We start from the raw sequence: 69,377 nt of genomic DNA on the forward strand, positions 1-69,377 counted from the left end.
AATACACAAACAATTGTATTCAGTTTTTGCAATACATAACCCAAATACATTCAAGTACATATATACAACTGCATATAGCTACAAAATGAAAATTGTAGCCACGAAATGTAATTAACTTAAATAGTAGTTATTAACTACAAATAGCTCTTAGAGTTAGTTATGCCATGTAAATTTTCCAACTTTTTTATAACGACATTTGTATGTTTCATTTTATATGCTTGTGAGAATTATTTGTAATTTCACATAAATTTTCATTGAAAATTTTGAAGTTTATTTTTCCACAAAAAGATAACAAAACTGAGTTTTAAAACTTATAATTTTGGAATTTGAACAATTAAGGGCAAGAAGAGACTATTCCAGCTCAAAAACGACCAAAGTGCAAAACTTTGGGAAATTCAAGAATCGTAGAATAATGAAGAAATCCAGCTAGTCCCAATGTGAAATTCGCGATCGCAAAGCTAAGGTTTGCGATCACATGCTTATGAAGACTGAAAGTTACTTTCTCCATTTCAAATTATATGTTGTTTTTTGTTTTACATGCTCATTAAGAAAATACTGTAGGGACATTTCTTTTGTCTTTCGAAAACTATTTTTGAAAATTAACTTTGGGCTTTAAATAAGTATCTATCCTTTAGCTATTTTGGGTAAATTTTAGCTGGGAATCGTAAGAGGATAAAACTCTAACCCTATTTCCTTGACAACTTTTGAAAAATTGAAGACTCGTTATCATAATTTGATTTAAGTTTTAATTGTATTTAGTTTACCATTATATCTTTGTTTTTATCTTATTTTTCAGCATGAATAGATAAACTAACAGGAGTAGCTAGGATTGCAAATTAGACCAGACCTGATGTCTAATTAATAGATTGATCTAGTTAATCTCTTTTATTGCTTAAGACTCGAAAACTTGGAGCTCTCCACATACTTTGCAACCAAAATTTGAGAGGAAGATTTGTCCTCTTCAATTTTCTGTTGTTTCAAAAAACGAAGAGAGAAAACTCCATTTCAAGTACTCCTCCCTTTCATTTTTATTTGTCTATTATGCTAAAAATAAATTTTATTTTTACTTGTCTACTTTAGCATATCAAGAGGAAAATATATTTTTCCTGTTTTACTCTTAACATTAACCGTTCATTTCAAATCATTTCTCAAGTTCATTGAGACTATGCACCAATTAATACGGGTATTATAACTAAATATATACTTCATTTATTATTTTTTAAAGAATGTAAAGTCCACTGTGGACAAGTAAAGAATTAATGGAGGGAGTACCTATTTGTAAATTGCAATCATTGTTTGTAGCATTCAGAGCCCAAAATGGACATTGAGTATTGTGGGACGTGAATATTGAATGAAGTTGTGATTAAGAAATTGTGGGACGACGTAACTTTTGGGAAGAACCTAAATTCACTAATTGAAAATAAATAAATTAATAGGGACTATTTAATAAGTAAATGGCTCAGTATTGAAAAGGTATCATATAAAACTAAAATGGGGAAATAATTCAATTGTGGTTGGTTCTGCCATTCACGGAAATAACGCAACGTTGAAATTATCAATTTTATCTTTTTTGCATTAGAAGAACAAAATGGTAGAAAAACAAGGAAACATGAGGAATTTCAGAAAAAGTAGTGTAGTAAATTATAGTAGAGAATAGGGAGGAGAGATATAAATAAGAAATCTTTAATATGTTTTGCATTATGGAAAAGAAACAGTAGAAAAAGAAAGAAGAGAAATTAAAGGAAAAATAATAAATTATAGTAGTTGTGAAGAGAGAGATAAATAAGTTATTTTAATTATTTTTTCATAATTTTTAGACCAAAAAAAAGGAAAAAAAATAAAAATTTGAAGAAAAAGATAAATGGTGATCCTGGCATAAGAGATGTGCCACGTTACTGACTTATTGCCTACAATTATATATGTATACATTGCAACCATGATTAGACAATTCACAACGTTCTCTCAAAAGCAGAAGCACAATAATCAAATATAAATGACAAAAGTTTCAGTTTGCTACTGTCTTCTTCTTATCATGTATTTTTCGGGTTTGTGCATTAAAATTCCCCCTTTTTAAGTGTTAAATCATTTTCTGTGTACATTTTATCTATTTTATTACAGAACTAACTTTTTCTTCAATTATGCATGCTTAAACAGCATTTTAATACATAATTTTTTTTATAAGTATTATTTATAATACTACTGTTGTAGTTCCAAATCACAATTTAATTTCTTCTATGGAAGGATGAATAGACATATGAAATCAATTAACAATTGTACCATTGTTATCTTCTTGAATTGGATTCTTAGTTGATTTTAGTAACATATGTTGACACCCAATTTTGGCTCATCATGCTTGAAATTAACGTCTCAATAATCCCAATCGTTAAATAACACAAAATACAATTTTTTACACACTTTTTCAAGTTTAACACAACTTATGGATAAGTATCCTTATTTCTGCAAATATTAGAATTATTTTATCAATTTGTTGTCATTTAGATTAATTTCAATAATCATTATTTTTCACAATAATTTGGCATACACAGCACACCACTACAATTTTGTTTCAGTAAATAATTATTTTTTTAACTCTTTACAACACAATACAGTTTTCAAGTACCAACCACATTTTTATTTACATTTTTTAGTTGCATATTAATACTTGCATTTTTTTATATGTGTATTAGTTATACTTTAATACAGAGTTTATGGCAAATATACTTAATTCACAAAATTACTTGGTATAAATTACCTGGTTATGTTTAATGTGTGGATGTCCCACATATTTTTTTTTCTTTCATTATCCTTTTAATTCTTTTTGGATTTTCTTTGCGAGCTCCACTCTCTTTCTTCCCTTTTTGACTTTTCTCTATTTCTCCTCCCTAAACACACGTTTCTGTTGAAATTTTGAGCAGATTGTGTTCAAAAGATTTTACTTCCCAAATTGAGGGATTTGTTTGGACTTTTAGATGAGCTTTTCTCACACCCCTCTTCTCCTTGATATTTAACACCCATCCTCGAGAGATCCCCTGCCACTTCTCTCATTCTCCGCTCTTTAGTTTTTAGCAAAATATTTTTTTCTCCTTTTCATTTGTTTCCACTCAGTCGTCCCTTATCCCCTTTTCATTCTCTTTTTTTTTTTTTTTCCTAATCTCAAAACAAACACATATCTTTTATATATACACATACACATACATTGCATAAATATACATATATAAAATTGTATATACTACATCACATACATATAGATTCTTTAAAAAAATTCTTTCCATTTTGTCACTATTCCGGACACTTGCTTACTCCAGTGCTTAGTGATGCTCACTGCTTTGAATGGCTTCCTTGCCTTTCGTTTGCTGCTCATGACTTTGTTGTAGTATTTTCCATTTTAAAACTTGTTATCATTTGTGGAACTTTGTTCCATCATCCATTTGCTTCTTCATTGTTCCTTGCTTGTTTATTAATCTAGGTTGTGCCACTGTTTTGCTAATGTGGCTATAAAGAATTACGAATATTACTTTGTTGGTTGGACAGTATGTTGATCATGATTTGCTGGATTTTTTTTTAAAGCAAATACTACACTTTTGGCCCATGAAGAAATTTTCATCGATTTCCGAGGCCTCCTTGCACATAAGACGGATTTATTTTAAATAGCAATATATATTTATTATCTTTTCTTTAATTCATTTAGTAAAATATGTATTCATTACTAACATTTTACTAAGCCTTATGCAGGTATTAAGAGTTATTTCCCGAAGGCAACTCTCGAAGATCTTCTCGGATTCTCTATTTGTATTTATTTTTGCGTTCTTAAAATTATATAAAGCATAAAATATAGTTAAACTTTACTTTTGGGGTGCCAGACGGTGGTATTTATTTATGTTCTGCTTATGTGATTTAAAGTTCATTATGTGTTTTAGGAAAACTATTAGGCCACTATTTCAAAACGAAAAGTTTACTTAAGGACAGCCCGGTGCACTAAGCTCCCGCTATGTGCGGGGTCCGGGAAAACTATTAGGCCACTATTTCAAAACGAAATGTTGTATTATGTTTGTTAATATTTTTGACATGGAACTTTTTGTTTACTAAAATCATCCTTTTAAACTTTTTTTTTTTTTTTTAACATTTGTACATACCCTTTTAACTTGCCAGATTTTTGGAAAACAAAAATAATTATATTCAATCATATTATACCGTATACCCTCACTCATCAATCAATCACCAATTAGTTCTTTTAACTAATGTTAGTAGTCATTTAATTATATGTTTGTACTTCCCTGTAAATAACTTTTTTTATATTTTATTTATTTTGTCATTAAAGTCTTTCATTTAACGACTTATTCTTTTTCTTAGGTCCATTTTTCATTCTTAAATGTATACAAAGCTAATAAGTATAGCGATATTTATTTTTGGGGTGCAGAGCAATGATTATTTAATTACTTGTTTACTGTTATTTCTCGTAGCTGGTGTTCTTATAGTTACCACGTTTCACTAGAGTTTTAGTTTAGTAGCTTAGCACACTTAAGTAAATAAATAGGATGATTTGCCTCAATATTTAGGTTTTAGAATGTACTCTCATAATTAATTGATTAGGTGTACATACTTAGCTAATTAAATTAGTTAACTCACCTTAAGTTGCAGAATAATTTCATGTCCATTCCTTATACCTTTTCACATACTCAAGCTATTAAGTTGCAGATAACTTTTTTAAATAATTGTTTATATCACATATGTTTTAAATCTTTTTTTTTTTCGTTCAAAAGCAAATCGTTCATTGTTAAGTAAATACCTTTATATTATATTCATTTAAAGCTAAAATTGTTAGTCATTGTAATTGTGCACTTTATTTACTTGTAAATAATCACGTAATACGTATGCAAATACTTACACCTTTTACTACATAAACATTCATGTTAGTTATTCTTTAGTCTAAATTCTATTAATACTTTTGTAAATAATAATCAAGCCTTTTTACACATCCCTCGTATAGTTAAAGTTGGTCTAGCCGGGAACCATATTTGTGGATTCTAAAGGATGCTTAACACTTTCCCTTCGGAATAATTTGAACCCTTATTTAGAATCTCACTTATTTTCGTTGACTATTTTTAAGTTACATACGTTAATAATTTATAGGTACCCTAGTATACCTTAATGCTAGGTGGCGACTTTGTACATAATTAATCCTTTTAGAGCCCCATAAATTATACTTTGTTTAGCCTTGGTAAAACTAGTGTGCAACAACGTACAATTTCGTTTTTGTTGTAGTCCTCAACCCGACGATTGCCCAAAATCACCAAGTCAATGATTTGCAATGCGCTGCTCCAATTTTCAACGTAAAATGTACGGTGAAAGATGATTGTATACCTAGCTGCAAGGAGGATTATCAAGATAGATTATTTGGTACAGTTTGTATGCAAACCCCGGATGATCCGAATCCTATTTGTGTTTGTGCGTACTACTACTGTTAAAGGCTTCTTTGAAGTGGCAGTGCTAATTAAATTCTCTTGTTAGATTTCATCAAAATGTCAGACTTATTATTGTATGATCGAGTTATAAGGTTGATGTTCCATTGTCAAAATGAGTCTACTTAATTTACAATGGGTCATGCTATTGTCCTCTTCTTATTAATGAATGTAGAGCATGCTGTTGAAAGAAGAAAACACTTATCCACATCTAATGTATATAGCAAGTACTGTATGATATATATTTGTCACATAAGGCTTATCATTGTATACGGTAAAAACCGGGTATACGCTAAACCGGTGAGACCGAAGAAGGAAGTGACGGGAACGTGCATGAAGGCTCCCCTTCTGAACCGGAGAAACACTTGGACCGGAGTAAAGGAAGGGCGTCATTTGGTCCGGTTCTTCCATGACCGGTTGTTCGAGGTTGTATGTCCGTTTGATCGTGGCCGGTAGTCCGGAAGAGCCGTAGCGCATGAGCCACGCGTCGGTAGCGTCCTGCCATGTTCAACCACCAACCATGCATGTGTCAGACAGTACGGCCAACCTAACCCACTCAGAGTTGTCCTTTCTCTTATTTTTTTAATAATTTGTATTGTATGAGGCCCATAGAGGCAATACTATAAATAGAGTTCATCCCTCTCCTTTGGGGGGTTGGCTTCTCCATTTCAAGAACACTTGTAATAGCAAAATATATACACAATCTCTCTCAAATATTAGATTCGATCCACAACAGTCGTTTTCATTTCCATTGCATTTCTTCGATCAAGTATTATATGTCATTTAACAAACTCTCACGCCCACAACCAATCGCTAATCATTAATAGTTTTGCTACGAAACGTTCATACACTTCATTTCCCTATAACATATATTGAGATCTGAACACATATCCTATACCCACTCACAAATTCAATTGATTATCCAAATTCGGGGTAAACACTTTGGCGCCCACCGTGGGGCTAGGATAATAGTGGTTTTTGGTCTTGATTTCTATCATATTCATATTCATCAAAATCAAAAACATCTCTTGTTCGTCTCTGCTAGAACGGACCCAATGGCCGGCATCGAACAATCTGGTCACGTCAACAACACCGAGATTGTGGCGGAAAATGAAGGCAGCGGGCCACGAGGATTGCAAAATCCCGTTGACCCGAACCCCGTCGACTCGAGGGAGGGCCTCAACCGGCAAAACACCGTGGACCAGGAGAATGCCGCCCTACCGGCCACTGATCCTCTAAATACTCACAATTATGTTACTTTGTCCCAGACATAGGTCCGGAGAGAACCGGATGCACCAAACGACAATATTAACTTACGTTTAATTTTTGAAATGTTGCAGGATCAAAGAGCGGCAATCGCCGAGCAAGGAATCGCGATTGCCCGGTTGCAAAGCGGAAAAGACGAAACAGAGCCAGAGAAGAAAAAGGGTGTTGCTGAAACCGGAAGGGATGAGGCACGAATAGTTGAGAGCAACGACTTCAGAGCCGGTTCTTCTACCGAGGTTCTGAAGATGCTCGAAACTTTGGCAAAACGGGTAGACTCAACCGAAAAGAGGGTCGAAACATACAATTCTTGGGTGTACCAGATCCCGGGGGCTCCGCCCTTACTGAAGGGGCCGAATTCGAAGAGGTACGTCCAAAGGCCTTTTCCTCCGAGCGTAGCTCCAAAACTGATCCCAAAGAGGTTCAAAATGCCGGATATACAGAAATATGACGGCACAACGGACCCGCACGAGCACGTGACCTTATATCGTGTAGGAGGAGGCCTTTCTTAGATGGCGCTGATTGTCCAAGTTATGTGGATACATCAGAGAGTGATGGCGATGAACCAGCTAATAATGCAGAGGTAACCGATGATGAAGATAGTGAAGGGGATGAAGAAGATATGCATTGTAGTCCCCAAAAGTAACCAGAACCAACTCACCACCACGTAGCACCTCCGATGGCCGAAAACCCAATTCCTAACAGCTCAATGCAATGGCATTCTGACTATATTCCATATCTTGACAGTCTCCAAGGTCGTGAGGATACATTTGTCTTCACAAGAGATGATTATCAAAGTCACCAAAAAAACGTGGATTGAACCAAAAAATCTCATGACTGATGAATGCGTCATTGCAAAGGGAATGCAGTTCACATCAAAAAAGATGTTGCAATGGGCTGTCAGAATGTATTGTGTAAAGGATATGAGGGAGTTTAAGGTTGAATCGTCCTCTAGACCCCAGCCGGGGAGGCCGTTCGACAGTCTATCAGAACCGTTAAATTGACTAACAATGAAGCCGAGTATGAGGCTATGATTTCAGGTTTGGAGCTGGCCCGAAGTATGGGGGCCGAAATAATAGAGGCAAAGTGCGATTCGCTCTTGGTCGTAAACCATTTGAACGGCGCCTTCGAGGTCAAGGACAAACGGATGTAGAGGTACCTCGAAAAGGTCCTAGTGATATTACACTGATTTAAAGAATGGACCATGCAGCATATACCGAGGGAGCAGAACAGCGAAGCCGATGCATTGTCAAACTTGGGGTCCTCGATCGAGGGGGAAGAAATCAACCCCAGGACCATGGTGCACTTGTCAAACACGTCCATAGAAAACGGACACGCCGAAATAAACACAATGGGTTTAACTTGGGATTGGCGCAACAAGTACATCGACTACTTGCGTGATGGAAAGCTCCCAAATGACTCAAAGGAATCGCGGTCACTAAGGACCAAGGCTGCCCATTTTTGCTTGGTAGACGGCCAATTATATCAGCGGTCTTTCTTCGGACCACTGGCCAAGTGTTTGGGCCCCAGAGAGACGGAGTATGTGATGAGAGAGGTGCACGAAGGGACATGCGGCAATCACTCCGGTGCTGATGCTCTGGTCCGAAAGATTATCAGGGCCGGTTACTATTGGAATCGAATGGACGAAGATTCAAAAAAAATTATCCGTAAATGCGATGGGTGTCAGAGGCATGCTCCGATGATTCATCAGCCCGGAGAGTTGTTGCATTCGGTGGTGTCACCCTGGCCTTTCATGAAGTGGGGAATGGACATCGTCGGCCCGTTACCATGGGCACCAGGTAAAGCCAGTTTTATTTTGTTTATGACTGATTATTTCTCCAAATGGGTTGAAGTGCAGGCCTTTGAAAAAATCAGAGAAAAGGAGGTCATCGACTTCATATGGGATCACATCATTTGCCGCTTTGGCATCCCCGCCGAGATAACTTGTGATAACGGGCCCCAGTTCGTAGGCGGAAAAGTCAACAAATTTCTCGAAGGGTTGAAGATCAAGAAAATTGTATCAACTCCGTATCACCCGTGTGCAAACGGACAAGCGGAATCCACGAACAAGACAATAATCCGAAACCTGAGGAAAAGACTTGAGGCATCAAAGCATCATTGGAGAGAAATATTACCGGAGGTATTGTGGGCTTACAGAACTACATCGAAATCGAGCACGGGGGAGACTCCCTTCTCGTTGGTTTACGGGGCTGAAGCTCTTATCCCAGTAGAAGTTGGTGAACCGACCCTCCGGTTCCAATATGCAACCGAGGAATCAAACGGGAAGGCCATGGCCGTAAGACTCGACCTCACGGACGAGCTTCGCGAAAACGCGTTGGTCCGTATTGCCGCTAAAAAACAAAGGGTGGAAAGGTACTACAATCGGAGAGCCAATTTTCGACATTTCCAAGTCGGGGACTTGGTGCTTCGAAAAGTTACCTTGCACACCAAGAATCCCAATGAAGGAAAACTGGGTCTGAATTGAGCAGGACCGTATAAGATAACCGGGATAACGGGCAAAGGATCGTACCAGTTGGAATCCATGGAAGGGCAACGGTTACGTAATAACTGGAATGTGGCTCATCTGAAAAGATACTACTGCTAAGGTTTGGACTCCTCATGCTCTCCTATTAACATTTCTCTTTTGCAGGAAATCGAGAACATCATGAAGTTAGAACTTAGGTCTGAAAACACGTGTTGCACTCTTTTTCTTAGTACGGTTTTGTCCCAAAAAGGGTTTTCCGACAAGGTTTTTAATGAGGCAACAAGTACAACGTGTTACTCGACAAAGATAAGGGACCAATACCCGACGACCCGAGGTCACACCCGCTGAGTGGGGACTTAATAGCACTCACCCGACCTTGCAGCTCAGATAAGTGCTAGGGGAATACTGTGCTCGCATTGAAGATTACCTCGGTCAAAGAAGACGGAGAAACCCAACACTTGCTACGGCAAAACAAAGGCCCGACCATTGGCCGTAGCCTTCAATGTACGGACAAAACGATCATAACGAATCGTGTCCCATTTAGCATTTGCCAAGGCAAAACAAAGGCCCGGCCATCGGCCATAGCCTTCGATGTAAAGACCAAACGATCATAACGAATCGTGTCCCATTTAGTATTCGTTACGGCAATGGCAGAAGGAAACAAAATACTCATGTATACAAACACTTTGCAATACAAAATTATTGAAGGTTTGGACAAGCAATGTCTCGGTTATCTTCCTATTAAAAGACTTTACCTCGGTAATAACCGTCGTATTGCGGCACTACTTCATTCACACACACCCTATACCGGGCAATATGGCCGAAATTCGGCAAAGGCGACAAGGTCATAGCGAACCAAGCCAAAATCGTTAAAAAATTCGAACTAAGGCAGCGAGGTCACAACGATCCGAGCCAAAATTTTCTAACCTCCCCAAATGGGGACTGTTACATCAAAATTCAGCCAAGGCTGAGGTTCGGGTGCCCGAATAAGCACCGGCCCTAAAATATTACCGAAAAATACCGGCCCTAGGGAAATGCCTATCGTGATTGGGAGGCGTCTGAGTCCACAAAGCATTAGGTAATTCCTACGGGCACAATGAGCTAAATGACTACGAGTCAACTTGTCCTTAAAACGGACCAACAATTCGGACAAAAATAATAGTAAACATTCAAACAAAGGGGCAAGAAAGATGCATTTTTTCTTTTATTTATACAAAGGGGTGTTTTTACATTAGAAAACCAAAGTCCTACAAAGGCAAAAAAATAAAATAAAGATAAAAGCTAAGTACAGGCCTTAATCTACCCGGAATGGCTGGAGCCGGAGCGCTCGGACTCTGTCCGCTCAGAGTCATCGGAGTCAGAACCAAGAGCATACTTAGCATCTCCCTCGACCCTTTTAGCCTCGGCAATAAGGGCCGGAAGATCAGTAAAGCCATGCTCGGCTTGCTCGAGAGTAATCCTCCGGGACTTCCATTTCTCGTACTCGGCAACAATAGTAGCCTGAGCCTCGACGGCCTCGACGCTCTTCAAAGCCTCGCCTAAATCAGCCTCGGCCTGGGCTAACTTCGCCGCCAGAGCATCCCGAGCCTCTCCAAAAACATTCTGAGTTTGGATGGCCGATCTTATCAGCTTCAAGGCTCCGATATTATTCGGTCATGGCGGCCAGTCCACTCCTCAGCTGACGATTCTCGGCCTTCGCCGCATCAAGCTCGGGTCGAAAATGGGAAAGAGTAACTGCTCGGTTCAACTCCTCCTCCTTCTCCTGAAGAAGGTGCAGATACTTCTCCGTTTCCCGGCCCTGGGCATCCAATTGGCCCTTAAGATCGTCCATCTCTTGTTGGGCACGGACGAAGGCCTCGTTGGCGAGCACCACACTCTGCAAATGAAGCAAAGTTAAAAACTTGAACAAAGCAGGGCTGAAATTCTCAAGTGAAGTTATACAAAGACGGCTAAAAAACCTTACCCGGTTGCCCGCGTGTATACCCTCGTTAATGAGGCACTACCAAGAGACCTCGGTCATCTTCCGCTTGTCCGAATCCGATACAAGGGGCCGAAGATAGCTCGCTACACCCACCGGGCGCGAAAGAAAGCTGCAGTCCTCGGGGACAGTGACCACGACCGATCTTGTCCTTCTCGGCTCCACGCTTGGGGCAGGGAAGATACTCACCAAGCTGTCCCTGGCCCCAGATTCGGAGGTCCAGCTAGCCGACCTCATGGCCCGAGGGATCGGGAGATGCCCGAATCCTGCAGCTTCACCGGTTGCAGGAGGAGTGCCTAAGAACATATCATCAAACTCGTCAGGCCTCGGAGCTGGAGTAGAGGAACTTGGAGCAGCCTCAATATCTTCGGCAAAGCTCGGAGGCTCCGTGGTCGCAGCAGGCTCGTGCTCGGGCGTCAGATCAACGTCAATGGGGACTTCAACCTCCGGGACCGGCTCAGTCCTTTGACTGACTTCAGCAGCGGCCATCTCCCCGGGCTTTCTTGTCCTTTGCAGGGGAGCCTCTTCGGAAGAAATTTCACCTAAAATGTCGACGAAGTTAATCGACCTTAGAGGAGCCGGGGAAAGAATTTCTTCTCCACATGTGTGTGAGACCGGGACCAGGAGTCCTTCAGCAGCAGAAGGAAGGGATGGAACGACAACAACCTCGTCCGGGATCGAAGCCACAGGAGAATTGACATCGACTCTCCGAATAATGATATCGGGCCCTGGTTCATCCCGTGATGACCGGGCGACGCTCCTCGCCCTCTTCTTCGACTTTTGCCCTCTCTCCGAATGCCTCTTCCTTTTGACAGCAGCAGCAGCAAGGGCACAAGACTCACCCGCAGAGTCGAACTCAGGTGCCGACGCTGTGGGACCGGCGGCCGACTCCGGCCTGGGATCCACCGAGCCCTTGGGCAAACCTGGAAGCCGAAGAGACAACGAGTACGGATAAGTAAAAGACGCAGTGAACACGGATAGAATTAAAGTACTACCGTGGTTTTGGGCGACCCATCGGCCGCGTGACAGGTGGGCCCACGTCCGGTTGTCATGGGCATGTTGGCTAAGGAGTGCGGTGACCCATTCATTCAGATTACGAACGATCGGAGGAAAGTACCCATTGGCTGACATGAATAGGAAAAACTGTGAGAAAGTAGGATCGAAATTTGACGAAACATACAAAAGTAATCACTTAAAAGTTCAGGACTTACGCTTGTTGTTCCACTTCTCCGGGAAGGGCATATGATCTGTCGGAATTATGTCCTCGGTCTTCACTCGGACATACCGTTCCAACCATCCCCTGTCTCTATCCTCGTCCATTTTCGAGAAGAATGGATTCCGGCTGCGCTTGGCAAGTTTCATTACGCCACCCCGGAACAGCCTCGGGGAGTATAGGCGTATCAGGTGGGCCAGCGTGAGCTTCTTCCCAGTGTTGTTGGCCAACAACCGGAGGCATGCCACGACCCTCCAGACGATCGGACCAATTTGTGTTAAGGTCACGTCATAGGTCCAGCACATGTCCAAAATAATCGGATCTACCGGAGGATCGAGCTTGAGAAAGGGATAAGTATAGACATACAAAAAACCCTCCCGATGGTCGGTGACTGACTCGTCAGGCCCGGGGGCGAAAACTCGGACCGGGCGATTGTCCCATCCACAGTCGGACCGGACAAGGTCGAGCCTATCCTCGGTAATGGAGGAGGGGTATCGCCTCACGTCGTACCCCCTATCGGACACCGACGAAGGTTTTTCAACCTCGGGGTCTTTGTTGAAGTTGGGTTTGGCCGGTATAATGTCCGAGGCTGTAGGCTCGAAGGAGCTCTTCGCTCTAGCCGGAGACACAACCTCGATTCCTGGGGATGAAACTGAGGGAATGTCATGGGACGTGGTTTCAGACATTTGGGAATATGAAAAGAAGAAGAGGTTGAATAGATTCAAAAGAGGGGCTAAAGAAAGCAAAGGGCAGTAGAGGAACAGGCAATGTAGGAGAAGTCAAAAGACGAGAATCAACGATGAACAGCAGCAGATCAGTGTGAGGAAAGGAGAAGAGTTGTTCCCTTTTGCGTAAAGTCGGCAATAAATTAGCAACAAACTTGATACAGAAGGAGAGCAGATGTGATGAAGGTGAAGAAACGAAGTGCCAAAAGTTCAAGGCAAAGAGGAAATGAGTTGAAGATTTGAAGGGTGTTCAAATGGAAGAATGAAGGGTTAGTGGACATTTTTATAGTTATGGGATTTGGGCGGTTACGGTTTCCGGCCAATCCGGGAGCGCCACGTGTCCTCATAATTAATGAGGAATGACTTGAAACGACGTGCGGGCGGCGGTTGTCAGAGCGGACCATCCGGGGTATGACACGTGGCCGATAGCAGAAGAACGTGGGCAGCTGTTCCCGCCAAAAATGAAGCGATAACAACGGACAAAGGGAGTCACCGGCTTAGTGATTCATCCACTCCCCGTCATTCCGAGAAATCTATGATCCGGGAAGTGTGGGGACTATCTGTATACGGTAAAAACTGGGTATACGCTAAACCGGTGAGACCGAAGAAGGAAGGGACGGGAACGTGCATGAAGGCTCCCCTTCTGAACTGGAGAAACGCTTGAACCGGAGTAAAGGAAGGGCGTCATTTGGTCCGGTTCTTCCATGACCGGTTGTTCGAGGTTGTATGTCCGTTTGATCGTGGCCGGTAGTCCGGAAGAGCCGTAGCGCAAGAGCCACGCGTCGTTAGCGTCCTGCCATGGTCAACCACCAACCATGCGTGTGTCAGACAGTACGGCCAACCTAACCCATTCAGAGTTGTCCTTTCTCTTATTTTTTTTATAATTTGTATTGTATGAGGCCCATAGAGACAATACTATAAATAGAGCTCATCCCTCTCCTTTGGGGGGTTGGCTTCTCCATTTCAAGAACACTTATAATAGCAAAATATATACACAATCTCTCTCAAATATTAGATTCGATCCACAACAGTCGTTTTCATTTCCATTGCATTTCTTCGATCAAGTATTATATGTCATTTAACAAACTCTCACGCCCACAACCAATCGCTAATCATTAATAGTTTTGCTACGAAACGTTCATACACTTCATTTCCCTATAACATATATTGAGATCCAAACACATATCCTATACCCACTCACAAATTCAATTGATTATCCAAATCCGGGGTAAACAATCATGAACAATTAAATACGCAAAGCAATATGACAATTTAGAGTTGTTGGCATTTTACACTCTTAATGTATACACATTTTCTTTAATTTGCACCCTATCCTTTATTTTTTTTATGATTTACCCCCTAGTCTATTCATTTCTTGGCAAACCCATAAAACAGTTCATTCTATGAGGGATGAAGTAGGAAATATGTAATTTAAGAGAGAGTGGAGTTAGGCAGGACAAGAATGGATAGGAATGACGGTGGGATTGAGAAGCTTAAAACCTAAGGCAATTGCAGCAGAGATTGTTTCAAAAGCAACAAACAACATTGTGAAGATTGCATTAAAGGTTATTTTAAATCAGAATTGATTCTTTGTTGGCTACTTCACCAAGCATGTACTCCAAGAAATCTTGTTTGTTTCGTCTTTCCTTTGACAATTGTTTCTCCTTCAAAATGTCATTGATCATTTTCATGGCATTGTTACGTCCACGAAAAATTGCATAGCTATGCACAATGCATCAGTAAATATTCATATTTATTCCAAAAAGTGAGAAAGACAACAAACACATGGAGGTTTTCATAACATGATCAAGAGCAGAATGACTTTCACAACCCCGGCGTCATTCCAACCCATTCTTGTCCTGCCTAACTTCACTCTCTCTTAAATTACATATTTCCTATTTTGTCCCTCATAGAATGATCTTTTTTATGAATTTACCAAGAAATTAATAGGTTAGGGTAAATCCTAAAAAAATAGAGGATATGGTGCAAACTAAAAAAAAGGTTTATACATTAAGGATGGAAAATGCCAAGAACTCGACAATTTATTATCTGAGTATAATAAATTAGTATTCATTGATGCATAAACTCAATTCAAGTAGATTTTCCTCGAAAGTTATTAGTTGGCTGCAAAAACAGTCAAAACTGAGACTATAAATCTTTTCTCAGAAACTATATAGGACAATTTCTGGAGTGAATAACTTATATGGTCACTCAACTATAGCAAATTATCTACTAAAGTCACTAATGTTATTTTGTATCAATAAAGTCACACAAGTTAGACTAGTTTTCTCACAAAGTCACTATAGCCAAAAAAACTAAAGATATAATTACATAAACCGCCTTCAAGTTTGGCTTTATAACACTTACTTCCTTAGTGGTTTATGATATTATTCTAACCTCTTTTTTTTTCTTTATAACAATTCATTTAGCTTATTATTCTTAATAAAAAAAATTATTTAACGACTTTGTCCTTTAATGTATTCATTTTTTATGGTAGTAGTCCTTTAATTTATAATATATTCTTTTATTTAAGTAATTTTGTAAACACCTTTTTTTTCAAAAAAAAAAAAAATCCTTTTTACTTGATTAATAAGCCTTTTTTTTTTTACTATAATTTCATCTCCTTAATCAATTAATTCTTTATCGTGTTCCCCCTTTTTATTATCTAATAAAAAAATACTGACGATCAAGTGTTGGCAGTGGTATAGCTTATGGAATTTGACAAACTTTTGTAGATTTCGAGTCAGTTCTACTTTGAATTAAAATATACATAGAAATTCATATTAAAAATCAGATGAACCAAAACGCCAATTAAAAGACAAAAAAAGAAAAGAAAACAAATACGCCATGAAGATTCATCTTGGATAAATGTTTCACTTGAATTTTTCCTTCTCATATTTTTCGATATGTATAAGTGTGTGTGTTTGAATATTGAATCAGTCATATTAATTTGAATTTTAGCAAATTCCAGGCCTTGCGTTATTGATACTTGAAATTTTCCTAACATTATGAACTATATAGCCAATGGGTAGAACTTGGAGGTTTTTTGAGGTTTCTAAGTCCTAATCCTGATTAAGACCTTGCTTTTGTTAATTAAATTTAGACCATTAATTTTAAAATGGAACATACGTACTCTATCCAAGAAGAATTTTGAAAATTGAGACAATGAAAAATGGAGAGAAGCCTAATCCGATTAAACAACTTTTGCACCATATTTTTGACATAGATGAGATGAAAATGATTTTTCTTGACAAAATTAATTTTTAAAAAGAATATATTATAAAGTACACGACAAATTTGTTAAATAATATGTTTTTATTTTGAGAATAATTAGTTAAATGAATTGTTATAAAGAAAATTAAAATAAAAAGGGTTAGCATAATATCATACTAAACCACAAAAGAAATAAGGGTTACAAAGCCAAACTTGAGGGGAAGTTTATATAATTATCTCTTTAGTTTTTTTTGCTAAGTGACTTTGTGAGAAAAGTAATCTAAACTTGAGTGACCTCGTGAGAAAACTAATCGAACTTGAGTGACTTTGTTGATATAAAATAAACATTAAAGACTTTTAAGATAATTTGCTAGAGTTGAGTGACCATATAAGTTATTCACTCAAAATTTCTGTAAAGCCCTCTAAAACCAATTCAAGAGCCTGTTTGGATGGGCTTATGCCTATAAGCTGTTTACAGCTTATAAGCTAAAAAAAATAAGTTGGATAGTCTAACTTATTTTTTTTTTGGCTTATAAGTTGTTTTCAGCTTATGAGCTGCTTTAGATAAAATAAGTCAAACGGGCCCAATTATTTTTTTGAGCTTATTTTAAGCACAGAATGACTTTAAGCTGGCCAGTCAAACACTCAAAAAAGCTGAAAACAGCTTATAAGCAACTTATAAGCCAATCCAAACAGGCTCCAAGTCTATACAATGATGTAAATCCTCCAAAAGAATTAAATTTAGTAACACTCCCATTAAAATAAATCAACATTGGAAGCAAAATATAGGAGTCTCATTCTACTGTATTGTTCCATTGGATGGAATGTTTATTAATGGAGTTTGAGGCGCTCGATCCTAAAATAAACCTTATGAGGTGAATCTTATTCAAAACCATATAAAGAGACTATAAACTCAAATTACCACAAGTTTAATGACTATTCGGGCAATTAACTCGGATTTATTATCACAAGATAATTGTGGGTTCCTTTATCTCATGTTTGGTACTGTTTTTTGTTTTGGAATTTGTTTATACCACATTCGATCTGGATAGTAATTTTGGAATTAGTAATCCGCAAATAAAGCAACAACAGCTGCTCAGCTAATGCCCTTTTCCAAAGCTTTCTCCTGAAGTTTTTTAAGGACGCTTTTTAATCTAATGAACCAAGCATCTACTAATAAAAGTATATTCACTAAATAATTTTATCATTATTAAATTCTCGTATTATAATCCCGAAATAATTTGTTAACAGCCCCAATCCCCATTAAACTTCAAAACTTAATAAGAGTGGTACCGGAGGATTTCAATCTCTCAGACTTCACGGTACCTTATTGTTTTCTAAACCAAAGTTAAAAGACAATTTCCAATTATTAAATTCAAATCTCTGAAATATTCCCTACCACCATCACCTTTTAAAAAATAGAAAGTATAACAAGATATGATTAACAAGGATCTGTAAATTGGGTAGGAGATAATTTTAGTACACTTACAGAAACTCTACCTCATTTATGGTAAAATTATGAACAAAGTAACAAAGCTGCGTTCTTCAGTAGTTCATCAATGAGTTTCCCAAGAGACAAGTACGAAGATCCACCTTCCATTACGCTAGTCCTGCTCTTCTCCTTCATCTCCTTTGCTTTATCTCTTACTTCAGAGTTAGTTTCCATCAATTTCTTTACACCTTTTTCTATGGCTTCTGCAGTTACCATCGGTTGATCTTTATTCCTTTCACAGTAATCCAAAGTGATCTCAACTGCGGTTCCCACTTCTTTCACCAACTGAAACGCATTTACCTGCAGTAGCGAAATAAAAAATTTCACTAAAGTTGTTTAAGGTTTAATATATATGTATAAAGAATAATTTTTAACTTATATATGCAATATACTTTCGAGTATCGAATTCCACTGTTTACCTGCTGCTCCGAGTGCAATGGCCAGGTCGCTATAGGCACCCCACACCATATACTTTCGAGTATCGAATTCCATCCGCAGTGTGACACAAATCCCCCGACTGCTTCGTGGGACAAAACTTTCAATTGCGGGACCCATCCCACCACTTTCCCTCTTTTCTCTGTCCGGTTTAGGAATCCCACCGGCAAGATTTCTGAATAGCTCGTGTATTCTCCTGGGAATTCTGCGTTGTTGCTCTGTGGTGGCCTGCGTAAAGACCACAAGAACCGGCAGCCGGTTTTCTCTAGAGCTATAGCGATCTCGTTCACTTGGTCAACCGGTACGCTTCCCTGGCTTCCAAAACAGATTAGCACCACCGAATTTGGTGGCTGTTCGTCCAACCAATTTGTTATTTCTGCCTCCTCTGTGGCTGACTTGGATTTTGACTGGTTCAAAATTGGACCAATTGGATAAATGAGTGGCAGTGGGACCCGTTCAGATCTTGAAATATCATTGCTGCTGCTGTTGTTGTTGTAAGCATCTAAGGCGTGGATTTCTAGTTCCGCAAAGGTGTTAATGATGATGCCTTTAGCCTTTCTATAGCCACGAGCGAAATCAAGAAATCTCCCTAACCATGTGTCTCTATCGACTAGGACCATTGGCAATACACTAGGAGGAACTGGGTATGCGTAACTAGGAAACGATAACGGAGAAGTACTGTCGGAGTTCTTGAAAGTGGAAACATCTTGGTGGCACTCATCTTCAAGAAACTGGAAATGAAGCATCAATCCAAGAAAAGCAGCTGGCGAGGTGAAAAACACGTAGCTCGGGATCCCAAACTCGTCGGCTACATCCATTAACGGAGTGCACAACATGTCCACAACAAATCCAGCGAGTTTACAACCAGGGCGTTGACTTCTCAAGAATTCCCTGATGTGGGATTTCTGGCTTTGTACTAACCGATAGACGAAATGTCCTCGGGTTTTGGAACTCCATTCTGGGGTTGGATCAGGAGACGGTAATGCGATGAATTGGAGGCGATTGGAGGAGGATGAAGCAGCTACGGAGTCGACGAAAGGGCCACTAACCGCGTCGATGTAATCGGGGAGTTTCATAATGAGGACAGTGATTGAGAGCTGATGATTTTGGTGGATGAGGAGTTTTGCTAACTCCAACATTTGAGCAACATGGCCCATTGCTGGAGATGGGATGACAATTAGTTCGGCTAATTTCTCCATATAAGCTGCCTGTATTGGTTTTCTGCTTTTGTTCTTCTTTTTGCTCTTACTTTTGTAGATTTATCATCTGTTTTTACGGATGTTGTCGTTGCTTTTGCTTCTAAATTTAGATTAAACATAGTACGCATGAGTCACGTGTGTTGCCCCCTATTAAAACAGCAAAACTTTGTAAAGTAATTTATCTTAGATCAGCAATAAGGACATGCCAAAAAGAACCAATCCTCCACTCAACTCTTGTTCCAATAAAATGAATACGTATCTTTTATTATAAAGTCTTCATATGGTTCATGATTTATGGCAAAAGAAGAAACAAAAAAATTTAAAAAAGAAAAGAAGTGCGTTGATGCATTTCATCTGGTCCATCGTTTTAATTTATATATATACTAGTTCAAGCAGGCCGTGCTTAGCCCGGGCTCAAACTTAAAATTTAAAAGTTCTAGATTCAGTTATTGTATAATTTGAATCATACTTTTATTTCGGACAATAGATTTATGGTAGTAGCGCGTTAATCATGTCTTGTCAATAAATTCTCATAAGAATCAAAGTTTTTTAGTCACATAATTGGATAATCTTTAAAAGTGATATTTTTTAGTAAGAAGCAAGTTTGGAAGAGAATTAGTAAATAATAAAGGGACACACGTGATTCGATATACCACAAAGTAAAAAGATTTACAAGTAAATAATTATAACTGATCGAAGATCATAAATTGGGAACATTTGACATTTCTATAAATTTGTGAGCATATAATTTCTTTAGCTATGGAAGAAATAGATTTCTTTTAAACTATGTAATATTTAAGTACACATGTATTAAAAAAAATTTAAAAAAATTATGATACCTCAAACAACGTCAGAAAAAAGTAAATTAATTTTGTTAAATGTGAGATAAATAACTCATCAATTATTTACCAACACAATTTCCCAATAAAAAGATTTGAATCCCAAGGTTCTTATAAAAAATAATAATAAATAAGTTAGCCAACGATATTTAATATAAAGATCAAATTTCTTGTTAAATTCTAAAAGCCAAGATTCTATAAGCTGTTAAGCAAATTTATTCTTCTTTAAAAGGAAAAGATTTAGAGCCCGTTTGGATTGGCTTACAGCTTAAAGTTGTTTGCAGCTTATAAGCTGAAAAAAATAAGTTGGGGTAGTCCAACTTATTTTTTTTGGCTTATAAGCTGTTTTCAGCTTATAAGCTGCTTTAGATAAACTAAGTCAAATGGGTCCAATTATTTTTTTGAGCTTATTTTAAGCATAAAATGACTTTAAGCTGGCCAGCCAAACACTCAAAAAAGCTGAAAACAGCTTATAAGCCAACTTATAAGCCAATCCAAACGGGCTCTTAGTCTTCTTTAAAAGGAAAAGATTTATTTAACTAAAAAAGCAGTATAATTGTATTTTCCCCCATCATCATTCCACTTTATTGCCACCCACCAGCTGACTATTTGACCAATGCACAAAGTAGGGACTATGTCAGTAATCATTAAAATTAACTATGTCAAGAGTGTAATCATTAAAATTATCTTCGTTATCAAACATTTGGTCAATATTTGATACAACTGACCAATTTTGCATCCTACTACATAATATCAAATCAGACTTTGCAATTAAACCCGTCAACTCGTTCGGTTAAATCGGTTAAAATCGGTAACTGGACCGATTAAACCGGTTTAACCGATAAAAATTAAAAAAAAAAAAAATAGCCGTTGGGCCTATGTGAGCTGTCCGTTAATGGACCGTTGGCAATGGTTCATTTGCAAAAATGGCCGTTGCCAAACGGTCTTTAAATTATTTTTTGGCCCCCCAACCCCCCAAACTTTTTTTTTTAACACTTTAACCCATCCCCACCCCTATATAAACCCTTCTTCATTTTCATTTCAATTCACTCTTCTTCATCTTTCTCTCAAATCTCAAATTCTCAATCTCTCAATTATAGTCGCTTTGCAATAATTAGCCACAAAGTCTTATTATAGTTTCAACTTTCAATTATTAATTTTACAATTATAATATTGTTGGTGGAGTTGGTGATTTTGCAACAATCCGAAGTAGCTTTGGTCTATTTGCAATTCTAGCCGCCTTCACTTTGTTGGAAATTAATCCGGCAATTTGGTACCTTCGTTCCAACTCTATCTTTATTTTTCGCAATTTAATTCTAGCAATTTATTTTTCGCAATTTAATTTGTTGTAATTTATTTTCTTGTGATTTAAATTAATTCTATTTAATAATGTCAAAGAGATTAAGACGTGATGCCGGTAGTAGTAGTGGTAGGGGTAGGCTTAATGAGGAAACATTTGTGGAAGAAACACCTAATTTAGGTATTGATGTTGGTGGAAATAATCCACTTTTAGGTCATTGCCTATGCAACAACATTTTACCGACACTTTTAATGAAGACTTAGATGATGATGATGAAACACAACCCCCCGAAAATCCCATAGGAGATACATGTCCTGCCCAATCACATACACAAGACAAACCGCCTAGAACTCGTAAGCCAACAACTAAAGTTTGAAAATTTATGACTAAGAATAGGGAAAATCAATCAGCTACATGTACCATATGTGGACAAGTATTTAGTTTTAAACAGGAAACTGGTAAGGATGGTGAACGGGTACACTAAATGCTCATATGAGAACCAAAATTGGTGATTTTATTATTCTACTATTTTTGTACAACTCATGTATTATTTGCAAGTTAAAAAAAAACTACAACTTGCAAATAAATGTTATCCAAGAATGAATAAAATATATGACTCATATACTTGAAAAATAACTAAAATATACTAAGAATATACTTGTAATGTATAGTATACTATAAGTATAACTTAAACATAAATACATTACATATATGTATATACATTATATATATGTATTAATGTATATACATATATATATAAACATATATACATTAATACATATATATATATATATATATATAAGCTATATATAACTTAAACATATTTATATATATTAAGTTATATGACCTAAGTATATTGATATATATATATATATTAAGTTATATGCATATATAACTTAAACATATTTATATATATTAAGTTATATAACCTAAGTATATTGATACATATATTGATATATATATATATATATATATATAAAAGTATATTCTTACTATATTTTAGGTATATATATGTATATGTATACGTATATTCTGTATTGCTGACTTGCTGTTAGCCTGTTAGTCAGTAAATATTTAAACTTTAGTTATAAACTTGTATAACATATGTAAATATACCTAAAATATACTAATAAATACTATAATATATATAATACAAAAAAAAAAAACATGTTTTGGACACTTTGAACTGGACCGGTTCCGATTTGAGTTTTCAAACCGGTAAACGCCGGTTCCCTAACTGATTACCGGTCCGGTTCCGATTAAACAGGTTGACAGGCTTATTTGCAATTGAATATTTTAAGTTGGGATGGAAAATTACAGATTTAACATCCATGTCTTTAAAAGATTTGACATTTATGGGCACATGAAGAACTAGAGGATTAGGGATAACTTAGCAAATTCATAGTAACTCACAGCCATATATATACATATGATATCATCTCTCTGTACATACAAAAATTATGATGTGAAAATAGAAGAAAACAATTAAAACCTTCAATCGGACGAATGATCCTTAAAATCTTTAATCAACTTCTCCAGAAAATGGTAAGATGATCCTCCTTGTAACAAGGCTCTCCTGCTTTTTTCTTTCATCTCCTCCAATTTTTTTCTGATACCATTTTTCTCCTTTGTATCATCCAACATCAGTCTCCTTATCGCGCTCTGTATCTCCTCTGCCGTGACTAAAACGGGACTCTCACTCCGATACTCCATCTTTATATCCACGGCCATCTCCAAATCAACCACCAGCTCGAAAGCATTTACTTGTTGCTCTGCATACATAGGCCATGTTGCCATTGGAACTCCAAACCACAAGCTTTCCAGTATCGAATTCCAACCACAATGCGTAATAAATCCTCCAATTGACTTGTGAGATAGCACTGCCACTTGAGGTGCCCATCCGATCACTTTCCCTCTCTGCATAGTTAGTTCCAAGAAACCTTCTGGCAACACTTGCTCCGGATGTGTAAGATCATCCGGAGCACCTATTTTGCCCTTGGCCTGGTTCTGCCGTAATGCCCACAAGAAATGGCAGCCACTTCGGTCAAGGGCTATTGCAATCTCCTTCAATTGTTCCTCGTCAAAGGAACCATAGCTTCCAAAACAGAGGAACAATACCGAAGAATCTTGTTGCTCATCTAACCAACTATTGATACCCTCGTCCGGTCCTTGTATCAGGTTTATTATAGGCCCGACCGGGTATAAAGACGGAACCCCATTATCATTAGCGAGGGATTTAATTGAATGAGGCTCGAGCTCAATGAAAGTGTTAATTATAATTCCTTTTGCTTGCCGTATCATTCGAGCAGTAGACAGAGGTAGGTGCAAACGGCCATGTTTATCAAGCATGGCATTTGGCAAAACCTTTGCAGGAAGAGGATGTAAGTACGTCGAAACGGGCAGTAACGTGTCCGAGTCCTTGAAATCGGAGATATCACGATTGTACTCATCTTTAAGTGTCTGTGCATAAAACAGGAGGCCAAGAAAGGCAGCACTAGAAGTGAAGAATACGTAGCTTGGTAGACCAAGATCAATTGCTACTTCTATCATTTTGTCACTGAACATGTCAACGATCACACCAGCCAGTCGAGTCCTAGAATTACTCTTATTGGTCACAAAGTTGAGGACTATTGCTTCTCTTACTAGCTGCTTGGAATTATCAAAGGTTTCAACAAGAAGAGCTTCTTGATTTGAAAGATTGTTACTTTGAGGTTGAGGAGAAGAAAGGTGCAAGAATCGTAGACGTGACGAGGTAGAATCATCTATTTCTAGTGAACTTGTATAGGTATGTACGCCGGTTTCAATTGGAAGATCGATGATGAAGAATGTAATTGAAAGCCAATGGGCTCGGCTTGTGAGTAACTTGCCAATTTCCACAGCAGCAACGAGGTGACCCATTCCCGGCCCTGGAATGAAAATCAACTCTGTTCTCTCCATGTTTGTTTATGAATAGTAATGATCTAGTACTTCATTTCAACTGCCAACTTAAAAGACAAAAGCAGAATAGAGAAGAGCCAAATTAAGGCGTTGCTGTCACTGATTAAGACCTTCGTCAGCTGTCGTGGATACATTGGCGGCCAAGTGTAATCAACGAAAGCAGATAACCACGAAGTAAGTAGTAATCTCTCCGTTTCAATTTATATGAACTCATTTGATTGGACATGACATTTAAAATAAAGGGAAGATTTTTAAAATTTGTAGTTTAAAATAAATCTTTATGTGGCTGTAAATCATTCATAAAGTGAATTTATTTTTAAATTAGGAAAAAAATCATTTATTTCAACACAAATTTAAAAGAAAATAGATTCAAATAAATTGAAACAAAAGGAGTACGTACATTTATTGGTCAATCACTCTATAGGACAAAAGATTCACGTCACGGGAGCAGCAATAATAATTTCAGAAACAGTAAATAAAAAGTGCTCCCTCCGTTGTCTCATTTCGTACGTCATAGTTTATTTTAACACGAAATTTAAAATAAAAATTTGAAGTTTTTTTTTCTTAAAGTACTTTTGAAGTCTATAATATTAAACGTGTTATATTTATAATAGAGAAGAGCCAAATTAAGGCGCTGCTGTCACTGATTGAGACCTTCGTCAGCTGTCGTGGATACATTGGCGGCCAAGTGTAATCAACGAAAGCACCACAAAACAACTACTACATTCATTGGTATTCACTCTCTAGGACAAAAGATCCACGTCGCGGGAGCCGCAATAATGACAAGGCCCAAGTGGAAATGATGCAGGGAAAAAAAGACCAGCCACGTGTAGAATCCTTAAAGGATCAAAGAGTGTTGTGAGGACTATAAAAAATTTGAGTTCCTCCTTGTTAAATATAGTAAAAATAAAAAATAAAATAATAGATAGATATTAGAAATATATTCCCTTCTTTTCTTTTTAGTCAGTATAAAAAAAGATTAACACCTTTTTGTGTTTAAAATATCTAAGGTTTATTTTGAATCACACATTTCAAAAGTTTTTCTTTATTTCTTAAATTTTATGTCAAGTCAAATTAAGATAATCTTTTGAGACGGAGGGAGTATTTAGTATGAGATAAAGAAAATACAGTAAAAGCTTAAAACTTGAAGGGAGGATCCTATCAGTATGAAGAAGCAGATATATTCTGTGAAAACGAAAACTGTTAAAGAGTTCAATTTAGCCAAGAGCTGGATAAAGATCGGAAATACAAAGGAATGTAAAAGAATTTCATAAATCGGATATGGAAATATTTTTAATGGCCAAGATGATATGTTGCTATGATTGTGGGGATTATTAAATTAAATTATTGGAAGTAAATATATGGAATGTTAATGATCTAAACCATGGTTAGAGTTTTTTTTTAAGTTGATTAAATTTTAGCCATTAATTTTAACTAATGCTATGTGTCCTCAATCCAAGCTGTCCCTGCTATTATTATTTGGGAACTCTGGAAGAGGAGAAACACTATGAGACATGAAGGGAAGGTGTCAATCACAAAACTCATTTACCAGGTGATGCATACTTTGATTCAATTCATGAAGGTGAGAAGGAGAAATTTTAGGTATGCACCATATAATTGGAGTGTGATTGTTGAGGCATTACAGAGATATTCTCCAAAGATAAGAGTAACACCAGTGACTTGGAGAACTCCAGATATTGGATGGATAAAAGTCAATACTGATGGAGCCTCAAGAGGAAACTCAGGTAGGAGTTCATGGGCCTTTTGTGTAAGGGATGAAAGGGGAGATGTGATACAAGCACAGGCCAGAGAAATAGAGGATCTTCAAAGCACCAACACCGAGGCAGAGGCCCTAGCCATTTTACAGGCTCTCAGGTATTTAAAAGACAGTCAATGGGATCAAATAAGGATAGAGACAGATTCACTTTTGCTGAAGAACTCTATTCAAAGGACATGGGAAATTCCTTGGCAAATCATTACTATGGTGGAAGAAATTTGGAGAATAAGTGAGGAAAAAGTGGTGGTGATAGAGCATATTTATAGGGAAGGAAACAAATTAGTAGATCACTTGGCTAATTTAGCTTTGGACACAGGGGACATACAATTCAATTCCTTTCATGACATGGAGAGCCACTGTAAAAGAATTGTGAACAGTGACAAATTACAGCTGCCCTGTCTAAGAATTAGATCATGTTAAGGAGACTGAATATAGGGGGAAGGTGGGAGAAAATGAGGTCCTCACACTCAAATCCTTTGGGAGGAGAATGTGAAGGATTTGGTTTACACTAACTGTTTGTTAATGGTTGCAGGTACACAAACTAACATAAATGGAGGATTTTAATTCAGCAGGTACCACAGAACAACCACACTGAAGGAATACCAACAAGCAGCGAAACACAGTGTAATCAGGATGTTGAGAAGTTTTACCAGCATAAATTGCAACTGGTTGGAGGCACTTTTGACAAATGACATGAAGTGGAATTACTGCTCCTAATGATTGAGCACATGGAACACAACAGACCTCTTGAGTACACATGGGCATACAGTTTCTATTTAGTGGTTGTTTCTTAGTTGGTGGTATTAGCACCCCGGGATGCTCATCCTACTGAGAACTGGTCATTAGTTAGAAAATGTACTGCCTTGGTGCATATAGAGGGCCAAATATAGAGCATGTGAGATATAGAAACAAAAGTTCTTTATGGAGCAATTATTTCAAATTTCATTCTATTAGTAATTTTTTAACAATTTGTAATATCAAATTAAGACAAGTTATAAGTCTTAATTTGATCATTAGTTTAAATTTTGTATTTTCATTAGCCTTTTGGCTAGAGTTGTACAAACCTCTGGATTTTTTGATAAAATTTATAAAATTAGCCCTAGGCCAAAAGCCTAGTGGACTTTTATTAAAAATAAAAAAATAAAAAAAAAATCCAAGCAAGAACTTAAGAAAAATATAACTTAAGCAAAATAGAGAGAAGAAAAATGAAGAGGAGCCGGATCCATAATATTAAACGTGTTATAAGTTTTGTATCCTTATAAAACTTTTGAATTGTTATAGTACGTAGTTATTACAATATTTAATTTGTTTTAACTATAAGAACTTCTCATCAAAGACAAAATGAACAATTTAAAGTTAATTAATTTTAAATAAAAAAACATGGCATTCTTTCTAAACAGATTAATAAAGTGATATTGCCATACCAATTATTACGCTAGTTGTACGGACAACAGGGCTAAATGCCTCGTGATAACGAAGGCCAAGCTACTGATGAAAATCTTGTGCCACAAGATGAGAGCCTTATACCGCTAAATAAATCCATGTAAATTGCAGGTATACCTATGTACAATGGGCTAAGTTCATGTTAGGAGCAAAAGGAAAAAGAATCCAACTTTTATTCTGTAGAAAAGCATTAAATTCATCTGCCATTTGCCACTTTGGATTTTACATAGCTAGAGAGAAGCGGGTGGATGAGGAAAATAGTTTGCTACCTACTAAGTGGTTTCAGGGGATGAGTAGGTAGTAGCTAGCATCGAGGTAGACAAAGGTGGTGAAGAGCTAACGAGGCATGCCTCACTAGGGTTCAGGTATAGCTAAAGTATGCTCAGTAGTAGAAGAAGAAACATTAGAATCTGTTTGAGATGATGGCAAAATAGGTGCTGAGATTGTTTTGTTGCGTAGAAGTAGCCATATTTAGGTAAAACAATTTCCAGAAAAGGAAGAAGAGTAGGCTTCTGGCAGCCAAAGGCTATCTGATGCTATGTATAGGATTGATATTCCGCCAAACTAAAGGATCTTAACATGAGCTTTACAGTATGTACAATAGATAATGGTGCAAAGTAATGTGAACAAGCACAATTAGGATCCTTTTAGAGTAAAAACTGCAAGTGAATAAGAACTTTATGTGTAATAAGTACAATTTGGCAAATGAAGTTTACAGAGAAGTTTTTCATATATCCCAAGATAAGAAAGTGAAGAATCACTTTCAGAGAAATGGAGGATATATCTTACTAGTCACTAGATAAAGCAAATTACTGTTATGACGCTCCTAGGAATCACCAATTAATAAATATAACTACACTCACACCTTAGAAACAGCTCTTATCTGGTTCAGTGACATACTGAAATGAAACAAGCACACCATAAAGAGTACAGAATGTAAAATTCTTCTCCTCTCAGTGCTAGGAATCAAGAATAGTTTCAACAAATCGTCCCATAGAATTGAAAGAAGATCCACCCTCCATCAGCGCCTTCCTGCAAATCTCTTCCATATATTTGACTTTCTTCCTCATGGGATTTTCGCTGTCCATTATGCATCTTATAGCTTTCTCCATCTCCTGTGCCTTCACACTTTCACTATGATCACTTTCGAGCATCCTGTAATCCAATGTCAACTCAACTGCTATCTCAAGATCATTCACCAATTGAAACGCATTGATATGTTGTTCTGCATAAAGGGGCCATGTCACAATTGGAACTCCATGCCATACACTCTCTACAATCGAATTCCACCCACAATGAGATACGAATGCTCCAGTTGCCCCGTGAGCCAAGATATCGACTTGGGGTGCCCATCCACATACTATTCCTCTATTTTTTGTCCTCTCCAAGAACCCTTCTGGGAATATCTCCTCAAATTTTGAAGGTTCAGCATCCACAGGACGGCGTATTGACCACAAGAATCTAACCCCACATCGTTCGAGTGCAATTGCCATCTCGATTAGCTGTGGTGGCTCAAAAATACCCGCGCTTCCAAAGCACAGAAAAAGAACAGATGAAGGTGGCTGCTTGTCTAGCCATTTCATGATTTCTTCATCTTCAGTCTTGGAATTTCCCTTACCTTTTTGTCCCTCAAGGTCATTAAGAAATCCTACCGTGTAAACTGGAGGTAATTCAGGATCAGATACTAAGCTATTTACAGCATGGCTTTCGAATTCCGCAACTGTGTTGATGAGAATTCCTTTAGTTTCCTTGAACCTGACACCATGTTCGCGAAATGAGTCGTAACCTTCCTTGCTGAATGCAAAAGTAGGCAATACTTTTGAGGGTACTGGATGAGCATAGGATGCTATCTTTAAATGAGCATCAGATCTGTTAAATTCTCTCCCAACTTTTTCATGCCAAACGGACAGGTATAACAAGAAACCAAGAAAACCTGCACCAGAAGTGAAGAAAAGATAGGAAGGAATGTCAATTTCTTTTGCTACATCAATCATTGCACTACAAAACATATCAATGACTAGGCCAATAATTTTCGGGTTCGAATCAGGCCACTTGTTGCTGATAATTGCTTCCTTGACGATGGGTCGATAATTTGCTATTAATAGAGAGAAATAGTTCTCAATGGACTTGGCTAGTTCTTCTGCAGGTGGCGGTTCGGCTTGAGGAAGCGTGATATATCGAATTCGTCTGCCCTCCGGAGCAGAGGAGCTTCGTTTGATGTAGGCATCTATGCTGACATCCCATGGTGGGGGTGGCCTTATGATCAGAATTGTTATACATAACCTTTCATCTCTATCAAACAACTTTTCTGCAAACTTGCATGTCGAAACAAGGTGACCAACGGCTGGGGCAGGCACAAACACCAGCTCTAATTTGCTCATCTTTGAAACAAGCTAATCAGATGATGAAGATGAAGATGTTGATAGATAAGAATGGTATCTATGTTGGATACGCTGATGTTTTTATAGTTGTGGTTCTGTCTTTTTCTTGTAATGCCAAAATTTGGACTTATGTTAATTTGAGTATAGCTTGAAGAGGATAATACTCTACCCAAGTTACAAGATATGAGGTATGATCCTAATTTGATCATAACTGGGAGAAGAAGGCAATTAAACAGATTTATTGTGTGGTTATAGTAAGGCCTATTATCTATTGGCTTATGTCGGGTAGGTGTTATCTTTAAATAGGAGCCACCCCCTTTCTCTTGTTAGAATATGTCCCAAAAGGGTTTATTGAAATTGTCTCATTCCAATTGGGATTCAATAATTGTCTCATTCCAACTGGGATTTGACTGGCCTGTCCCATTTCAACTGGATTTTGAATATTTTCAACCCCTATTTAAAGGAGATCTTCGGCAAGAACATCAAGAAAAAAGATAACAACTATCAAGACTACACACGAGATTATATTCCACACTTAGGTTAGAGAGAGTTTTCATTGAGAAATTGTAATCTTTCGTTTCCTTTGATCTCGTTATGCTTCGACACCCTGTTGAGATCGTTTTGTACTCCTCGCCTTATAGTTAATTTCTCTGCGTGGTTTTTCCCGTCTTGGATTTCCACGTAAATCTTGTGTTCATTACATTTATTGTTTTCTTGTATTATTGTTCTTGTGTTGATGCATCCTAATCGGTTCCGCTGCATCGCTCATTTAATTCTTAACATCTCTAGTAATTGTCATAAGAATAACTAGTAGCAACAATTATTGTTTCCTTAATTACATGGTTAAGAGGTTGTTAAGAACTCATTTGAGTCAATTTTTCGGTGTTGACAGAACACGATAGCTTGATCGTAAAAGTTGGTCTCAAACTTAACTGCTGACGTTGCTGAATCATGAAGTTAAACAGTATAGATGAAGAAAATGGTCTCATAAGAATGATAATTTTGTTGGATATATCTAACTTTATGTGATTTTGGTTCTGCCTGTCTCATTGTAATTCATTGCCTTTGTTTTCTTGAGGGAATTAAAATATGTGATGAAAATGAATATGCTTCTATGCACCATGATATCTGGTCTCATTGTGCTGTATGTCTGGAGTGAAGTCAGTGCTTACATAATGAGAAACGTGAGAACTTTTTGTACTTCTTCTCATTAGTGAAAAATGTACAAAAGACTGTTGTGTGATATAGTAGAATGGTAACAACTTTATTATGTGTCTCACGCGATTAATATTAGTTGTGTACGACCGTTTTTTTTTTTTATATATTGGACCTAATTCTTATACTTTTAGCTTTATTAAATTGTGAGAGAAAAAGAAAAATATCGTGGAAAGGAGAGGGACGTTTCATCTTTTACTTGACTGTTCCCCTATGGGTTAGGCAATGCAATTTGTCGTTTGCCTTGTTGTCTTGGATTCACACAAGGTGAATACTAATACTAACCAAACATTAGGTTCTTGATGTTTTTTTTTTTTTTTTAATAAAATTAGGTTCTTGATGTAAAGGCAGAAAAAGCGACATTATCTCTTTCTCCACCCACTTTGCTGCCTCAGTGTCATGTTTCACATAAAAAAAATGTCACCATGCAAGATTTTAATTTTTTAAACCATGAAAATTTTTAATAGGTCCCAACTCCCAGCACTATTAGAAATAGAGTTTTTTCCCACCGATATTTAGTAAAAAATTTATGCTATAAAACGTGATTTTCACACTTTATTCCCACTGAACCAGCTCACTGTAAACGCATAAGGAAACAGGTCTCATTGAAATGCTGGAAACTTTCTAATTTTTCCGTGGAAAAAAATATTGTTATTTAGGTTTTTCTCACTGACATCCGGTGAGAAATAACCACTGAACATTTTCCGATGAGAAAATAGTTTTTTTTTTTCAGTGCAACACCGCATCATATTCTTGTGAATCATTCAGAATGAATCAAGCTAAGTGGGACCCAAATAGTTTGAGTGGAACTTTGGAAAGTAATTGCTTAAAAGAATTGGTACAATGAATTATCTATATCTATATCTATTTATAATATAAAGCTAGGAATAGATAAGGTGATGTGGCATTTCTCTGTGGTCTAGAAAATCATTTATCTTTTTTCTCCTTTTTTTGGAGTTTCCCCTCATTTTAAAATTTATTTGCTATATATTTGAAATTAAAAAGTCATCTTTTAATTCTCTTAATTACACCTCTTATATACTTATATGTTTTCATCTTCCTCTATAACCTTACCATAGTCTAATACGAATCCAACTTTTCCCCTTTCCTATTTAATGTCCCTATTAAATGTATATAATTTTAAAAAAAATTCTCTGAAGTTTTAACGTCAAATAATATATCCATATATCATTTGTGTTTTTCCACAATTTCATACTCAATAGTAAAGATTGGTTCTTATCCAACGTTGCCATAACGAGAAAATGTGTATCTCCTCTTTTATTGATATCTCGACTATGAAACTGGTCACCCAAAGGAATGGAGTACTTTTTAGAGGCAAGTTAATTTCTATTGCAATAATAATGATCTTTTCCTATCAATTCTTTTCTTCTGGTTACAAACTTCATTCAAGTGATTAATTTGGTAATTTTTCTATAACAACACATTGCTCTACTTTTGATGAATTCGGTATATTTATAAATCTTTCAATTTCTTGTAGTATTCTTCTTTCATTGTTTTTTATTTGTACTGGAGCAGTATCATTATCTAATAGACGTGATGTTTTTCTATTTAAATAGATTCAAAACAAATTAATATCGTTGATGACGTTTTATCATATTGAGGTTTGATGCCAAATAAATCGCTCTCAATATCAAGCCAACAAAACACAATATCCATCAAGGTATGGTCTCTTAAACTATTACAACATATTTTTATGTTTTCTTTTCCCTTTAATATTTGGGTCAAATAAAAGTAGCAGCAAAATATAATATTAGGTTTTTGAGAGTGAAAGATCCAAAGGATTCAAACTTTTGAAAGTATGTAACTAACTTAGCATGTGTATTTTTGTTTGAAGAAGTGAGGAAGAGAAATTTAAGAAAATAAGTGATTCTTCCGGTAAAGTGAAACTCTGAAGAGATTTAGACAAATAAAAAAGTGTCCAAGAAGATGGTGCATATTTGAAATAACTATGACATTTACAAGGTGATGTGACACTTCTCCAAGGACTAGAAGACCATTCAATTTTTTTCTCCTTTTTAGAAGTTTCCCCTCATTTTAAATTAATTTGCTATAAAAATAGCAAAGTTTGATAGTAGGTGTTTGAGGGTGAAAGATCCAAAGGATTCAAACTTTTGAAAGTATGTAAGTAACTTAATTAGCATGTGTATATCTGTTTGAAGAACTGAGAAAGAGAAATTTGAGAAAATAAGTGATTCTTCTCCAAGGGCTAGAAGACCATTCATTTTTTTTTCTCTCCTTTTTAGGATTTTCCCCTCATTTTAAATTAATTTGCTATAAGAGTAGCAAAATCTGATATTAGGTGTTTGAGGGTGAAAGATCCAAAGCATTCAAACTTTTGAAAGTACGTAAGTAACTTAATTAGCATGTGTATTTCTGTTTAAAGAACTGAGAAAGAGAAATTTGAGAAAACAAGTATTCTTTCAGTAAAGTGAAACATTGAAGAGATTTATACAAATAAAAAAGTGTCCAAGAAGATGGTGCATATTTGAAATAAATATGACATATACAAGGTGATGTCACACATCTTCATGGGCTAGAAGGCCATTTATTTGTTTTCTCCTTTTTTTTAAGATTTTCCACTCATTTTAAATTAATTTGCTATATATTCAAAAATCTAAAAGTCACTCTATTAATTCTGTTAATTACACCTCTTAAGTATACCTTTTCATCTTACTCTATAACGGTTGGTCATTCTCTCGGTTTCTTACCATAATAATATCCACGAAGTTGCAAGCAAGCTCACAATTAGTTAACGGCTTCCGCCACTTAAGCTTCATTCTTTATATGTCTTTTAAATTGTTTAAGTTGTTAATTTTATATTACTTTTTATGTAGTTTTTAAATATATAAATTTTATTGCAAAAAATTTAAAGCTTCTATGATTGAATTTCCAGTCATAGTTTAGAAGTTTGAATCTCGAAATTTCAGTTGTACCACATAAATTGGGGCAGAAGAAGTAATAAGTACACTAAGAGATCTATATTTTCGTATTAAAATTATGCTGGCATATGTGCACATTCTTTTTCTGTTTTATCATTTTATAGCTATTCTAATAAGAAATAAAGTTCATATAAGTTATACTTCTAACATAAATATTTGTAAGTATAATTTAATTAAACATATAAAATTAATTATCATATGAAGACACTGAAAATTTTAATCTATTCTATCTTGAATATATTTACAACAGTGTCAATTAGTATAATTTTACTAATGGAGTTTATAACCGCGCAAAGCGCTGCCTATTTCACTAGTGCAAGTATACAAGGCCATCACTGCTATCATGACGAAGCTTTCTGGTTGGTCAACAGTGACAGGTGTTGGACACACAAAGGAACCTGCTTAATTAGGGAGCTTGCGAAGTCCAAAAGAAAAGCAGAACACATTTTAAAATGACAGAATACATTGATAACCCTAAAATTTTCAAAGTAAATTTTATTTATACACTTGAATTATAATTTATTTCAATCAAGCACCTTAACATATGATAAATTGACATTTTCTACTCAAATCTTTGAAAAAGCATGTTCTTAAGTGCCTATTACATAATAATTAAATCATATAAGATATGTTACCTTATTTAATAATACACATCAGCCTCAATTAGAACAGGCTGGGCGTTTGAAAACACACGTAAAGTTTTTTCAAAATTCAAGGAAGAAGAGTCTGATAGAAACACTTTATTATGTGTTCAGATACTCATCGGAATGAACCTTAATTCGAATGTTTAAATGAAATTCTTTTACTGCCAAGTTTAAAGAGCTGGCAATGTATTTCGAGTTTTAAAACCTTCCACCTGAATTATTGCTTGTTCTTTTCTACAGAGCATAGGTAGGTGAACTGGGTGACCAATTCACTACTCTAGCTGCATAATCCTTAAATCTGAACCCCAGGGGTTAAATATGATGGTTGCTAAACTCGTCAATCAAAGACTCCCACTATAATAAATAGGCCTAATAGGTGTAGTCTTTATCGTCAATTTTTTTTTTTTACTACAAACAGTCATCTGTCTCAACTTTCATATTAATACGTTTATCTCCACTGCTGGATCCACTTACCTTTGAAAACACTAGAGTACCATTCTTATCACAGCCGTGTCCAAATTATACACCCGCATTGAGAAGTAAGAACTAATTTAAGAAAGCATTGCAAAGAAAGTAGGCAAATTGATAGTTCTGCCATATTCAGTTTTCTTATTGATTTGGAATGTGTTTTGCATCAGGCTTCCATTGTTGTGAACACCATATGGGATTAGACCAATGCATTAGCCTTCTCAATTTAAAATTCCTCCGTATCTACCCAAAAAAATAAAAATAAAAATGAATAAACCATCTCAAGAAAACCAACTTCAACTACAACAAAAGAGGGGGAAAATAAAATTATCATTAGATTAAGGGCATAACCTGATCTAAATGAGACCAAAACATTAAAAACAAAATTGTGATAAACAAAAAATGATTAATAATCAAAAGCCCAAAAGAGAAATCAAGTTGATCAACTCTGTTTGACATGCAATATAGGGGGGAAAAGTAACAACATTAGAAGAAAAAAATTCTAAGACACTCAATGCACAGGTGCTTATGTTGATGCAAGGGTATTCCTCAGAGAGCTTGACTTATTCTTAAGTTCGTTCTATTTGCTGAATAAAGCTCATACAGGCCATAAAAGTGTTGCTCTTGTTTTTAGTTATAATTAAATTCCATAAAAGTACAGACCTTGAGCTCATGAAAATAAGTGTTTGCATCACACAGGTTGGTAAAATATACCTTAAATTTTCAAATAACAAGGCCAGATATAAATGTTGCACCGTGTTTTTAGTTATAAATGCCTTATAAGTGCACGCCTGGGCTGTTGAATTACAGCTTCAACAAGCCACCATCTTCTTCAGGTCCTGACTTCGTAATTGGCTGAATAATTTAACTTGATGCTTTGTTATAGTCATGTTGTGTTCACAAAAGAATTGTATCTTTAGGTTCTGAAAACACCGCTCATACAATAAGTTACCCGCCCTTGTATTAGCAATAACTCTCCTTGAATTCAATTAAATGTAAATTTTGATACACAGAAGTCAGAACCATAACTATCTACCGTCCAGAAGAATCTCAATATTTAATCTACCACTTAGATATTAACCTTCTTTCAAGTCGTGAAGTGTAGCCGTCCACCTATTATACACCACAAAATTTGATTTATAAACTTTGACAATTTTTAGGGACAAATTATGGGATGAAAAGAGCAACTGTTTTCTTCAACTATATATGAGCATTTGTAAACAACTTTTTTATTAAACCAAATTTTACATTTTTTTTAATAGCTATCAAACTGTATTAAAATCATTATAAATTAAGTATGAACACGGACACGGAACATTAATGCAAGTAACTAAATCAAATATAATTTTCTGCAACTATGGGAAAAGTTACCTGTGTTGACAGCCTTCTAGTTTCTTGTTCCAGAATAATACTGAACATGCATATCTTCTTGGATTCTCCTGTCCAACAAGGATTACTTCACGGGTTAATAATGATGCAAGTAGCTAATCCATATGCAATGTAACTTTCATTTCATTGCAAAAACAGTACATAATCACGAGTTAAAAGATAAACTAACAGAGTTTACTAACAAAAAAACTAACAGAATATAAAAGTTCAGGTTCACCTCTTACAGACATATCATCAAGCACCTTGGGGATGTAATCCACTTTAAATTGATAATTTGTAACCAAACAAAATTAATCAAAAAGATGATAAATCAGAAAATTACTAACATGCATGTAAAAATCTAGAAATACATTATTCAAAAAGAATATGGAACTAACGTATATGCGCAAGATTACAAATAAAGAAAATGCAATAACAAAGAAAGATTACATAAAACAACTCCGGAAACAGAGAACTCGCACCAAACTGGGAATAAAAGTACGGAAACAACATGCACAACCGCACTACACTTACATTCACCATGCTCAGAAGCCAGTACATATATAAAAGTATTCCCATTCAAAACGAAAGCTGGGCGTAAGAGGAAGAAGAACCAACATTAAGTAAAAGGAACAAAAAAATAGAAAGAAACCAAAAAATTAAAAGAAAATGTGAACAAAAAATGTGTAAGAGAGCATAATAAGAACTCACAAGAGAAAGAGGAAAGAAAAGCAAGCGGAGAAAGGAGAAGAAGAAGTAGAGCGAGCAAAAAAAAAAAAAATGAAAATAAGAGATAATTAATAATTTGCTTACAAAATTCAGGTGCGACCGGGGTATCTCCACAAATAACAGGTGGAACCATCAAATTAAACAGAAATTTGTATTACCCGAAATACCCTTGGACGACGAAACCCGTCAAATTAAACAGAAATTTGTATTACCCAAAATACCCTTGGACGACGAAACAATGATGGAGCTCACAATTATTTATAGTACTAGAAGGTGTGTGCCCGCGCAAGGCACGGGCGTAGGCCAGCAATTATTGTTTATATGTGTCGTTTAATTATTGTAGAATATAAAGATGAGAGAAACAAACTTAACTTAGAACTTTGTTTCTGCAAAAGTAATGATGAACGACATATGGGCTATAAAGGAAGTATGGAACATCTTTGTCAATATACCATCAACGAATGTCTAAAGCAAATGCGTTAGGAGATCAAATTGCTTGGTCAAATTTTGAATCCAAACTTCAAGCTAAATTTGGAAGCTGAAGAGCTACTTGACTCTTTTCCACAAAGGAAGATCATAGCATTCGTCTCAAAGTTAAGTCTAACACTAACTAGCCTATTAGTCTACCAAAAGAATTACCAAGGAACTAAAGCAGCATCAGGAGCAGCTGACTTCACAAATTTGAGCACACCTCATCTGAAGCTTGTTCAAGTACAGCGCATCATTTCTTGCCCGCAACATCCACATGTGCTCTATGTCTTCTCAAAAGAAGAGCTACCTGTCAACCAAAAGTCAAATCTGTAGGTGTCATTTCCTTTTCCTGTTCTTTTATTTTTGGTTCCAGAAAGGTGTCATTTCCGCTCTAAAATGTAGTAAATATTACTGGCACTATCTTAACATGGATAAGAAAGGACCATATTTTAATTTCACTGTCGTAATCACAACTCAATCTATAAATCTCTGTTTCATGGATTGGCCTGCAATCCCCTTGTAAGATAAATGGACCAGAGATGATGTACTCTTTGAATAGGAGAAAAAGAAAGGTTCATATACATATACTGTTTCGAAAGGGATAGAGGGTTTGGAAACTCATCCAAGAAAGCATTCAATATATTTTATCAGCAAGCATACCTGCATCAACCAAGTCCTAATACAACAGTTGCTAGACCATGAAACATTATACTCAATAGCTTAGTTTATAGAACAGTAACAGAAAATGTCAGTCCAAGTTCAGTGGACACATAAATTAATTGTAAATATTGCTATACATTGCCAGTGTAACCATGCTTCTATGAATAGTGAGAGAGTTTTTATTCGATGTATAAATATAAGTGACAAGATATTCTTTCTCTAGAAAAGACAATATGGAAGATTGTTCATATTTCTGCTTATCTGCTGGATAATATATGCAATATAAATGAGAGAAGTTCACCAGAACCTTTTGGCAGTAGATAAAAAACAAAACTGAGTTTTGTGAGGTATTTTCAAGAGTGAAGTAATAGATGATTACCGAGGAATTATATGCTTATGAAACTCAGCCCCAGACAAAGAGTTGAATTGGTTTTCTTTCCCATCTTGTGTCTGCTACCAAACTGTAGATGAAGTAACGGACTAAATTAAAGTAGAGTGTTCACCTTCTTCCACAAAAGAGCACTCAGTTATAGAAGAAGTAATTTTTTTTAATTTTCTTCTATCACCTAAACCATCACTGATGCTCAAAAGAAAATGTTCTCTTTTTCAATCTCAAAAGCTCTAAAATACAGAAAGCTGGCTTTTAAAAGTTCATCCTAATCTGTTTCTTAACTCTTTTGACTTCAAAATTATAATTTAGTAAGTAGTTACTATTCAGTAAGTAGTGGACAGAAAAACATAACAATCATTGTTACAAATAAAAGGATACATTTTGGGCTTAAAGTACCTTATAATGGTCAAGCAGCCGTGATCTTTTCACCTTGAGTGCGGGAATAACTAAATCTATTGCCAGGTTAGAAGGATTTCGCTCCATATGAACCCGAAGCTATGCAATTATTTTTTCAGATTAGAAAAAGAACTGAGCAGAAACATAGAATGCAGGAAATTGAAAACCAATATTCATACTTGATTTTTTGGGCAGTGTTGTTGGGTCCAGCCAAAATGTAATTACTCGCCTTCATCTTCTTGCATAAAGATGAAGTCTCCAGCTTCTTGATTACTTTAGGCCCAATCCTCAGTTCTTCTACAACTACCAACGCTAGCTAATAGGATTTCAAGAAGCTTCTTAGCTGAAGGCATATTATAAGTTCGCTCAATTTTTTCAATCCCTCATCCAGCTTTCTTTTCTCTTGCAGCAGAAGCTACTAAAATAACAGGGCAGAAAGGAAACCATCAAAGGACAAAATATGTCAGCAACAATCCAAAGAATAGGCACCAAATGAAAATGAAATTAAAGAACTTCATTAAAGAATATACGAATCAAGTAAAAATGAAATAAAAAGACAAATGAAAAATCAGTTGATTTAAATGCACAGACACGAATAATCTCATAGTTACTATAAAGATCTCATAAAATAGAATGCTTTAATTAAAAGACCATGTTCCATCCCCACTCTATAAACCTTGATGTCAGAGCAGAAAATTTAAATTAGCTCAAAAAGTAATTTTTCGGTTACAAGACCCTTCTATTAACATGTAGCAGCAACACATCAACTTTTTACCTTGCAAATAGAATCTGTAAAGATTTAAGAAGCCCTTTCACTGAAATATTTCTGCTTAGTTTAGCGGCAAAAAGTAAATCACGTTCTAAAAGCAGCTCGTGCCAGCATGGGCCCAATTACAGTAATCTGCAAGGGAAAAACTAAACTAATTCTCTTTCTTGATATCAAAATCAACAGATTTTAAACTTTGTCAAAGTGAACACTTTGGACCTCTCCACCCATATGTCGAACCAAATTTCAAATTTGTTAATGCTTTAAATAAAGATGAGCTCAGCATGCACATGGAATTTAATCCAGCTAGCATCTGTCTTCCAAATTCTTCATTTGACATCCAAGCTTGCTTCTCTGTTTCTACAACGTACAATTTTAGGAAAACGCAATGCAAAGGAATAATTACCTCTCACAACGTGTTGCATTGGATGCTTAAGAAAACCTGGAGCTCCTTGTTCATAAACTCCCAATACATCTTCAAAGCTGTAGAATCAATTGAATGAGGTTTCCTCAAGTAGCAAGTTAAGGAGCAAAGAGTTGTGCAATGTCTTTCTACTCATTACTAATGCATCTATCAGCTTTAAGGGCGAAGTTTTTCCATCCCCTGGGACTTAAATTGCCAGCTTGCTATTTGTGGTAGCCGGCTTTCAATTGTAAAACAAAACAAATTGGCTTATGCAAGCTGTAAAAATAGCGCTAATGCTTATTGAAAACCTAACCTGTGTATGATAGTGTTCTTTTAGTTCTTTCCCTTCGTGGATAAGGATATTCTGAAAATTCATACAGCTTATCCCTTTCGTCGAGCTTTCTAGTTCCGTTTCCTCTCAAGACTCCAATTAAACAACTCTTCTTCTCTATACCAGCGAGCTTAAAGAATGGTAGCTCTAATATCTATCCTACAATGAAAGAGCAAAAAGGATTAGGGAAGTATGGAGAAAGAATGAGGCGGAGAGAAAGAAGAAGAATGAGGCGGAGAGAAAGAAGAAGAATGAGGCAGAGAGAAAGAAGATTTAATCAGGTAACAGCTACCTTATGGTAAAAGGAGGAAAAGACTCTTACAACTACTATCAACAACAGTTATATGATGGAAAAGTTTGAGTACGATCATTCTAGGATGAAGTCAACTTTCATTTATTTCCACTGCATCTTTTTGTCCAAAATAAAGCTTACTCAAAGTTTGTGTGTTTAACTGGATAGCATGTACTCCTTAGTGCTTTAGATTTAAGAAATATTTGCAGACTCTTCAAAAATAAATGGTTGAGGTGCTAAAATAATCACACAACAATTTACATACATATGATCGAAATCCATTATATCCTATGAATTTAATGAATACACTTGACTGTTAGTCTATCATGTTAACCAATACTATGGCTGGTCATCTGCCTGCTGAGCTTCATATCTCAGAATTTCTATGATATAAACACAATTAGACAGTAAATGAGCTTACCAACAGAGTTAAGTGTTCGACGAATCAAGTAGCAAAGGCATACCTGCAAAGTCCAAAAGAAACAACCTTCAAAACATGAGTTATAGGAACACACGAATCCATAAAATATAGAAAGATCAACGGGATAGCTCTAGTTCGGTGCAATCCAATCAATTCACAGAAAGATGAAGGAAATTATCTCCTCAACTTTAATCCAAGATAAGAAAAATCCAAACTTCTCACAATCCGTAACATTAGACAACGGTTGTAGAGTTCAGTTTTAGGAAGTGGTATCGTATCTCTTCGCATAACGGCTTCTACCAGTCAAAACCAATCATTTAGGCCGCATGGACTTACATTACCATGAACTCATACAAAAAAAATCTTTCCTGAACCTATGTGAATCCTCTTTTTGTTTGATTAATTGTCAAGTAATGCCATAAATCACTACATTACCTGGAAGGGATATACTGACAACATTTCCATTGTTAGATACAATTCTAACAACCAAAGTTCCTCAGGACGTGGCTTTGATTAAAGACAGCAAATTCGAGAGATAATTGATCCGACTTTTGCCAAAAGAGTACTCGTTTCTTCCAGCCTTAAAACTCTATGTTTAATATCTTTGATTCTTTACTTAACCAGTTCTATATATAGTGCCAGTGGCTTTGCTGATCATTTAACAAACATCCACTCACACCAACCTAAGTTTCATATACTTCCAAACATTTTAAATCAAGAAGCTGAACAAAAGGAGCGGAACACAAGCATACCAGCACTACAAATGCTAAGAAATCGAGAATCGAAGTCATATCAAATATGAAGAATAGCCAAAAATTGATGAGCTTCTATACAGCTCTGCAAGTTTTGCATGTTAATAATTCGATCAAAGATAGAATAATTGGATAGTTGATGTGAAAAAAAGGATTGCACAGAATGTACAAATACGATTATAGTCCTCTCGCTCCCTCCCTCTAAAATGAATAGCTTAGTCAGTTTAAATGCCATTAAATTACTAATCAGCACCTGTAGAGTAGCTAGCTAGTCTTAGCCTATCGCATTACAACAGGAATATAAATGTAAAGGGTAGAGACAAACGGCAGAAGCAAGAGGATTGAAGCAATGGGCCTACAGTAACTTTCAAAAAAGCAGTAGATTCAATTTTTCTCCTTCACTGTAACTTTCAAAAAAGCAGTAGATTCAAATTTAGCATGCTGAAAAATACTCCCGCAATGTTATCATGTGAAAACCACAAATATTCCACATAGTTGAATAGAATAACTGCTAGAATGGACTGCAACATGAGATATCAATACTTAGGTTGCTCCCACGACTTACATTAAACATGTTGCTTCAAAGAAAGAAGGAATGTAAAATATGCCCACTAACTCCTGAGGATGTTCGCCTTATGCTTAGAGCACTTGGTTTTGATAATAATGTTCATATTTATATAACATCAGGGGAAATCTTTGGGTTAAGAAGATGTTGGCTCCTCTTAAGGCTGGCTTTCCAAATTTTGGTGCCAAAGAGCAAGGATGAACTGGCACCACTGTCTTCCTTTTCTTCAAAAATGGCTGCTTTAGATTTCATTGTAATTGTGGTTAGATAAATGTTTCTTTTATCAAATAACAGCTGCAATAAGGCAAGAACGAAATTCCGGATGAAGGTATTCTCTAGCTGTTAAAATGTATCAAATAGGTTTTATGGGAAAAGTTTGTTTCGCATGTGCAAACATATCATATAGGTTTTATGGGAGACCTAATGGAGGTAAACCTCAGCAGTAGTGGTGAGCATGGTATGGTATGGTACGGTATTTGAAACTTCGGTACGGTAATTTCAGTTTACGAACTATACCATTACCATACCCAATTAATTCAGTACGGTTCGGTATTTTTAAGTTCGATTTCGGTATTTTGCGGTACGGCAAATCGGTACCATAGTTGGTTCGACTTTGACTTACATATACTCATATCGTAGAGAATTATGACTTTGTCTACTCAAGAAACGTCTCAATTATATTGTACTAACACCTTACATGTAAAAATATTCAAAAGAAAGTACAAACAATCTCCTTCGTAAATCAATTACACAAAAAAAAAACATTTAAATCAAGATAGAGTAGTCAAAGTTTTAGTTTTCTAATAATATTAGTTTACATATTTTTTAGCATTATGATACTAAGATATATGAATTGTATATGTAACTATATACATCGGTATGGTATTCGGTATTTCGGTATTTTCTTTAGGAATACCAAATACCGTACTAAATACCAGACTCTCTTAAAATGTATATCAAATATCGTACCAAACACTATACTACCAAAACAGTGGTATTAAAAAATTCGATTTCGGTATGGTAATCAGTATCTACCATACCATGCCCACCCCTACTTGGCAGGGATGAGTTTCATGAAAATCCATCAACATGCATTTTGTGAAAGTTCTAATGCCAAGGCTAGAGAAGATATAACTCATTCCTAAAAATCTTGCCATGAACTTTGAAAAGAGTATTGATTCTGCTGATGATGGTGCTAGGAGATTAAGAAGGTCTAGCTTGTCAGAAACTTCGAACAATTAGTTCATTTTGACTACCGGCTTCAATTGATTAATACCAACATAATCTGTAGGGTAGAAAGTTATAAATAAATATCCTAGCAGCTTCAAATGAAGTAAAAACTTTCTGACTCCTCATCAGCTTCAAGCTCAAATAATTCAGATAAATTTCTTCACATCCATTTCTTTAAGAAAAGCTTACATGTTCTACTACAATTCGTAAATTGGAGAACTCAAATAAGGTAATAGTTGCTGGTAGTAAAAATACCAGTAGCAGTTTAAAGATGCTTCGTTTTAAAATCGTGCCACAATGCCTAATTTGACAAACAGACTTTTATCTTTTAATTTTTATAGTCTTAAGAATCTAACTATCAGAACAACCATCACTCTTAGAGACTTACGCGTTCCATTTTGAAATTTGAAGTAAAGGAAAACTTTAAACCATCAATGAATCAAGCCAAAGTATTTGCTAAATCAGTAGAGAAGTATAACCTTACTTATTCTTGGTAATCACAATTTTAAGCCATCCATTGACTTCAAAAATCCAGTAACAAAGTGAACAGCGCTTCCAGGTAGAACCTACAGAATTGTAAGGAAAAAGGACAGTCAGCCACTATATTATATGCTCGTTCAAATTGTTAAGATCACAGTTACTATCCAACAGATAGATAGAGGAAGAACGTAAACTCTCCAGGATGCAAATGGAAATTAATTTATCAAGGTAAACGATTGAAATAAATGTGAAAACATAGCACTTAGATGCTAAAAGCTAACTAACTAAATTGTGCCATTACTAATTTAACGTATTCATTTCATCCAAAGTTATCCATCTTTAGGGGCTCTCAGATTGTTTTGCCTGAAAATATAGTAAGGCAATAGTAAGGGTTTAAAAGAAATGTATAAATTGAGTTTCTTCTTCCCTACTTGTTAAGTGGTGATAATCATATGTTTGTATTAAGTTCTAGAAAACACTTTGAAGGTATGCCTTTTTTTTTTTTTTTTTTTTTTTTTTTTTTACTTTCGATTCCAAAGAGGGAGATTTCTATCAGACATTCAGGTGACAATTGCCAAGTACTATTTTCAACTCATATAAAGGGAAAATCGAAGTCTATATAATATTGATATAAGCTTTTTAAAACCATTATAGAGTGATAAACTAAAAAACAATATGCATAGGAAGCACAGAACAACAAAGAGCAAGAAGAATGGATAAGAAATCAGGTATCCATTTTATATACGGCAAAAACAAAATCGAAGTTATTTTATGTGCAAACCTGGAACTATGCTTAAAGAAGTAAAATGTACAAGTGCTTTTCAATACTTCTTTCAGATGCTATGAGGAATCTTTTTACTGGTGCAAATCTGGAAGTACACAAATTTACCCATGCACCAATGAACATTTACTCCTTATCAAAATCCTTTTTGGTGAGCATAAAAAGATTCAACTTCTTTCAGATGCTATGAGTAATCTTTTTACCGGTTTAAGTGTGGAAGTATACAAATTACCCATGTACCCAGAGTAACCTAAAACTTCAAAAACTGAAATGGTCCAACAGGATTCAAGAAAACAAGATCAAAATAAGTACAAGAATCAAAAGGGATTTAGCTAGAATCACTGAAAATGAAAATTGTATCATCATTTCTCCAAAAAAAAAACTACCAATTACAGTTAACTCGCTAAAGATCCTATGAGAAATTTAATACGCCAGGTACACCTTCAAATATAGAAAAGGGTAAAGAAAAAACATAGAAAAGAGAAGTGCTAGAATCCAAAGGGATTCATATGAAGATTCAACTTTTAGAAGATGCTATAAGTGAAAAAAACTCACTGGTGTGATTCTTTAGGTATACAAATTCACATGCACCCAATTTACTGGAAGAATTTAACTCTTCTATTTTTGATGAATATGAAAGACTATTTTTGTTTTGTAGATAATATACTTTTTACCTGTGCAAGTGTAAAGGTGTATAAATTCACCCATACACCCAACTTACATGAAGAATTTGACTCCTTAATTGAGTAAAAAATAATTAGAAGAAGAAGAAAACAAATATATACCCATTAAACTTTCCAATGTCAACAAACTGATACAACATAACTCAAATTAACACAGAGATTTAGAAAGAAAAAAAAATGAAGATGAAGAGAACTGGAAGAAATTTGGGCAAATATTAAGAGAAAGCATCTTGAAATTGTAAAAGCTAGCTGCGGAGGAAATCGAAGGGGACTAGTCTCTGAAAATCTGAAGAAAAATAATAACTACATGAATTTTAACATTGATATTAGAAAAATAATAATAACTAAAGTTAAAATCTCAAAATCAAAATTAACAGAAATTACCTCATGCAACGCTTCCCGGATGCAAAGAAGTAACATCAAAAAAACAATAATACAGCGAAACAGAAGAGACCAATAATCAACAGAGGAAGAAGGAGAAGAAAGAAAATCAAAGAGCAAGGGAATAATGGAGAAGAAGGAAGTAAAAGAGAGAGTCATCGGGACACCTTTGTTGCATTTGAAGATGGACGGACAGGTGTATCTCTTTGAAGCTTGTAATTACTGATTTACCCTTCGTCGTTCAAGGAGCCTTCACTTATTAATAGTAGAAATAGAAATAAATTAAATGTAGAGCACGTTGTTGAAAGAAGAAAACACTTATCCACATCTAACGGATATAGCAAGTTCTGTAGGATATATATTTGTCACATAAGATTTATCATGAACAATTAATTACGCGATGCTATATGAGACAATTTAGAGTTCTTGGCGTTTTACCCCTTTAATGTATACATTATTTTTTTTTTTTTTTTTTAATTTGCACCCTATTCTTTATTTTTATTTTTTTATGATTTACCCCCTAGTCTATTCATTTCTTGTCAAACCCATAAAACCATTCATTCTATGAGGGATAAAATAGGAAATATGTAATTTAAGAGAGAGTGGAGTTAGGCAGGATCAGAATGGATTGGAATGACGCTGGGGTTGAGAAGCTTAAAACCTAAGACAATTGCAGTAGAGTTTGTTTCAAAGGTAGCAAACAATATTGTAAAGATTGCATTAAAGTTTATTTTATATCAGAATTGATTCTTTGTTGGCTACTTCACCAAGGATGTACTCCGAGAAATCTTGTTTGTTTCGTCGTTTCTTTAACAATTGTTTCTCCTTCAAGATGTCATTGATCATTTTCAAGCGTTTTGACGTTCACGAAGAATCGCATAGCTATGCACAATGGATCAGTAAATATTCATTTTTATTTCGGAAAGTGAGATAGACAACAAACACATGGAGATTTTCATAACATGATCAAGAGCAGAATAACTTTCACAACCCCAGCGTTATTCCAACCCATTCTTAACCTGCCAAACTCCACTCTCTCTTAAATTACATATTTCCTATTTTATCTCTCATAGAATGGTCTTTTTTATGAATTTGCCAAGAAATTAATAGGTTAAGGTGTAAATCATAAAAGAAATAAAAGATATAGTGCAAACTAAAAAAAGGTTTATACATTGACGGTGCAAAACGCCAAGAACTCGACAATTTATTATCTTAATATAATAAATTAGTATTCATTGATGCACAAACTCAATTCAAGTAGATTTTCCTCGAAAGTTATCAGTTGGCTACAGAAACAGTCAAAGCTGAGACTATAAATCTTTTCTCAGAAACTATATAGGAAAATTTCTGGAGTGAATGACTTATATGGTCACTCAACTATAGCAAATTATCTATCAAAGTCACTAATGTTTATTTTGTATCAATAAAGTCACATAAGTTAGACTAGTCTCACAAAGTCACTATAGCCAAAAAAAACTAAAGAGATAATTACATAAACCACCTTCAAGTTTGGCTTTGTAACACTTACTTCCTTAGTGGTTTATGATATTATTCTAACCTCTTTTTTTTTCCCCTTTATAACAATTCATTTAACTTAATTATTCTTAATAAAAAAATTATTATTAAACGACTTTGTCCTTTAATGTATATATTTTTTTTGGTAGTAGTAGTCCTTTAATTTATAATATATTCTTTTATTTAAGTAATTTTGTAAACACCTTTTTTTTCAAGAAAAAAATCCTTTTTACTTGATTAATAATCCCCTTTTTTTTTGTTTTACTAGAATTTCATCTTCTTAATCAATTAATTATTTATCATGTTCCCCCTTTTTATTATCTAATCAAAAAATACTAACGATCAAGTGTTGGCAGTGGTATACCTTATGGAATTTAACAAACTTTTGTAGTCTGCGAGTCAGTTCTACTTTGAATTAAAATATACATAGAAATTCATATTAAAAATCACACTTATACATATCGAAAAATATGAGAAGGCAAAATTCAAGTGAAACATTTTTTTTCTAAGATGAATCTTCATGGTGTATTTGTTTTTTTTTTCGGTCTTTTAATTGGTGTTTTGGTTCGTCTGCCCAGAAAGACAAAGCTGCGACGAAGAAGCGGGCAGAAAGGGAGCCTCCGGCGAATGTAGAGGAAAGTGAATCACAGAATGAGGCCTCGCCTAATGTAGGAGAGCAGGGAGGAGCCTCAGTCCCAATTCCTCCGCCAATTGCTTTGGGTCAACAAGTGACCGAGGCCATACACCTACTGACACAATTGGTTGCCGCCCAGGCACAGCGGCCGAATGCGGGCCCGAGTGACTGTTCCGCCAGTACCAGAGCCCGTGATTTCTTGACTTTAAATCCTCCGGAATTTTTCAGGTCGAAGCCGGATGAGGACCCCCAAGGCTTTGTTGATGAGATGTTGAGGACGCTGAAACTTATGCATGCTTCTGAGACCGAATCGGTAGAGTTGGCCTCTTATAGACTCCGCGATGTGGCGGTGCTATGGTACAAAAATTGGATGATATCAAGAGGAGAGAATGCACCACCTCCCGTTTGGCAAGAATTTGTGGATGCCTTTATTCGTCATTACTTGCCGCCTGAGGTCCGCCGAGCTAGAGCGGATAGGTTCTTGAATTTAAAGCAAGGAAGCATGAGTGCTCGAGAGTATAGTATGCAGTTCAATTCGTTAGCCAGATACGCTCCAACTATGGTGGCCGACATGGGAGATAGAGTCTACAGATTTGTGAGTGGTTTAGGACCCCACTTGTTTAGAGATTGTTTGACGGTCTCTTTGCAAGATGGGATTAATATTTCCCGGATACAGGCTCACGCTCAAAATCTTGAGGAATGACAACAACAGCAAAGGAGTGAGCGTGACGGTGAAAGGAAACAAGGTAAGAGGGCTAGATCGATGGGAGCGAGTAGCGGGTATAGAGGGGGCCTGAGGCAGATGCACTCTAGGCACTCAGGTCAGTCAGCGACCAGTGCGCCTCCCAGGTTCTCAGACAGAAGGTCTGATCATTCTTTTCAGTCGGGACAAGGCCAGAGTTCGAGGGCCTCAGATTTTCAGTTCAAGGGAGATTTTAGCCAGAGGAGACCCCCCAGTACCGCGGTGTAGCCAGTGCGGTAAATTACATTCCGGACAGTGTCGTCAGGGTACCGATGCTTGTTATGCCTGCGGGAAAGTTGGTCACATGATGAGGGATTGCCCTTAGGTGAGAGATAGAGCAGGGACTCAGCCCACAGGTTCAGCAGCGGGTTCTTCTTCAGTGCGTCCGACAGCACAGACTTCTCAGACTATAGCAGGTAGAGGCAGAGGCAGAGGGGGAGCATCTACTTCAGGAGCTGTTCAGCCCCGCCTATATGCTTTAGCAGGGCGACATTATCATGAATCCTCCCCCAATGTTATCACAGGTACCTTGACAATATTTTCCCGTGAGGTATATGCTTTGATTGATCCGGGTTCTACTTTTTCTTATGTTACCCCGTATGTTGCTAATTGTAACGGGGTGGAACCCGAGCCGATTAAACCTTTCGAGGTGTTCACCCCGGTTGGTGATCCCATAATAGCGAGGCAAGTATATAAGAATTGTGTAGTCGTTATATGTGACCGACAAACTAGGGTCGATTTGATTGAACTGGAAATGATAGACTTCGATGTAATAATGGGTATGGATTGGTTAGCGTCCTGCCACGCAAATGTTGATTGCCAAATGAAAATAGTTCGATTCCAGTTTCCGGGAGAGCCCGTACTTGAATGGAAGGGTAATACAACATCCCCTAAGGGTAGGTTTATTTCCTACCTCAAGGCGAGAAAGATGATAGCTAAGGGCTATATTTATCATCTAGTTCGGGTTATTGATACGGAGGCAAGGCCACCAGTTTTCCAATCCGTCCCGGTAGTAAATGAATTTCCATATGTATTCCCGGATGAACTTCCAGGTCTTCCTCCATAAAGGGAAATCGAGTTTACTATCGATGTATTACCAGAAATCGAGCCTATTTCTATTCCCCCTTATCGAATGGCTCCGGCAGAACTGAAAGAGCTAAAAGCACAGCTAAAAGATTTACATGAGGGGGGGTTTATAAGACCCAATTCATCGCCGTGGGGAGCGCCATTCTTGTTCGTAAAGAAGAATGACGGATCTCTACGAATGTGTATCGACTACAGGCAGCTGAATAAGGTGAAAATAAAGAATAAATGTTCTCTTCCCAGAATCGATGATTTGTTTGATCAGTTACAGGGCGCTAAGTGGTTTTCCAAGATAGATCTGAGATCGGGTTATCATCAGGTGAGAATTAGAGAAGCAGATATTCCTAAGACTGCCTTCAGGACAAGATATGGTCACTACAAGTTCCGAGTGATGTCATTTGGATTGACAAATGCCCCGTCGGTGTTCATGAATTTAATGAATAATGTGTTCAGGCCATTTTTGGATCTCTTCCTGATAGTATTTATCGACGATATTCTGGTATATTCTCGCACAGATTCAGAACATGCAGACCACCTAAGAATTGTTCTTGGCGTTCTCCGAGCCCCAGAATTATATGCGAAGTTCTCAAAGTGGGAGTTTTGGCCAAATTCTGTGGAATTTCTAGGCCATGTTATTTCAGATGATGGCATCCGAGTCGACACTCAGAAAATAGAAGCTGTGAAGACTTGGCCAAGGCCTACGACGCCTATAGAAGTTCGTAGTTTTCTGGGTTTGGCAAGTTATTATCGAAGATTCGTAGAGGGATTTTCATCTATTTCATCCCCATTAACGAAGCTAACCCAGAAGTCAGCGAAATTTCAGTGGAATGATGCTTGTGAGCGTAGTTTCCAAGAGCTAAAAGATAGATTGACCTCAGCTCCAGTGTTAACACTTCGAGAAAGGACGGATGGTTATGTCGTGTATTGTGTCACTTCCGGTGTGGGACTAGGATGTGTGCTGATTCAGCATGGCAAGGTTATTGCATATGCTTTGAGACAGTTGCGGAAACATGAACAGAATTATCCGACTCATGATCTTGAATTGGCTGCGGTTATTCATGCCTTAAAGATATGGAGGCATTATCTGTACGGTGTGCACGTCGATATATATACAGATCACAAGAGTCTTCAACATATTTTTAAGCAGAAGGAGTTGAACCTACGACAGAGGCGGTGGTTGGAATTGTTGAAGGATTATGACGTGAGTATTTTATACCACCCCGGGAAAGCGAATGTTGTAGCAGACGCACTTAGCCGTCGATCAATGGGCAGTTTAAGTGAAGTCCCTTCAGAAAAGAAAGAAATGGTTCGTGAGCTCTATCAACTAGCTAATCTTGGGGTACGTGTAATTGATTCGGGTAAGGAAGGAATTAGTGTTAATGATCCTGCAGTTCGCCCTTGAATGCGGAGATAAAAGAACGCTAGTACGAAGATCCACAGATGTGTCATCACAGGGATGTATCCCGTGGGAAAGAGAAGTCTCCATTTGCAGTTTCCTTAGATGGGGTTCTTAGATACCGAGACAGACTGTGTGTACCGGATGTGCCAAAATTACGCCAGCGAATTTTAGAAGAAGCGCACCATTCTCGGTATTCCATCCATCCAGGTACGACCAAAATGTATCATGACCTTAAATTGCTATATTGGTGGGATGGCATGAAACGAGACATAGCAGATTTCGTAGCGTAATGTTCGAACTGCCAACAGGTGAAAGCAGAACATCAGAAGTCAGGGGGCTTATTGCAAGCAATGGAAATTCCTACCTGGAAATGGGAGGAGATTAATATGGATTTTATTGTAGGATTACCCCGCTCCCGAGGCAGATACGATTCTATATGGGTGATTGTGTACAGGCTAACGAAAGTATCTCATTTCCTCCCAGTTAGAACCACGTATTCGGCAGAAGACTATGCCAGGTTGTATCTAAAAGAAATTGTGCGACTTCATGGAATTCCTTTGACCATTATTACAGACAGAGGGGTACAGGTTACTAGTTATATATTTCCCCCTGGTTGCTAGAATAAAAGGGGGGGAGGATGTTATATCCCGCATTTTACGTAATCGGATAATTTAAGATAATTGCGGGAAGTTAAGAACAGAGTCATATTTTTGATCTTGTTTAATACATAAGATGTTCATGAGAATATTGACGCGGAAATATTGAGAAAGGCTAAGGGCAAAATTGGAAATTTGGAAAATAGTCTCATGAACTACAAAAATTTGTTATAAGTAAGTTGGGCTTGGAAACAAAAAAGGCCCAACAAAAGTGGCCGGCCAAAGGGGGGCATGGGCCAAGGCCCATGTGGAATTTTAATTCAAGTATATAAAAAGAGAGGGCCATATCATTATCATCTTAGTTTCAAGAACATTCAAGACAAAAAAAATTAAGAGCAAAAACAATGGGGGGTTTCGGCCAAGGAGAGAAAGGAAAGAAAAAAAATTGGAGCCTTCAGTCTTGATTCAAAAAATTGATTCTTCTAGTATTCCTACTAATTCAAAAGTCCTCTTCAACGTGGTATAATTATTTAAGCAAGAAAACCACTCTTGGTGGCAAGTGGGAAATTGAAGAGAAAGGTAAGAATTTCTCTTCTTTTATATATTATAGAAGGTTTATGTATGTTATGGTATGTAGAAATGAATTAAAAGCATGAAAATAGTGTGTTGTGGGTGTGGCCGTGTGGGTGTGTGTGAGTGTGTGTTGCCGTGTGATGTTGTATGGTGAAGGGAAGATGAGTTAATTTTATTTAGCATGTTAGTTGTGTTGTTGTGGCCTTTGAGATGTAAATAAAGGTTAAATGGTTCAAGTTGGCATTGAAATTTGTTGTGGGTTGTATGTAATTGTGGAAAATGGAGTTGCCAAAGTGTGCATTGGTGTTGTAGTTTATGAATTTGAAAGAAGAAAATACGTTGTTTTAGTTTCGTTGCATTTGTAAAAGTTTCGGGTGGAGTATGGTGTTGGGGGAACTGTTTGAATATTTTGTAGATTGTTTGAAATGCTCTTGAATTGTGTTTGAATGATCTTGTATTAGTGCTTGAATGTGTGAGCAAATATGAATTGAACGTAAATGGAAGATCGTCAAAGTTTGTAGAAAGAAGTTGTGAACGTTGGAATGTGTTTTGAATTGATTGTCGATATTGTTGGAATAATTGTTGGCATTGTTGTTGTTAAGTTGGCCGAGTTAAATTCTCGGATTTGTTGTTGTATGTTTAGCCGAGTTGAATTCTCGGGGATGTGGCATTTACAGGGGAAATGCTGCCGAAATTTCTGTAAATTAAGTGTTGGTTTAGAATTGAATTCTAAGTGTTTATGGCTAATGATTGGCATATATGAATATTGTTGTAGATCTTGCGAAGCGAAAGACTTAAGTTCGGATTAGCGTAGAAAGCGGGCAAGGTATGTAAAGCTTACCTTTCTTTCTTGGCATGATCTTTATGTAATGAGCAAAGGAACGTATATGTATGATTTCAAGAAATTCTTGCTCTTAGAGCCACTAGGATGGCTAACGTTCTTGCATTCCATAAGCTACTTCATATGATTTTGATGCGTACTTATGAAGTCCAAATATCTATTTAATAATGTTTTCGAATGGTATTCGAAAGATAATTGATATGAATAAAGTCTTGATTTTTCAAATGCTAACACGTTCGACTATTCCATTGAGTCTTTGATGTATTATGATATGTACACATGATTCCAAAAGTTATACTTGATTTGATCTATGCGATATTCGAAAAACACTTGATATGATCATTGCTTCGATTTTCCATAAATGGCTTCTGAAATGCTCTTAGAAGGTTCTGTACTTCAAAAGCTCCTAACTTTTGTATACTAATTCTGATTGACCCAAAACGTGTTTCTGAGCCTTCTGGAGTCGGTAAGTATACTTGTCTATCGAGTCTTGATTTATGTGCATATGGTTTCACATTATTCTGTTCATGCAAGCCTTAGTTTGGATTTCACTGAGCCTGGGCCAGGACATGTTCTCGTGCGTACTCTACTGCATTATTCACCGAGTCCCTCTTACTTGCGAGCCGGGACACGTTATATGTATATGTATATGTATCTGATGATATGATGATAAGGGGATGGTGGCCAGGATGTCATATGACGACTTTATCCACCGAGACCCGCAACAGAGGGCCGGGACACGTTATGTATATATGGTCTATGATTCTGCCATGCATGATTCTATCCACCGAGTCCCTTAATAAAGGGTCGGGACACGTTATATGTATACATGATACATGATGTTGACATACATGATTCCATCCACCGAGTCTCTCATAAAAGGGCTGGGACACGTTATACGTACATATGGTATATGATGTTGATATGTATGACCTTATTCACCGAGTCCCTCACTAAAGGGCCGGGACACGTTATATGTATGTATATGTATGTATATGTGCATGATTCATGATTTGAAATATATACTATTTCATTACATAAAGGAAACGTATTGATGATTTTACATAGTCATACTGGTTCTGGAAAGTTTTTATTTTTGACTATGATCCCCCTGTACTGTACTTCATGCCTTACATACTCGGTACATTTTCCGTACTGACCCCCTCTTCTTCGGGGGCTGCGTTTCATGACCGCAGGTACTAACGTTCACGGGAGTGACCCGACAGCTTAGGCTATCTGTTCTGCTACCTTGGAGTGCTCCCTTGTTCTGGAGCCCATATTTTGGTACAGACTCTTCCGTTATGTATATATATGTGTATGTTCAGGGGTACGGCGGGGCCCTGTCCTGTCATATGATTCTGTTGTGTTTGTTAGAGGCCTGTAGACATATATGTGGGTCATGGGTCGTTATGGTTCAGTTATGTCTGTGCGGTTTGCGTCTAAGCGGTCCTATTTGTTATGATAGCCTTAACGGCTTGTATGTATATATGCTTATGTATATGCTTTGGGTAATATGTTCCACGACAGCCTTAGCGGCTTCTGTATGATAAGTATGTTGTATGCGACCGCTTCAGATTAATATCTGTATAAATTAATATATGTTGGATATGAATAAGATATGGATAAGTCGTTGATATACTGATTTGGTAAGTAAGTGTGTATGGGTGTCCAGCTCGGGCACCAGTCGCGGCCCACGGGGCTGGGTCGTGACAGAAACTTTGTCGATTTATGGGTCAACCTTGTGAGTGGTGCTGAGATAGAAGAAAAACCTTCAACAAATCTCTTGTAATAACCTGCTAAGCCCAGAAAGCTACGAACCTCCGTAGGAGTTGTGGGCCTTGGGCCAAGTTTTCACGGCCGAAATCTTTTCACTATCCACTCGAATACCATCGGCTGCAACAATATGCCCCAGAAAGGCTACTGAGTTCAACCAAAACTCACATTTGGAAAACTTTTCAAACAACTCCCGAGTTCGAAGGACTCCAAGGACAGTACGCAAATGGTCCGCATGTTCTGCCTCGGATCTAGAATACACCAAGATATCGTCGATAAATACGATCACGAATAAATCCAAAAAGGGCCTGAACACATTATTCATTAAATCCATAAATACTTCCGGCGCATTCGTTAACCCAAATGACATCACTCGGAACTCAAAATGACCATATCTTGTTCTGAAGGCTGTCTTAGGGATATCTTTATCCCTAACCCTTACTTGGTGATACCCAGACCTCAAATTAATCTTTGAAAACCATTTGGCACCTTGCAATTGGGCAAATAAGTTATCAATCCTCGGAAGAGGATACTTGTTCTTAATTGTCACCTTATTCAATTGCCGGTAATCAATGCACATTCTCAAGGAGCCATCTTTCTTTCAGACAAACAATACGGGTGCTCCCTACGGGAATGAACTAGGCCTAATAAAGCCTTTCTCAAGCAAGTCTTTCAATTGCTCCTTCAACTCTTTCAATTCTGCGGGAGCCATTCTATAGGGAGGAATAGATATCGGCTTAGTGCCTAGCAATACATCAATAGCAAAATCAATCTCCCGTTCGGGAGGAAGGCCTGGAAGCTCTTCCGGTAACACATCCAGAAATTCATTCACTACGGGAACTGACTGAGGAGTCGGTGATTCAGTTTCTAAATCTTGAACCCGGACGAAATGATAGATACATCCCTTTGTGATCATCTTCCTTGCTTTTAGATAGGAAATAAACCTACCTTTTGGTGACGCCGTATTCCCTTTCCATTCTAAAACTGGTTCTCTTAGAAATTGGAAATGAACCATCTTCATTCTACAATCAACATTGGCATAGCAAGAGGCCAACCAATCCATGCCCATAATGACATCAAAGTCTACCATCTGTAGCTCATGCAAGTCAACTGTAGTGTGGCGGTCACAAATCAAAACTATGCAATTTCTATATACTCGGCTAGCTATTACCGATTCACCAACTGGTGTAGACACATCGAAAGGTTTGATCGACTCTGGTTCGACCCTAAATCGACCCGCAATATAGGGAGTAACATATGACAATTTGGAGCCTGGATCAATCAAAGCATATACATTATGAGAGAATACCGATAATATACCTGTGACCATGTCAGGAGAAGACTCGAGATCTTGGCATCAAGCCAAAGCATAAACACGGTGCTGAGGACCGCTAGAACTGGGAACTCTCCCTCTGCCTCTACCATGGCCAACTGGCCCATGTGAACCTGACCTCATCGGGTGTATAGATGCTGAAGATCCGGCTATCGACCTTGAAGGTTGGGTCCTACCTCTACCATGAACTGAGGGGCAATCACGCATGATATGGCCTGGTTGACCACATGAATAGCAAACATCTGAACCCACTCGGCATCGACCCTAATGCGACTTCCTACACTGGATACATCATGGTACGGGTGGCCTTGCCTGACCCGAATCATCCCTAAACTGAGACCCTGAAAAACTCGGACTCGGCCCTGAACGAGCAGATCTATCAAATCTCTGGCCCGAAAACCATAGAGGTGCACTGGTCATAGAATAGCCTGAATAGACCATTTGAGGTGAGACCCCAGTAGGGGATGTCTGTAATAGTATCATTGATGGGAAAGTTTGCCTGTAAAAGTCTATCTATAATCTCATTTGGTAGAGCAAAGGATAGATCGTTGAAATCCCAACTATTACCCTGTCTATAATGAGCCACGTTAACATAATTTTCACCACTTTGAAGAGGACCATGAATTAAAATACGGATCCTAACATTAAGAGCAATCCAACTTTGGTTCCAAAAATCAATGGTCTTCCCATTACCAATTTTCCAAAAAACATCATCCATGCCTAATTTCCAGCCTTTCAAAATATTTTTCCAAATAAATGAGCTGTTTGCTGAGGAAGTCCTATGGGCGTATTTATTTATTACTACGGCAACGAGCCCATATGGTAGAAGATTTAGAAAAAAGTCTCAAAGAAAGGTTTGTAAGAAGAGCCCAAGTTCCTATGAGAAGCTTCCCCAATACCGAAAAACCACCTTCCTGCTTAGACTTGGTAATGGTAGACCAACTAATGTAATGAAGTTTCCTGCTTTCTATCATGGAACCCCAAAGAAAATGCCGCTGATTTTTTTTTTTTTTTTTTGGAAAGAAAAAAGTATTGCATAGAGTAGGCTGGTATGGCATTTAGGGTAGCTTGCACAAGAGTTAACCTACCAGTCGTGGAAAGGAATTTTGACTTCCACCCTGCAAGTTTATGCTGCATTACATTGGAGTTGATAACAGTACGATTACCTAACTTAGCTAGAGTACGACAAGTAGTAGCAGAAATCTTCCTACAAACATAAGTACCCAAAACATCATGATTTAGTTCATTAACTACAACAGTAGGAGGATTAAACATAAACATAGGTTGATACGGTGCTTGAGATCTATCGTAGATCCTACACTACATCCAAATCATGCTGGAGGTCTTCAATATTTAACATTCACCCATCAAGTTTTCATATTTAATCAAGTATTTCAATAGATTCACCACCCTTGCATATTAACTATACTAAATTACTAATTCTTAATCATTTTGCAGCATTACACGAATCTCTTAATCATGGTCTATTCGTTACTGTGGTTGTATTAATTGTCTGTTATTTTTGGGTAACTCTAGCATCATGCATCTCTAGACATCGATTTTTAATATTTACAAATCAATCCTAATCATCTCCAAAAAACAGAGGTCCTTTATCAGTCACACCCCACACCATATGCTTTCGAGCATCGAATTCCATCCACAGTGTGACACAAATCCCCCGATTGCTTCATGGGACAAAACTTTTAATTGCGGGACCCATCCTACCACTTTCCTTCTTTTTTTCTATCCGGTTTAAGAATCATTCAGTCAAGATTTTAGAATAGCTCATGTATTCTCCGGGGAATTGCGCGTTGTTGCTCTGTGGTGGTCGATGTAAATGATGGAATACAGGCATAAACAGCGGAAGCAAATAGCCAGGATCGAACTTGCATGTAATATATGTCACACCCCAACCTTGAGGGTGTGGCCGGCACTCGGCACCCGAAGGCCCGAGCGAACCAACCATGGCATCTGTGACATGTAATATGAATAATGGGCCGATAAGACCTCTATATGACACTAACAAGAACCAAATGTATCAACCTACACGCAGAAGAACCCAAAAACAACCTATATATATATATATATATATATATATATATATATATATATATATAAAAAAAAAACTAAGGCCAACAAGGCTATATCACGGTCATGCCAATTGTACAGGAGGCCGACAAGGCCAAGCAAAACATATATACACTGACAACTGGTCTGTAAGCCTCTAAAAGAGTAACACAATATCAACAGGTCGGGACAAGGCCCCCGAGATATCCCAAAACTATACGTATACATATGCATCTATACCTATGGACTCAGAACCAGCAACTCCAAAAAAGTGGAGTGCAATACTCAATCACTGATCTCGGTGTCCTACTGCGGAGGCGCGCCGTCCTGTCTATTAGCACATGTGGGCATGAACACAGTGCACAAAAGGGCGTCAGTACGAAATATGTACTGAATATGTAGGGCGATAAGCGCAAGCACAAATAATGTAAATAATGTGAGAAGGGATTTAGAAACAACCTGAAACTCTGTTCAAGGCCACTGAGGGAAACCATAACCATAACATAAATGTAAATGCATGCTCGTAAAATCATTCCTCACTGTGGGGGCATATATCATATCATATAACAATAATAAATCCCTCTATGGGGTGAGCTTATCATCATAACATCCTCTCTGCCTAACTGATCAGTGACGATGCACAGCTATGTGCCTACCTGGCCGCCTACAACACGGCTTGGTAAAGAAAGAAACATGTCTAGGTGCACATATAAGTACCTACCCCGCCGACTATAGCGCGGTTCGGTAATGAAAATAAATACATAGATAAGTGCAACGCAAGACTGACCTCAAAAGAGATATCATAAAAAGAGTCTGAGTAACCTATTGTCGTTATCCTCCGACTATCGTTATTTTTGATACGTTCTTTGGTTTCCAATTATGAGACAACTAGCACAAGAAAGATGAAAGTTGCGTTTTAGGTATTTATTAGAAGTAGACATCATGTTCAAGCTAGCAGTAGCCGTGATCAATATAAACATCGGAGAAAGAACGAACAAAAGAATCCTAATTCTCTTGAGCGACAAACAAGGGAAGATGAGAATACTTAAATCTTCTTCGATGTGAGTTATTCATGAGAAAACATTAGACTTAATCGTATTTATCAATTTGAAGTGGAGCAATTTGAATTCAACGAAACAATTCAATAAACGTTCATTCGAGTTCTAGTCATGCCGAAAGATATAGAGAAAGCCCTACATACCTCGTTGATAGAGTTATAAGCGTCTTCCGGGTCCTTGAATACCTTATGAACGACTTCCTACACAAAACGAACTATTCAAGATCAAAATCAAGTTCATAGCTCATGAAAATCTTCATTTAGACATTTAAGCGAGCAACTCGCGAGCATAAGTTCGTAGGCTCTTTTGTAGCTCAATTTCCCCGCAAAACACTAACCAAATTCTACTTTCCTACTCCTTCTTATCAATAGGATCCTATCCATATTCCCACAGATTCAAACAACACACCAAAACCATACAAAATAGCTCGACAATCAAACTATGTTCACAAGAGCTTTTTAAGGAATGGCAAGAACATATCTTATGAAATTTTCAACCAATTCTTAGGATTAATTACTTGTAGAAGTTCAAATAAATCAAAAGGAGGTTAAAATATAGCTTAGATCATGAAAATCACTTTAAACCCCAAGTTACTTCAAAGCAAGGTTTTCCTCCGAAAGGTGAAATAGTGAAGAAATCACAATTTCGAAGTTGCCATGTTGTTCTCCACGTTGAGGTTATTTGATTTGCCCTTAGGTGTGCTTATAATTGATGGAAGATGACTAGAGTAGTTTTCCTAGGGTTTCTATTGTCTTTCAAGGTGAGGAAATGGAGAAAAATTTGTTCCAAGGCATCTATTTATACTTGGGCAAAATAAAGCCACCAACCTAGCACACTGTTCCCGCTGCAGTTTGCGTCCATGGACGGAGATACGAATATATTTCTACTCCGTGGTCATATCGACAAACGGTTGAATGCTATGGAAACTAGACTCGTAGACCTTCGATTTGATAGCTAGATCACCCCGTAACTCCAAGTAGATTTAGAGAAAATCTCTTCGACATCTGACCCAAATTTCAGTGAAATTTATAAACGTAACTTGCGACGACCTTTGTCAACTTTCGTATCACAACTCGTTTGACTTCAAAACTTAATATACGACTATCATACTATTTAGATACCTCAAAACATTACCTTTTTAGCATGTTAGCCACCTTACGATATGATAACACACGAAAACACGAGGTGTAATATCCTCCTCCCCTCAAGAACATTCGTCCTCGAATGTTGAGGGATATCTCAACTCTCAGGATTTCTAAAAATTTCGGCAGAGTTTTCTCTATAAACAGGGCTATCCAAAACCTGTCAAGTATCTCAAACCAATATCCAAATCCACACAGGGCCACACAACAACATAACAATGGAAATTTGGCCTCACACGACCATCTAAGTATGCAAAAATCAAGATAAGTTAGCCATAACTCACCTCAACTGTCATCTGCCGTGGTTCGGGATGTACTTGCTGCACCTGACTCAACAATATCACCTAACACAACATATATATATATATATATATATATATATATATATATATATATATATATATATATATATATATATATATATATATATATATATAGCTTGGGAAATAGAAATGAGAAAGGAAGTATCGTATTGCGGGGATGTCAATGTAAACCTGAAGATTGGAACAAATAAGGGTCTCGGGCTTTCATATCTTCTTCTACATTATTATTCCACCACAATACCTTAACCCAAGCTGCCTCTTTAGTTTGTAATTTACAAACTTGACGATCTAGGATGGCGACAGGAACTTCCTCAAGCGACAAGTCCTCATAACTTGAATATCCTCAATAGGGGTGATACGAGAAGGATCGCCTAAGCATTTAAGAAGCATGGAGACATGGAATACCGGATGGACTGCCTCTAGCTCTGGTGGCAAATCAAGTTTATAAGCATCTTGGCCAATTCTCTGCACGATCTGATACGGCCCGACATACCTGGGGCTAAGCTTGCCTTTCCTGCCAAATCTCATTATGCCTTTCATAAGCGATACCTTAAGAAATACCCAATCTCCCACGGCAAACTTCAGATCTCTACGTCAGTTGTCTGAGTATGACTTCTGTAGGCTCTGAGCCATCAATAACCTTTCTTGAATCAACTTAACTTTCTCTACCGTTTCTTGCACTAACTCAGGTCCTAACAACTTCGTTTCACCGACATCAAACCAACCAATAGGGGACCTGCACTTCCGCCCATATAAAGCTTCATATGGTGCCATCTGTATGCTAGAGTGGTAGTTATTGTTGTAGGCAAACTCAATAAGTGGCAAATGATCTTCCCAGCTTCCTTTGAAGTCCAATACACAGGCTCGTAACATATCCTCGAGCGTCTGAATAGTACGTTCGGCATGTCCGTTTGTCTGTGGATGGAAAGCAGTGCTGAGGCTAATATGAATACCCAACCCTTTTTGGAAAGATCTCCAGAATTTAGCTGTAAACTGCGCACCTTTGTCAGATATAATATAAACTAGAACTCCATGTAATCGAATTGTCTCTTTGATATACAATCTGGCATAATCTTCAGCTGCGTACGTAGTTCTGACAGGTAAAAAGTGTGTTGATTTTGTAAGCCTGTCCACAATAACCAGATGGAATCGAACTTCCGACGAGAACTAGTCAATCCTGTAATAAAGTCCATATTAATATCTTCCCCTTTTCATATTGGGATCTCGATATTTTGAAGCAATCGAACAGGTTTCTGGTGTTCAATCTTAACCTGCTAATAATTTGGACACTGAGCCACAAATGTAGCAATGCAATTCTTCATATCATTCCACCAATATAACTGACGAAGGTTGTGGTACACCTTAGTAGAACCGGGATGAACCGAATATCGAGACTGGTGAATCTCCGTCATAATTTACTTGCGAAGCTCCTTAACATTAGGTGCACACCATTGACATTTATATTTGAGAACTCTATCATCTGATATCTCGAACAATTGCTTTTTTTGAGAAGAGATGCCTTCCTTGATCTTAACCAATTCGGGATCTTCAAACTGTCGTGCTTTCACTTCAGTTACTAACGATAACTACGTAGCTTTCTGAACCACAACACCCTCGTCACCTGTGTTAAGTAACCGCACACTCAGACTAGACAATCAATATAGATCCTTGTTCATCTCTAACTTATCAGCTCCCACATGCTTCAAACTGCCCATGGACTTACGACTCAATGCATCAGCTACGACGTTCCCCTTTCCCGAATGGTATAAGATATCAATATTGTAGTCCTTCATTAATTCCAGGCACCTTCGTTGTCTCAATTTCAGCTCTTTTTGCTTGAATATATACTGCAAACTCTTATGATCTGTGTAGATATCAACATGAAATCCATAAAGATAATGACGCCATATTTTCAGGGCAAATATAACGGCTGCCAACTCAAGATCATGAGTCGGGTAATTCTACTCGTGCTTCCTCAATTGCCTCGAAGCATATGTAATAACCTTACCGTGCTGCATCAGAACACACCCCAATCCAACCCTTCACGCATCACAGTACAACACATAACCTTCAGATCCCTCAGGAAGTGCCAGAACAGGCGTTGATGTTAATCGATCCTTCAATTCCTAAAAGCTTCTTTCACAAGCATCAGACCATTGAAACTTAGCTACTTTATGTGTCAATTTCGTCAAAGGAGCGACAATAGAAGAGAAATTCTCCACAAACCTCCGATAATAACTGGCTAAGCCCAAGAAACTACGAACTTTCGTAGGAGTTGCGGGCCTCGGCCAATTCTTTACTGCCTCGATCTTCTGATTATCCACCCTGATGCCCTCATCTGAGACGATATGTCCAAGGAACGCCACCGAATTCAACCAGAATTCGCATTTAGAGAATTTAGCATACAACATACGATCTTGCAGCGTCTGCAATACTACTCTCAAATTATCTGTGTGCTCTGCTTCTGACCGAGAGTATATCAGAATATCATCAATGAACACAATCACGAAGATGTCAAGAAATGGCTTGAAGACTCGATTCACTAAATCCATAAAAACTGTGGGCGCATTAGTGAGACCGAAGGACATGACAAGAAATTCATAATGGCCATATCTGGTTCGGAAAGCCGTCTTGGGGACATCTTGCTCTTTGAATCACAGATAATTATATCCAGGCCGAAGATCGACCCTGGAAAAATACTTTACGCCCTGTAATTGATCAAATAAATCATCGATTTTGGGAAGGGGGTGTTGACACCCAATTTTGTCCCTCCTTTATTTAATTTTATTCACTCGGGTGTCTAAATTTATTGACGAGCTAAATACTTTATTTTCACTACTATTATTTTTCGCTACTTTTATTTTCAACATTATAAGTATTACTTTATCACAAATTTTAAATGGTTCGTCAGCGTTTCATTTTTTGGGTTTGGAATCGTTAAATTAATTACAAAAACAACACTTTATAAAATCCTTACTTTTCTACATATTAATTACTATTTGTCTTCACCTAATATATTTTGTATTAGTTATTAAATTAGAAGCCCAAAAATAATTAAGTAGAGGAGGAAAGACCAACAATTTTCAGCCAAATTAATGGCTTAAAATACAAATACAATGTTATTCGCCTACCCAAATAATCAGCCCACATTTTAAATACCCAGCCCATACTTTCGGACCTGACCAGCCCATTTGTCCTACCCGGTCCAACCCAAAAACTACCCGACCCGGCCCAATTTTCTATTTCTTTTTTTCACCCCTAAACCAAACCTCTTCAGCCGCTCCCCTTTCTCTCTCCTTCGTCTCTCTCCCTCTCACGTTCTCTCCACCTTCATCTCTTCAGTCGCCTCTGCCATCTCCATGCCTGCCCCCCTGCTCGTCACGTTCTCCTGTCCCCCACGCTTGTCTCCTCCATCCCTCTCTCATACGCTCCTATCCTTTCTTCAATACAAAACAAAACCCTAATATTTTCCTATAAATATGTCTTTAGTTCTTAGCCGTAAAAGGGGGACTGGACATGGTTTAGAACGGAGAGGACTTGATTAGCAAGAAATTCGAATCAACAAGGGGGTGGAACCACAAAAATCCCACAAAACACAAGTTTTAATCAACATAGATCAGCCAACGATTACTCTAATTTTTAGTTGGAAACTTTGTTACTTTAATCGACTTCTTCGAGTTCGAGTGAAGATTCGAGCCGCCGACACCCACTTCACTGCACCCACAAAAGGTCAGTGTACTCTTTCCTTTCAAATCTGGAATTTTTGGTATGTTTGTGTGTGTTGTTGTTTCAATCGGTATAATTTCATTTTAGCAGCTTAGTGTCATTATGCATGTTCATGTTTAATGATTCCAGGTTCGATTTAGTAATTAATAATGTTTGCGTGTCCGTGCCTTAATTTGGTTTAGTCTCAGTTTGGTAATTGACAGCACCCATTTGTTATGTCTTAACTGTAGTTTAGTTCAATTTCAGTTTTGTTGGTGTTTAGATGTTCGTACGAGTTCACGAAGGGATGATTATGATGATAGCGTTTGATCTTTAATTTAACATAGTCATGTTTGTTTGGACCTGTTTAGATTAGTTTAGTCATTTGCTAGTTTTCGTAAGGTGATTTTGGTGTTTAAAGTCAGTATTCTTCAATCAAACTCATATTGATTCAATTCATGTAACTTTCCTTCCTTCAGTTATATATGCAAATATATATATTTGGGTTTCTGTTAGGTCGTGTTGTTGTTATGTTTACATTTTAGTTAAATTTGTAATAGTATGACGTTTCCCTGTTGTTACTATCAGAAGATTGGTATGTCTGTTTGCGATGTATTTATCTATTAGTTAGGTATGTGGTGAAATGCTAGTTTACATGACATGTTGTTCAAATGAGCATGTTTGGCTCGATTGCTATTTGTTCAAGTCGGATAAGATTATTAAGGATCTTTGTTGAAGCTAATCTGCTGGTTAGGATATGTCCATCAGTGGTCATTTTTATTTATGTTGAAGCTAATTGGTTGGTTTGCCTGCTTTGTATCCAGAAAGTATGATGGATATCTTTTCCCCTATAGTCTCTAGTTTGTGTGTGTTGCATCTCTCATATCTTGAACTGTTACTGCCCTGTTATCTTTCTCTTTGTATCCCCCATATCATGTTGTCTTAAGCTGGTAATTATCAAGGTAGGGTAGACTCAGACCTTTGTTTCTAGGTTGCTTTCATTATGCTTTAGTTTAGATTTAGACATGTTCGAATGATCTCGGTTGTTGTTTAGTTTGTCCTACACTTATAACCTGCACTGTTTTTTTTGGTTCAAGTGTATGACGTGGTTTCAATGTGATTTAGTCTGTGTTTATTTCCAGTGTTTGTTTCATGAGTCTCAATTGTACTAAAAGAAGAAGAGTAACTGACTCTAGTTCTGTCTTTAAAGTTCGCATATTTGATTATCGTGAATTTCCAAAGCCTGCTTGCTTAACTTATGTTTTCCTGCGAAATCCGTTCAGTCCTTAAGTCTCTGAAACACCTCTCAATCAGCAAAATGTTTGTCTAGTTGAAGTTTCTTTTTTTTTTCTTTTACGTTGAGGCTGAATAAAGATGTCGCCTTCTGGTTCACTCTCTTTGTTTTAACACCAGAATTTGTATGACTCAAGTTGAAAACCAGATCATTATACTCGTATGTTCAAAGTTTATGCTCGTCTGGTCAGTCTTGATTGGTTTTGGTAATGTAGAAGATTAAGCTTGAATTTCAAGACCTCTTATCAGAGAGTGTAAAATCCTTAAGGAAAACTAATGGGAGTGATCCTAATGTGGTTTGTGATAGTTCCTTCCACATGATCCTTAGTCTAAGATAAAGATGTGAGTTAGCTGTTATCAAACTATATCAATGTGATTGAGATGTTGTTAAATTTCGGCAGTCATCAATTGGTTTTTTTTTTTTAAAGCATGAGTGTCAAGCAGCCATGATACACATATGTTTGGTTAAAACCTGATCCGTTAACTGATCCCTGCCCACAGTTTGTTATGAATGTTAATATACTAAGTGCTTGCTTTTCTTGTTATATGCTCAATCAGCCTCATAATACTTTACTTGATCCCTGTTGTTGATTGTTGACTATGAAGGTGTACACATGGAATATACTTAAATATACACTATATATGCATAATACACTGGTCTGTTTTTGGGGTATACTTTACATGTTTAACTTTGTTTATTGATTGCATACTAATCCTTTCTTTTCATTTTATGCATGACTATCCCATACGAGTCCCTTGGACTCTATTTCTTCCGCATTTGGCGTTGGGCTAAAAGCCCAACAAAACCTCCTCCTGCATCAGCCCAATCTGCAGTCATACAAGAAAACAGAAATCTGGGCCAAGGCCCAATAAACAGAACAACCTACAGCTTCATTACCAAGAAGGATATTGGGTCGAAGCCCAATAATGGCAACAGTCTGCAGCAATTAGGCCTTAATAAATGGGCCAAACCTATTTAACTTTCTCCTCTCTTCCTTCTTATTGTTGTATTTGCTTTGTATAACTAACATTTATGCTTGTTAATTAAGATAAACTTTAGTAACATTAAGGGTTTTAGTTTAATTATGGGTAGTTAATTCCACAAATTACATTCACTTCTATTTTTAAAACTATTCATAGTACCTATAACCTTTACTTGAGTAATTGATTTCCAAAATAGCATGACTACATCTTTTGGCTAAGGGAATAATAATTCATGCTTACTATTTTATAAACTTAAAACATCGCGAATCTTACACTAATGTTAGCTTACTCTAAGGAACAAAAGGCAAACTAATTCAACAAACAACTCTTTCACTTCAGGTTCTTTCCAACACTTAAGAAAAAAATACATATTGAAATACATATTTGTCTAGAATAAATCTTTAAAACTCTTATCAAATAACTTTTTAAAATTTTAGTCATTTCCTCCACATATAAACATTACATGTCCCACTTCTTTGGTTTATTTCTAACAAAGCTCTTTTGTACACTTACTATTTTCTACAAGTATTATTTTAAACAACGCTATTATACTTTCGTCTTAAAACCTTAACCATATTTGTAAGTCGTATTTCAAAATAGCATTAAAAGTACTCTTTTTATATGAATTATTATTATTTTTTACAAGTTCTATTTTAAATAGCATTCTTACGTATTTTGAAATACTTACAAAATTACTTTCCTTTTTCCTATAATACTATATTTACATTTAGCCTAATTAATTTTAAGTCCGGTCGGTTAACCATTGTTAATGGGTCTTAAAGGGTGCCTAATACCTTCCCTTTAGACTAATTGAACCCTTACCTAGAATCTTAAGTCTCGCAGACCTTAAACAGAGTTAACTTTAAACATAACTTTAATGAACTTTAGGTGTCCTAATTCACCATAAATAATTAGGTGGCGACTCCTTAAAAACAACAAAAACAGGAATCTCCAATATGTCGTACTTCTAATTTAACTCCCGGGTTAAAAAGGGGTGTGACAGGGGGTACTTGTTCTTAATAGTCACCTTGTTAAGCTGACGGTAATCAATACACATTCTCAACGAATCGTCTTTCTTACGAACAAAAAGCACTGGTGCACCCCACGGAGAAGTACTGGGTCTAATAAAACCTTTATCCAGAATATCCTTCAACCGAGTTTTCAATTCCTTTAATTCAGCAGGGCCATTCTATACGGAGGAATAGATATAGGCTGAGTATCTGGAATTACATCAATAGCAAAGTCGATTTCCCTTTTGGGAGGAAGGCCAGGAAGTTCATCAGGAAATACATCGGGGAATTCATTAACAATAGGAACCGACTGGAGAGTTGGAGGTTCCGCCAACAGATCCTGCTCTCGCAACATATGGTAAATATATCCTTTCGCAATCATCTTCCGAGCCTTAAGGTAAGAAATAAACTTCCCTTTTGGCGCTACAACATTGCCCTTCCACTCAATATCAGGCTCTCCAAGAAAATTAAAACAAACAATCTTCGTCCAACAATCTACATTAGCATGACAAGAAGCCAGTCAATCCATACCTATAATAATATAAAAATCAACGATCTCCAGTTCATGCAAATCAACTAACGTATGGTGATTATGAATCATCACATCACAATCTCGATATACCCGTCTAACTATCACAGGCTCACCCACGGGCATAGATACCTCAAATGGCTTATGCAATAATTCAGGCCCTTTATTACACTTGCTAGCAACGAAGGGATAAATATACGACAATGTAGAATCGGGATCTATAAAGGCATACATATCAGTGGAAAAGA

At 36.9% G+C, this 69,377-nt stretch overlaps 3 protein-coding genes and 1 long non-coding RNA gene across 28 annotated transcripts; 1 reads left to right on the plus strand and 3 right to left on the minus strand.

The window, feature by feature from the left end:
* Positions 1-17,702: 17,702 nt before the first annotated feature.
* LOC132616712 (uncharacterized) lies at positions 17,703-24,538 on the minus strand. Its single transcript, XM_060331304.1, has 3 exons — positions 23,133-24,538; positions 18,248-19,505; positions 17,703-18,128 (listed from the first exon to the last, which is right to left on the minus strand). Exons 1-3 carry the CDS (start codon positions 24,536-24,538, stop codon positions 17,853-17,855), a joined length of 2,940 nt encoding a protein of 979 aa, XP_060187287.1. The 3' UTR covers positions 17,703-17,852.
* A 33-nt stretch (positions 24,539-24,571) lies between these two features.
* LOC132616711 (uncharacterized) lies at positions 24,572-27,449 on the plus strand. 2 transcript variants are annotated; one of them, XM_060331303.1, is made up of 2 exons: positions 24,572-24,712; positions 25,999-27,449. In XM_060331303.1, exon 2 carries the CDS (start codon positions 26,046-26,048, stop codon positions 26,733-26,735), a length of 690 nt encoding a protein of 229 aa, XP_060187286.1. In that variant the 5' UTR covers positions 24,572-24,712; positions 25,999-26,045; the 3' UTR covers positions 26,736-27,449. The 2 variants fall into 2 exon arrangements, with proteins under 2 accessions (XP_060187286.1, XP_060187285.1); XM_060331302.1 differs by having other exon boundaries at positions 25,153-27,448.
* A 954-nt stretch (positions 27,450-28,403) lies between these two features.
* Positions 28,404-30,404, minus strand: LOC132616709 (UDP-glycosyltransferase 71K1-like). Its single transcript, XM_060331300.1, has one exon. It carries the CDS (start codon positions 30,137-30,139, stop codon positions 28,718-28,720), a length of 1,422 nt encoding a protein of 473 aa, XP_060187283.1. The 5' UTR covers positions 30,140-30,404; the 3' UTR covers positions 28,404-28,717.
* A 4,891-nt stretch (positions 30,405-35,295) lies between these two features.
* Positions 35,296-46,845, minus strand: LOC132616811 (uncharacterized). 24 transcript variants are annotated; one of them, XR_009573406.1, is made up of 12 exons: positions 46,533-46,688; positions 44,689-44,770; positions 41,658-41,700; positions 40,927-41,098; positions 40,614-40,690; positions 40,217-40,342; positions 39,621-39,856; positions 39,442-39,540; positions 39,034-39,115; positions 38,163-38,301; positions 36,798-36,865; positions 35,296-35,669 (listed from the first exon to the last, which is right to left on the minus strand). It is a non-coding gene; the product is annotated as an uncharacterized LOC132616811 (long non-coding RNA). The 24 variants fall into 24 exon arrangements; XR_009573403.1 differs by having other exon boundaries at positions 39,621-39,859; XR_009573415.1 differs by lacking the exons at positions 40,217-40,342; positions 46,533-46,688 and adding an exon at positions 46,697-46,845 and having other exon boundaries at positions 39,621-39,859; positions 40,927-41,103; positions 41,658-41,723.
* Between the last annotated feature and the right edge of the window lie 22,532 nt (positions 46,846-69,377).

Source organism: Lycium barbarum, chromosome 11 (genome assembly GCF_019175385.1).
Source record: "Lycium barbarum isolate Lr01 chromosome 11, ASM1917538v2, whole genome shotgun sequence".
Classification (NCBI taxonomy): domain Eukaryota; kingdom Viridiplantae; phylum Streptophyta; class Magnoliopsida; order Solanales; family Solanaceae; genus Lycium; species Lycium barbarum.

Bases quoted from the DNA above. Each gene is read 5' to 3' on its own strand.
- LOC132616712 (XM_060331304.1), bottom strand. From the start codon at position 24,538: ATGGAGAGAACAGAGTTGATTTTCATTCCAGGGCCGGGAATGGGTCAC. The intron at 19,506-23,132 runs GTTGATTAAAGA...CAAAAGTAAGAG, and splicing joins TCTTACCATTTTCTGGAGAA to CAAAAAGAAGAACAAAAGCA. The intron at 18,129-18,247 runs GTAAACAGTGGA...TCGCTACTGCAG, and splicing joins CATTGCACTCGGAGCAGCAG to GTAAATGCGTTTCAGTTGGT.
- LOC132616711 (XM_060331303.1), top strand. From the start codon at position 26,046: ATGAGACATGAAGGGAAGGTGTCAATCACAAAACTCATTTACCAGGTG.
- LOC132616709 (XM_060331300.1), bottom strand. From the start codon at position 30,139: ATGAGCAAATTAGAGCTGGTGTTTGTGCCTGCCCCAGCCGTTGGTCAC.